The following is a 72,089-nucleotide window of genomic DNA, read 5'->3' on the forward strand; positions in this document are numbered from 1 at the left end:
GCCAAACTTTTCTAAGAGACAAGGAAAATTGGGACAATAAAGCAGATTATAACAAAAAAAAAAAAAAAAAGGGGGGGGGGGGGTTTATCTTTCATTTAAAATTTTTTTTTCCTTTTAAGGTACCAGAACCAGGGACTGAACCCCACATGTAATATGTGGAAAGCTGGCACTCAACCACTGAACCACATCAGCTCCCCTGAGTTGGTTCCCTTGTTTGTTTGCTTGTTGTTTGCTTTTAGTTTGCTGTGTTTGTTTGTTTTTAGGAGGCACCAGGGACCACACCCAGGACCTCCCATGTGGGAAGCAGTCACTCAACCACTTAAGCCACATGGGCTTCCTAAATTATTTTTAAAGTACTACTCTTTCTGAGAAGGTGGCAGATTTTTAACAATAAAAAAGTAAACCAAATGACACAACGATGCTTCACTTGGTAATATATACATACATGTATATGCACACAATATTAATTTGGCAACATTAAATCATGACAACTACCAGGAACTGAGCTGTAAGCAAATGGTAAGCTATTTATAATAAAAGAATGTGAGGTTCTATGCTGATTAATAAAATACATGAGATTATGTTTAAAGCATTTATTGCCAGTTCATTTTAAAAAAGGTCTGATTTGCTCTTTTCTTAGAAACAGCCTAGTTTGTGTTCCTATGTGTACATTCAGTTCATAGAGATTTTAGAATGAAAAAGGATCTTAGAAATCATCCACTTATTTAGTTCAGCAGATACCCCAGCCCTCTCATTTTATAGACAAGTACATGGCCTAACCAAGGTCAGTTTATTGAAGAGAAAAAATTAGGCCAATTTCTTTTCATTCAGTTCATATTTCATAATTCCGAATTTTAGACTGACTTTCCATCCATCCACCTAATCTAAATTAAACCAGTTTGTTTCCTGCATGGACCAGAACAGCAGAATAGAATCATTACATAATGCAAAATTGACCCCAAACCCTGGAATCTCCTGGGGAACAGGAGGAAATATAGTGAGATGTGGCAGATTTCCCATGGAGCGAATGACTGCTACGCGGGACTCCAGGCATGTACTCACAAGGTCATCTGCTTTTACAAAATTTTCAGAAACAAGATACTTTAACATATGGTTCAGAGAACTGTCTCTTTCTGATCCAACATCCCACCTGTCCCATTTTCCCTCATGCCAAGGGCATTAGCATGGCTGAGGCATTCTGGGGATCAAGCTACGGGGAAACTGAGTGGGGAATATGCCGTTTTAGCTGCAACTTGGAAAGTTGTTTTGGAAAGTTTCAATAATACAAGTAAGAAATGACAGGCATCTTTTGACATTTTATAATTTATTTAGTAAAGGACTGAAAGTAAATTCAGGTAAAATTTATGTAAAATGAAACAAAAGTGGATACAATGAAGAATGAACTCCATAGAAATTAGTCTAACATTGAGAAGCAAATTATGACAAAAAATTTTCAGAACATACCAAAAGCAGTAATTTAGCAAGAAAAAGAGCTCTTTCATATAGAAGTAATAAGCAGGTTCTTAGTCTGTTTGATAATACCATTAATGAAGAGGAGTGACTATTGTGGACACACTAGAAAAAATGAGTGCATTTCTTACTAATTTGTCACGAAATACTTCCATACACAAAGATAACATAGAGCTCAGAGTGTGCCACTACCAGGAAGACATGGAGAAAAACTGGTTAGTAAGTGATGTCAATTCAAATAGTATGCAAGATTAGATACTGTACAAAAAACTAGAAAATGTCCTGAAATATTACACCTCATATGTAAATAAGAGATTTCCACAAATTTGATCACAGTCCTCAATTCATGAATTGTGAAGCTGAGAAGTCTTCTTAACCATCAACAATTTAAAAAACAATGAACCATAATAGAAAAAAATTCAAATTCTTTATATTCTCACTGTAGAAAATATTACAAAATCATTTTTAAAGAGGCAATCAGTTTTTTTTTAATGTAGGGAAAAAGAATGTTAAAGAGCTGTGTGAGGTGATTGATTAAAAATAATTTATTTGTCTGGATTGTGTGATGCTTGTGGTACTTGTTAGCTTTTCAAATTTGTAATTTGTCGTAATTTCTCATTTGAAAATAGATATTCTTTCATTCCTGATTTTGTATTTGAAATTTTGTACACTTTCATCTTTAAGAGGTCCCCACATTGAATAAGCTTGAGGTCTCACACAACCAGGATCTGTCCCTGGATGTACATTAAAATAACAATGTATTTTCTTTTTGCAGCATTTGAGTGGCTTTTACTTAGAAGCAGAGCAGTGAGATCCTGGGAACTTCGGTTGCACCATGCCTTGCCCAGTAGGGGGCAGTGAAGTAAAGCAATTCCAAACAATAGCAGCGGTTGCCTTCAAAAAATAGCAAGATAAAAGGTTATTTTTGCATACTGTCTAGTACCAGATGCTTCACTGTGGTGCTTTGGAGTATTTTAGAGGAAGAAGGTTTTAAGAAAGATATGAAGTATGAATATAACTGCCCTATACGTTCAAAATATACCAAATGAGTCTTACATTTCATAGCATGTAGCTCCTTAGCCAATATTATAACTTGGTTTTACCTTTATGAACACCATGCTTCAGAGTTTTACTGCTTCCAAACCGGTATTTCCTAAAGGGTTGTTTCTTCCTTCTTACTCTGCAGGAGAGGCAGTGTTTTTCCACCCGAGAATAGCCTTCTCTAATTTTAAAAGCAAATGTTAATTTGCATAGTTGTTACATTCAAAACTAAAGTAGCTTTGTGTTGCTGGAACACAGCCAAAGCAATCATTACAGCATTGTGGCCTGTGTCAGGAGGGAAGGTCATAGTCAGTTAAACCCCAGGTCTTTTCCAGTACTGATACCCAAGATTCTTGGTTTTGTTCTAAGTATGGTTAATAGCAGCTAATACTTACATGGTGTTTACTAGGTGCCAGGTATTGTTCAAAGTTCTTCGTATTATTTAATTAACCCAAATAATGCTGGCAGGAACCCCATGAGGTAGCACTAATATTAGCCCTGTTTTCAAGAGAGGAAATGGGGCCAAAGAGATTAAATTATTTACCTAAATTCACACAGGAAGTGACAGAGCTGGGCTTTGAACCTAGGCAGCCTGGCTCAAGAGTTGAGGCACTTAGCCACCATACTACCCTGTCACTTGCCACAAGTCCAGTCTTATTGTTATCCCTTCCAAATAGAAGTTCATTATAAAACAATCAGTAGGACATAACCTGAGAACAGAAATATTGCAGTGTTCCATTCTTTTAACAGTGTTAATGAGGATACTACTAAGTTTGATTCCCCTCTCCTTGTTAAGAAAGCCACTTTGTCCAAGACTGGAAGAAAGAGAACTCTGCCTCACTTATATTCCTTCTGAATCACTAACCATGACAGTTGCCAGCTCTAAAACTTCCCACAGGATCTCATGGAGATTCCTTTATTATCTATCAAAAAATTTGATACAATCATTCCGATATTGTGAATTATTAGATTATAGATTATTAGAAATGTTTTTAAGGGTATATGTGGGAATATTGTCATGAAATTATCATAAATGAACAAAGCAAATACAAAACAGTTTACAAAGTATGATCCCAACTTTATCAAACACAGGCATGTGTAAGTAGAGAAAAGACTACAAGAATGCTCAAAATATTAACAGAAGTAGACCTGCAGGCTTTACAAACCTTACTATATGATTCTGTGGTATTTTAATCTAAATGTTTCTAAATATATTTTTTGAAGAGAAAATGCATTCCTATGTTAAAGAATTTAAGGGGAACAATGAGTATAGAGTGAGAAATAACTCTCTCTCCATGCCTGTCCCTTGGTCTTGTTTCCCTGCCCCAGAGGTAACCAGAGTTATAAGCTTCCTGCACGTCTGTGTGTATATACAGGATTAGAATCTCCAGCCATAGCTGGGCTAGCATGCTTCCCAGGTGTACAGTTACCCCAGCTGAAGAGAGACTAAAGATCATTCCATCCAGCTGCCTCCATACCCCACAAATTCACTCTTATAAGGATCATAACATTTGCTTTCCCATAGCGAAAAGCCCTTGCCCTATATCTTAGGATTCCCCTGACTCCACAGGCTTTTTCAGCTTTACTCCCTGATGCCTAAAATCCCTTTTACTGGAATAGGGAACCGGTAAAATATAAAAGATGAAAAAATGTAAATTTGGGGTGGGCTGAATCCTGAAAACTTGTTATACCACAGGACAGAACAGATCTTGATCTAATTGACTACATGAAATGAGGATAAAATGACTATTAGGGAAGCGGACTTGGCCCAATGGATAGGACGTCCCTCTACCACATGGGAGGTCCCCGGTTCAAACCCTGTGCCTCCTTGACCCGTGTGGGGCTGGCCCATGGACAGTGCTGATGTGTGCAAGGAGTGCCGTGCCAAGCAGGGGTGTCCCCCGCGTAGGGGAGCCCCACATGCTAGGAGTGCGCCCCGTAAGGAGAGCCGCCCAGCGGGAAAGAAAGTGCAGCCTGCCCAGGAATGGCACCGCACACACGGAGAGCTGACACAACAAGATGACACGACACAAAGAAACACAGATTCCCGTGCCGCTGATAAGGACAGAAGCAGTCACAGAAGAACACACAGCAAATGTACACAGAGAGCAGACAATTGGGGGAAGGGAGAGGCGAGAAATAAATTTTTAATACAAAAAAAAATTTTAAATGACTATTAACCAGTCTCCTTCCTCTAATTTCTTGTCCCTCAGGTCCAGTTTTTCTAAACTTCAGTCCCTTACGTGCCATCTTCATGATTTTTGCTCATCTACCTATTCTATTATTCAATTTTTTCCTTTAAATCAGCTCATGTTTTCTTCTTAGAAAATGTATTTTAAAAGAAAACATTATATTATAGAGTAGTTTTAAGTTTCATATTTGAATAAAATTGTTGAAACTATTTTAAAATTTGCCCGTGTATCCCGGGATTATATTTGAGATCGTGAACAACCCAGAATGGCAGAGTCGCTGTGAATAAGCAGCAGGCTCTGTCAGTCCTGACTACCTGAGCATCAGCCCTGCAACCCCCCTAAAATGGTGCGCACCTCCAGCGGTGCATGTACCATATTTTATCAAGTCTGCTATAATCCACGCTAATCTTCCTGAAACATGGATCTGATAATGTTGCTCTCCTGAGGGGAAATTTTCAATGTCCCCTGCTCCTCACTGCTTACAGCAGAAAATCCAGACTCCTTAACTTGGCATACCAAGTGTCTATAGTATGACCACAGCTCACCTTTCATTTACTTATCCAGCAGATCTTTATTTATTGGCCACCTGTGTGCTGTTCCAACTTTATCGTCCACTGTTCTCTTTAACATCTTAACTCCAGAACATGTCTACTTCTTCCCATACTGGATCCTTTGCTCACCCTATCCCAGTCCTCCCAGCTACAGTCCTCTTCCTCATCCAACTGTCTCCATCTGTCAAAATCCTACACATGCTTTAGGGCTCAGCTCAAATGACTCCACCTCCATGAGGCTGTCCCACATGCTTCTGGACCAGAAACAGTCTTTCCCTCCCCTTCCCTCCCATAACTCTTGGCCATCCACAGGTGTATCAAAGTTATAGTCAGGCCTGACTTCCCTCCCTTACAAAATGAATAAATTCCCAAAAGAAAACTTGTATGTCTAGCCACTTCCCCCACAACCAGTCTAATGTCTAGCCCAATCCTTTGCATCATTTGAAATTGTTTCTTGAACTTAATTTAGCAAACTGTGCCCTAGCCACGCCTTACCTATCCCACTAGATCTCAAGTTTTTAAAATGTGAGGAGACTGAGTTCCTGCCTCCCACACGGGAAGTCTCTGGTTCAGCTCCTGGTGCCTCCTAAAGAAGACAGCGAGCTGGTGCCAAGGGCAGGTGCAGTGAATGAGAGACACAACAAAGCAGGGAGTGGAGGTGGCTCAAGCAATTAGGCACCTCCCTCCCACATTGGAGGTCCTGGGTTTGGCTCCTGGTGCCTCCTAAAGAAACAAGGAAGATGAACAGACACAGCCAATGAAAAACAACGAGGTGGGGGAAAGTGAAAAATAAAATCTTTTTTTTTTTAATGCAAATATCCCCAGGAAGGAGCTTTTGCTGAGTTGTCACTTCCCAATACCTCTACTGGGAAGTGTTCTGAAACACTGCACCTGCTTTGCAGGCAACCCCATTGTGTTGTTTTATGAGGTTGCAGTTCAAGGCCTGGCCAAACACGGAAAGGAAAGTGTGGGGATTTGAAAGAACCATAAACCTTACCTGTGCCAACAAGTTACAACTAGTATTCTTTGTAACAGGGGCCAAGAGGGAGAGTCCCTTGTGAGTAAACTATGATGCCCATGAAAAGTAGGGACAAACATTTCTAGATGGTTGGCCCCTGGGAAACTGCACCATCATTCCCAATTTCTGATATAGCTGGAAAGGCCATAAAGCACTCTGCAAATTTATTTCTCGGGCTTTCAGCCACGTTAAACTTTTATCCTTTGTACTTTGCCTTCCCAATGGAAAGCTATAAAATTCAGCTCTAATTAGGCACTCAATAAAGTGGCATCATGGCGTTTATTCAGAACTTCTTAAATGCGCACCTGCTTTGTAGTAGGGGGAAGAAATCCAGAAACTCATGGGAAGAACAGCCTAAGCCAAAGCACCATCTCTTTTTAAAATGTTGAACTCTTTGAAGAGAATCTCCAGGTGAGAAACTGCTGAATTTCATTTCCCCTTAGGATTCTTTCGCTTTGACTCCTTTGCCACCATCAACCTCAGTAGCTTCTGGAGGTCTGATTTCTCCCCCTTTAGAGGTCTGGCTTATGCTTGTTCAAGAAACACTTCCTTACTCCCTTAGCAGGGTGGAGACAGAATAGAATTTTCAAATAGATTTTATGAAATGCCAAAGGAGCACAAATGGAAGTAAATACAGAAAACATAGGAAAAAATCTAGTTCAGCACTTCTCAACCGGAGGCCCTCTTGGGGGATATTTGGCAATATCTGGAGACATTTTTGATTGCCATGACTGGAGACGTGCTGCTGGCATCTTGTGGGTTGAGTATTTGATTTCTCCCTGCTTCACAACTAGAGTACAGATGCTGCTAACTACTCTACAACGTCCTGGACAGCCCCCCCACCTCAAAAAATTAGCCAGTCCAAAACGTCACTAGTGCCGAACATGAGAAACCCTAGTAAACTACACCATCCTGGGTGGCCTCCTGCTTTCTGAGTCCCAGCCCCAGCTCATTCTAATTACCAGCTGGCTCCAAAGGACCCCTGGCTGGGACCATTTGTTTCTTAGCTCCCAACCTGTCTCCACATGGAAGGTGTCATATAAAGACATCCTTCTCAATCTCTCCCCTCATGATCTTGACAGCTCTGGGGTCAAGTCCAAGGGGAAAAAAGATCCCCTCTCTGTTACCTACCTACACTTCTGTCACCCAATTCTGGGACAGAGGCTTCTTGCCTAGTCGATGACACAATGAATTACCCCACCCCCCCACTTCAGGAGCAGCCTCACTCCTCACACTTGACTGCAGCTCTACCCTTATATACAAGAGCAAACTGCATGAATGCACAACCGTCACACAGCAGCCATGTAACACCGATGCTCCACACATGGCCCAAAGCAGGTTATTCAGGTACAAGTAGAATCCAACATCCACGGATCTCGTGGCTGGTGTACAATGGCCTGGATATTATCATTCATTCAATGGGCTCAGGTGCCAGGCCTGTGCCAGGTGCTGGAGATAGCACACTGAACAAAATAGATATGGACTTTACCAATGAATCAATAAGTTGGCAATTATTGTATACCCCATGCCAGTCACAATGCTGTCTACTTTATGCAAATTATTTCCAATGATTATAACAATAATCTCACAGCCTAGATACTTTACCGTTGAGAAAACAGGATCAGGGAGGTTAGATAACTTTTCCACGGTCATGGTTTTCTTAAGTCATGGAAGCAAAGTTCAAATCGAAATGAGTTTGAAGCCATACCCCAGACTTCTCACCTCTCCTGGGATGTGTCAAGAGGCACAACCCTATATTCTCTGGTTAGCTCAACTTTTATATTTCTTCAGTAGCAGCAAGAGGGAGGGAAGCAAGAGTAGGAGAGAGAAGCTGATTCCTGACTCTCCCTGTTCCTCCAGCAGATGCTTTGGCTGATTTGTATTCAATAAGCATTTATTTTTGCTCCTGAGGTTGTGTATCCACATGGACCCACACTGGCCATATTGCTATTGGCAAGAGTTTCGGTGTTTTGCTGGAAGAGCAGGAACATAAGAAATTAAAATGCCTTTAAACTGTGAACAGGGCCCAACAGGAGAAGCCATTAAACTGTCAGACAAGAAAAGAAAAGGAAAAGAATACAGAATTAAATTAGTCAACAAATAAATGTGTTAAATCTAACCCAGAAGGAAGTTGTACAACTCTATCTTCACCAATATTATTTTAAAAAGGTTCCAAGTGGTCATCTCTGGCACAGAGGCATGGAGCCCAAAGGCTCTGTGACCTGGTCCAAATCCAGGTGGCACCATGGTGGGGAGATTAACCCTGGAACAGTCCTCCTATAATCTGGACACACCTGAGATGGAAACATTTCAACCCCAGAAAAAAATTAGCTTTCATGATATAGCAGCAAATCAAAGCCACAGAATGAACTGCTGAATATCTGCATTAGGGATCAGTTTTGTAACTCCTCTAGGTGTTATTTAACACAATGTTTAAGAGAATATGGCAGATTAGAAAATCTGATGAATTAGCCTAATGACTTCAGTTTGAAATGTGTAATTGGTTTTTGACTGTGTAATTTTGAAAAGCATAAGAAAACTTTAATAGTTAACCAGTGTTGAAATATTTGGGAGAACAAAAGGGTAACTATATTTGCAGGTTGAATTTGTTGAATGTACGAGAATCATTCAGGTACTTAGAAAAGTTTCACTGTGTTAGGTCATAAGTTTGCCTTGTCAAGCAATTTGAAGCACTTGGGAAAAATAAACATATGTATAAACGCAGTTTAAAATGTTGAAGGCGTTTAATTAAGTTTGTAAGTGGGACCAATGTCTTGGAGAATTTAATCTGTTCAAGTTGAGTTAATCTAACATTAATCTGAGAAGAATTTGTAGGTGATCATTCTTGTTTTATTAGGTTTATAAAAGTCCAACAGGATTTCTAAATTAAACACGATGGCTTAAGAAAACTAAGTTTTAATATTTGTAACTATAATGCATTGTTATTAATTTCAAATACCAAAAAACTAGAAATAATCTTTTCTAGACAAAAAGACTCCTCCTTGCACATTAAAAAACTCAGAACTTGATACAAAGAGTGCTTCCCAAACTTTTTCATGGACCCTGGAAGGGTGGGTGGGTGATAGCTGAAGTGACCCACTGTAAATAAACATTTGCTTTGACATCTCCTATGTTATCTTCAACACTAAATTTTGGACCACATTCCACTCTACATCTTTTTAATATGAAAATATTCCTCAACAAAACCTTCCAATAAGATTCACATTCCAAGAAGATACCATGCTGTCCTACAGTTTCATACACTTCCTGTTATCTTTCTAGGCCTCTCCAGGGTACAAAAAGCCTTGTTGGAGAAGCAAAAGCTTAGTACTCCCCATCGCCACCAGGCACCCCTCTAAGCCATCCCAGGGTTTCTATTATGAGAGGCAGCTGTCCCTTTTGGATACCCCCTTAGGTCTTAGATCTCAAGGCACAGAGGGTGTTGATAACGAACAAGACCCTCCCCCTTAGCCACTGTCCTAGAGCCCTTCAAATGAGTTCCCTGGCCTGGACTGGAAACCACATATGCTGGTTATTAAGGTCTTGTCTCTCAGTTCCAAATCTACCCTATAGAGTTGTAGACTCCACAAACAATTTTTTTCTTGTGCCTGCTTACTCCCAGTGGTAGTTTGGAGCTGTATGTACCCCCCAAAAAATGTGTTTTTAAGCTCAAACCATTTCTGTGAGTATGACCCATTGAAAGTAGGACTGTTTGATGAAGTTACTTCAGTTAAGGTATGGTCCACCTCAATCAGAATGGGTCTTAATCCTATTACTGAAGTCCTTTATAGAAAATTACATTCAGGCAGAGAAAGAGAAAGTCACAGGGAACCAGAAACTGAAATTCAATGGAACCCGAAAGAGAATGGAGAGGCCCAGAGAGGCCCCCATGTGTTGCCACGTGACAGAAGAGCTAAGGACCAAAGGTCACTGACAGCCAGCCCCAGAACACCACCAGTGTTTGGGAAGAAAGGATTGCCTTGGTGACTCCTTGATTTGGGTTTTCTCCCAGCCTCAAAACCATGAGCTAATAAATTCCCACTTTTAAACTAACCCATTGCATGGTATGTGCTTGAGCAGCCCAGAAAAACTAAAACTTGAGCAGCCCAGAAAAACACCCCTATTGGGTTCTGCCAATAGGGAATCCTAGAGCCGTGGGAAGCCTGGAGAAAGCAGGGACTTGCTCCTACCAGCCTGTGACTGTCCTGTCAGCATCACCTCGCAGTGGCCATATGTGCCAACAGCACCAACCTTCCAGATTCTGGTTTCTATTGACAGGCTCAGAACCAGCCACAGTGCAGCCCTCTGTGGCACCAGCACCACTTAGAGAACGTTCTGTCAGATCTGCATCCCAGCTCCAAGAGGCCCATCCTCTGAATTTCTAGGTTCTTATAATCCAAGTCTTTCCTTTTATACCTCCAACCCCAAGAACTGGTAGCTCTGTCCAGTAGTTATCGTCTCTGGTTACACCAGTGATTCCTCTTGGTTCCTCCAGCCCTCCAAAGTCTATTCCCTGTATGAAATCCCCTCTGTTGTAATCTCCGGTTTCTATTTTCCTGGTTGGGCCTGACTGAAACATTAGATATTATCCCCATTGCCCCTATCACCACCTTAGTAACAGGGTCTTGACCCAGCCTGACAGGGTGGGAGAGGAGTCCCAGGCTCAGGGTACATGTTGAATCTGTGGTCAGTGGGGTACCATAGACTGCCGGCAGCAGGCAAGCCCCAGTAGGTGGCCTGGTCCTCTGTCATTTGTCTCAACATCAGGGGAAATGCTTCCTATATATCTTCAAGAGGTACAAGAAATTTTTCATTCAGAACCTACAAATTCTATTTGAATCCTGGAAGTTGTGTTGTAATAATGTTTCAATTCTTCATACTATATATATATATATTTTTTTTTTTTTTTTTTTGAGATACCAGGGCCAGGGGTTGAACCCGGGACCACCTAAGTTTGGAAACTGGCACTCAACCACTGAGCCACATCAGCTCCCCTGAGGTCATTTGTTTGCTTGTTACCTGTTTTGTGTTACTTGTTTTGTTTTGTTTTTAGGAGTTCTAGGAGCCGAACCTAGGACCTCCCATGTGGGAAGCAAGTGCTCAACTGCTTGAGCAATATCCAGTCCCCATACCATATTTTTAAGGTGGAAATATCATCTTTATTTTACCAGAGAGAATTTAAAGGGAAGTGACTTATCCTGTCAAGCTCTCACCTAGACCAACTAGTGGCAAAACCAAGTCTCTATATTTCTTCTCTTTTCTGCCTCCAGGATGTAAGTGCCTAATGCCATGGTTTTTGTATCAGTATTCTACCACTGCACAACAAATTACCATAAATTGGAAAAACAACGTGCATTCTTTTGTTCACAATTCTATATAGGTCAAAAGTCTGGTGGAGCATGGCTGGGCTCTCCCCTAAGGGTGTCACATGTTTGAAATTGAGACTGAGCTCTCTTCTGGAGAATGTAAAGGAAAATTTACTTCCAAGCTCACTCTTATTGACAGAATTCAATTCCTGGTGGTGTTAGAACTAAACCCTGTTTCCTTGCTGAGTGTTAGCCAGGGCCATTCTTGGTAGCTAAAGGCTTCCTGCATGCCTTGCCACATGCACCCCGCCCCCCACCTTCATGTCTTAACAGCCCACTGCATCTTTCTTATGCTTCAAATCTCTCTGACTTTTCTTTCTGCCACCAGCCAGAGAAAGTTCTCCAATTTTAAAGAGTTCATGTGACTAGGTCACACCCACCTGGGTAATCTCTCTATTTAACATAATCTAATCATGGGAGTAAAAGCCACCAAAACCACAGTTCTGGGATTATGCAGGGCATTACACCAGGAGAGGGAAATTTGGGGGGGCCGTCTTAGGATTCTGCATACCACAGGATTTTTTTTTCTCACAGTGTTATTTGCAGATTTGTGTGTCAGAACAAGCTAAGATGCTCATTAAAATGAAGATCCTTTAGTCACACCAATGACCTCTGAATCCATCTCTGGGGGAATTGGGTCTAGGACGGGGTTCTTAACCAGGGGTCCAAGGACCCCCAAGTGGTTTGTAGAAAAGATCTGAAAGGGTCCTTGGGCTTGAATTGAAAAAATCAAATTATTAGCTTTATTTTCTCCGACCTCTAACTGAAATCTAGGATTTCCTTCACTTATGAATATATGCAATAAATAAACTACAGCAGTATTCATTTCACTTGACTGGCAAAGGGGTCCATGGAACAAAAAAAGTCAAGAACCCCTAGTCTAGGAATTATACTTTATGCAAACTTCTCAGGTGATGTTAATTGTATTTGTCAGCCAAAGGGGTCCTGATACAAAACACCAGAAGCCTGTTGGCTTTTATAAAGGGTATTTATTTGGGGTAGGAGCTTACAGATACCAGGCCATAAAGCACAGGTTACTTCCCTCACCAAAGTTTATTTTTACATGTTGGAGCAAGATGGCTGCCGATGTCTGCCAGTGTTCAGGCTTCCTGGGTTCCTCTCTTCCCAGGGTTCACTTCTTTCTGGGCTCAAGGTTCCTCTCTTCCCGGGGCTTGCTTCTTTTTCCTCTGTGTGCATACTTCCTGGGTCTCCAGCTTAAGACTTCAGCATCAAACTCCAACATCAAAAACCCCCAGCATCAAAAAGCTCCAACTCTGTCCTTTTTCCATGTCTTTTATCTTTGAGTCCCCAAGGGGTGGGACTCAACACCCTACTGACCCAAAAGAGTATTTATTTGGGGTAGAAGCTTACAGTTATAAGACCCTTAATAGTCCAACTCAAGGTGCCATAAGAGGTACTTTCTCACCCAAAGTCTGTTGCCACATGTTGATGCACGATGGCAGACAATGTCTGCAAAGGTTCAGGCTTCCTTTTCCTTCTTAAGGTTCTATGGTCCAGCTTCTTCCAAACTCACCTGTAGGCTGGCATAGGGCTCATTTCTTTCCAGGCTCAGCTGCTCTGGTCTCTTCACAAGGTCAGTTATAGTTAATCGGGTTCATTTCTCTTCTCAGGGCCTCTGCTGTGTCTAATGAGCCATCTCTCTTTTCTCACATATATTTTTGTATTTCATTCTCTGTGTGAGAGTCTGTTTTATCAGCCCATTAAGGGGGCTGAGACTCAATGCTCAGTTGCACTCTAATGGCATGGTTGAATCAAAGCCCTAAGTATAACATAATCAGAAGTCTCAATTTAATCTAATATAATCAAAGGGTTACCATGCCCATATGAACACATCAGTTTACAAACATAATCTATATCTCTTTTGGGAATTCATAAATATCAAATTGCCACAGTCCTTAATGCTGTTTGTGTTTGTTTGTTTCTTATCCATTTGTTCCATTAGAATGTAACCTTCTGGAAGGCAGGGACTGTTTTTTGAGGTTGTAATTGTTCACCACTGTATCCCTGGCCTAAAGAAGATGCCAATAAGTATTTATGCAATAAATTAATAGATGAAGGCTCAAAACTCCCACTGATACCAGAAAACACCACAAGACACTCAGCTACAAACCAAGTTTGCAAAGTGCACTTTGTTTTTTCTCCCCAGAATTAGGGATATAAATCCCTAATTTCCATAATTACCATTAGTGCTATGAAATCTCAAAATTGGTTTCATATTAGAATTTTCTTGTGGAAACTTTCATTAAAAATCTAGGATTTTAGATTACTTTTAGAAAATGTCAGAGAAAGGAAGAAACTTTGTCTCTGAGTCATGTTGGATCCTAGTATCCAACCGTCATATCTTTTCCTTTATATAACAGCTGTGCTCCAGCAAATTGAGTAATGATATTAATATACAAAGAGCAAATCTCAATGGCTAGCAAAATGAGTGGTATCTTTCATGAGAGAGGAGAGGGTATAAATTCTTGATAGATTCAATTAAAAACTCTTAAGGAGGCACATGAGCTTCCATCTACGTAATTTTATAAGTTCTAAAGTAGGTTCAGTGGGTTATTTTAAATGGAAAAGTATCTGTATAACTTGCCAAATGATTCTGAAAAATGAAAAACCCTTAAATAATTTTTACTGATAGCTTCCTTTTTGGAAACATACTAAATTTAACTGCAGTTATTAGTGAGGAATGAGACACATTCCCCACATGATTCAGGAAAGGGCAATTTTGTGATACAAATGCAATTTTGGAATGGCTATTATTAAGGAAGAAAAAAAAATGTTCTCTGGGTAGTTAGAATGATTCAGACTCCAGAAGTATCACATGATTTATAAGTAGTGATTTGCCAACCTTGGCTCTCTCAGAGGGGGGAAAAACATCCTTAAGAATTTATATACACGTAAAGACTAATGCCAAAAAGTGCATGCCATCACTGTCATTTAAAAGCAAAATGTGAGATGATGTTTTAAAAAAAAGACTTCCATTCATTGACACGGGCAGACATATGATATGCAGAAAACAAAATGCTCCTCCCTGCATTTGAAGACCGATAATTTCAAGCCTATCCGTGGTGTTATTAAGCATCCACTGTGCACACAGCATCTTCCTTAGCTATTATGGCAAGGTACAAAGTCATAAATAACAGAAATACAATCTTTGTTTTGCATGACCTAGTTACTCCTGCCTAGGAGCCAAAATCAGATTGAGGCCTATTAAAATTTATTAGAACCAATAGCTGAGGAAGAAATTGAAAACATTTCCAGAGACTTGCCTCTTTAAATGGGCTTTGGCACCAAGCAGTCGTACTGCCTATATTCTCACAATTTCAAGGAGCAATGAATTCACCAATGCAATATAAGTTGTTCCAGAACATAAAAGAGAACAATCCAATTTTATTTTAAGAAGCTAAGATGACTGACAGCAAACCTTGATATGACTAGCATACACATGCAAAAAGGAAAAAAAGAAAAATATAAAAAGCATTTCCTCTGGAAAGCCTTTTGACATTACTTAGCCAAAATAAGTAAGCAAATGTCCTATGACTCAAATTCCACTACTGAGGAAATATCCTGGGGACATTCCCACACAGGTGCATGAGGGGAATGTACATGCTGGTGCCCCCAGCACGGTGGTGGCAGGAAGCTGGGGACCTCGATGGGCATCACTGGCAAGTGAGTAGGGAGATGTGATGTGAGCACAGCACAGAGTATTTCACAGCAGGTAGAAGCAATGAATTGGACATCCTTATAAAGGCATGAATAGATCTTAAAAACATGGTGCTTAGTGAAAAAATATTTATAAATACAGTCTCACTTAAATGAAAAACACATTAAACAAAGCAACAACATACATATTTCAGAAACACATTTAAACAGAAATAAATATACACTTAAAAGGGTTGCCTATTGAGAACAATGGGAACGGAATATAGGATAAAGAGAATGAATAAACACAGGGACACATTCTGATCTCTGTGGACCATCAGACCTTTTATCCTCAAGGGTCCCTTTCTTCAAAATAAATAAATAAAATTTATATTTTATAAATGTGTTGGTGTCACACTTTGAAATTATTTCATGAATCCCAAAAGGAGAACAATTATGTTTTTTAACTAATCTATTCCTGTGAGTGTGATACCTTTTGGTTGCATTAAATTTGGTTGAGAATCTTTTGATTAGATTACTTGATAAGATTGCTTTAGGGCTTTTGATTGGACGACATCAGGGAGGAGAGGCTCAAGTTGAGTCTCCACCTTCTTGCTGGGTTTGATACAAATGAGACACACAGAGAGATAGACACAGGAAAAGGAAGTCACCATATTAATCCTGCCATTTGAGAGAAGACAAGAGGATTGATTGCTTAAGCACAAAGCTGTCAAGAGGTTGGGCCCACAGAGCAGCTCAAGAGGAGAGCTGAGACCTCTACAGAAATCAGCAGCCATTTTGCTTTGCTACATGCCCAGACAACAGAATCAACAGTAGCTGACTTCAGTGAGAAAGCACTTTGAATGGTGCCTCAGCATGGACTTTTCATGGCCTTGAAACTGTAAGCTATTACCCCAAATAAATCCCCTTTACAAAAGCCAACCCATTTCTGGTAGTTTGCTTTGGCAGCCCTTTGGCAAACTAAAACAGTATAAGGATGACTATATCAATGTTATGAGTATTAAAACATTTTCTTTAACCTAAAAGTTTATTTTTCTTCTGACTTACAATAAATTAGAACATTTTAGTGGCACTGGCTGTGCTTATTGTGCCTAATGAATAAGTTGGCCCTGAATAAATGAATAAATGAATAACTGAGTAAGATAGCGGCCTAGCAGGGACCAGCTGTGATTATGTACCACTAACTGAGGAGTGTGATTCACTCAATCCTCTGTATCTGGAATCCAAAATCCTTTCCCCCAAAATTTGAAAAGCATTTCCTTAGGTGTGCCAGAAAATGAATTCCCTGGGATACGACCAAAGTTTAAAGAAAAAAGGAAGTTCCCTAATTCCCCCAAAAAGTGCTCCATTTGGAAAATGCTGAATTAATAATGTTAAAGAGGTTTTCTTAATGTATGAACTATCAGAACCTTTAATAGATCCTGTAATAGAAACTGCTAATCCCAGGGGGCTGGGCAGGAGTTGGCATGTGAGGTTTGCCATAGCTATTAGACAATGGAATCTTTCCATTGTGGAAGATCTCAGAGCCCCAGAGAAAAGTAGAGCACCCCCTGGGCAACTGTCACAAACCCGTGTCTCTTATGAATCTCAATGTGCACCACCGAGTTTGCAAAGCCCCAATCTCTCACAGTGGCCTTCTGAGCTGCCACCTGGGGATAAGGAGGAGCTGGAAACCAAGCAACATGCTAGAGGTGAGCAGCAGGTTTGCATGTTCTCCTTAAGGAAGTGAGCTCAGGTAGAAACAGCGATGAAAAGGGACACGTCTAAGAAGGGGTCCATAAAGTAAAAGAGTAAGCAAAGATAGTATTATGTGGTAAAAAATGACAAATCCTCATCTATAAGCAGAAGCTTCTCACCTTAATTCTGCTCTGTCTCCCCAGCCGTCTAGGTCTGGCAGCCCTGAGCCCACAGGGATTACTCATGGACAGGAGAAACCAGAGGCCTGCAGGTGGCTGCCCCCTAGTTCAGGTGGGGACATAGATGTGATTACTTTGGTTATCACAACATTGGTTATCGATTTGTTTATTGTGTTCAACTCAAATGCAGGCAATTTCACATTGGCATTGCTAACAGTGCTCTTTCAGAATGAGCGGATGTTTCTGCTGATTTTGAGTGGCTGTTAATTTTCTCATATCTGGGCAGAGCTGACTGAATGGACAATGACAGGTAATGTTGGGATACGGACCATCGAACCATACATGTGTTACCAGATAGAGTCATGAAAGACAGTATTGAAGGGATGGTTAGATCCAGTGGTTGGGGGGGGGGGGGTGCAGATGGGGCAGATATCTCCATTTGAAAGAAGTTGTCTAGGGGGTTCTGATGTTCAATCAGGCTTTGCAAGCAACTATCTGAAAGATCTTCCCTGAGTGCGTTGCAAACTGAGGGTTGTCTGGGAAGGTTCTGGAGATATGTCCTGACTGCTGAAAGGCTCCTATTTGGAAGGAAACAGATAACCAAGGAAATGTTATTCTTAGAAAGATGTTTAGAGTTTGTCAGAAGTTCTCATTTTAGCAGTTATAAAAAATTCACAGCTAACCTCATTCTAACAGTAAAAGACTGAAAGCTTTCCCTTAAGATTGGAAACAAGACAAGGATGGCCAATTTCACCACTGCTATTCAAATTTATACTGGAAGTTCTAGCCAGAGCAATTAGGCAGGAAAAGGAAATGTGGCATTCGACTTGGAAAGAAAGAGTAAAACTATTTCTATTCATAGATGACAGGATCCTATATATAAAATATCCCAAAGAATCTATAAGAAAGTTACCAGAGTTAATAAAATAATTCAGTGAAGTTCAAGAGACAAAAATCAGTGGTATTTCTACATACCAGTAATAAACAATCTGAAAAGGAAATTGAGAAAACAATTCCATTTCCAAGAACATTAAAAAGAATGAAATACCTAGCAATAAATGTAACTAAAGAGGTAAAACACTTGTACACTGAAAATTGTAAAACACTTGTACACTGAAAATTATAAAACACTGCTGAAAGAAATTAAAGGAAACCTATATAAATAGAAAGATATCACATGTTCATAGATTGGAAGACTTAATATTGTCAAAATGTCAATACTACGCAAAGCCATCTAACAGATTCAATGCAATAACTCAAAAAAATTTTTTTGCAGAAAGGGGAAAGCTAATCCTTAAATTCATACGGAATTGCAAGGGTCTGCAATTAGCCACAGTCTTGAAAAAGAAAAAAGTTGTTGGAGGACTCTGTTCCTGATCTCAGAACTTGCTACAAAGCTACAGTGGGAAGCAGATGTGGCTCAAGCAATTGGGCTCCCACCTACCACATGTGAGGTCCCTAGTTCAGTTCCCGGTGCCTCCTAAAGAAAATGGCAAGCTGACACAAGATGATGCAACAAGAGACATGAGGAAAACATGAGAGACACAAAAAAGCAGGGATTGGAGGTGGCTCAAGTGATTAAGCACCTGTCTCCCACATCAGAGGTCCTGGGTTCGGTTCTAGTTTCCTACTGAGGAAACAAGGAAGATGAACAGACATAGCAAGTGTAAACAACAAGGGGATGGGGAGAAATAAATTAATTAAATTTTTTAAAAAAAGAATTCAATGTCAAAAGCATCGCTGTAAATTGTATATAATGGTCTTCCATCCAAGGGCCATAGGGTACAATTCTAAAATAGATAAGTGGACATTTTCAGTTCTGTTCCTATATTTGAAAAATGGGACAATTTTATACTTACAAAAACCAACTTAACTCCAAGCTATAAAAATGAAACAATCCTTTCAAAATGTATCTCCCTAAACCTCTCATGCTACTGAGACACTAAAATAATCAAATGAGATTGTCAGTACTTGATCGATTATCTCTGCTCAAAATACTTCTTTCAAAGTGCATTCAGGCCTGTTGCTCATAACAGAGCCATAAATCACATAACCACACAAAAGGCTGGCAAGGTGTAATTATTTTAGGTACTAAAAGTGAGATACAACCCAGCAATTAGAATTGGGAAGCTATTTTTGTACAATGTCCACCCTCAATGTAAAGGATCAGGGTGATATACTCAGGATGGAGCCATCTGTGTAGAAGAAGCAGGGGTAGATAAATCAGATTCCAAAGAAAATGCTCCTACTGCATGAAGTCAAGGAAGACTTGATGTTCAAAGCCAGCCCTGGTGTGGAACAGAGCCCCACAGGGACAAACATACTGTTTTAGTTTGCTAAAGACTACCAAGGCAGTATACCAGATGGGTCGGCTTTCACAGTGGGAATTTATTAGGTTAAAAACTTACAGTTCTAAACCTGTGAAAATGTCCAAATCAAGGTGTCATCTGAGATACTGGCTCACCAAAAACCAGCTGCTGGCGATCCTGGACTCCTGCCACATGGTTCTGCCAATCTCTGCCTTCTCCAGGCTCAGCTGGGGGTGATCAGGCACAGGGCAGGGTCCCCTCATCTCTCCCCTCTCCTCCAGGCCTCGTTGCTTCAGGTTTAGGCTGCCTTGTCTGTGATTTTTCTCTTTCCTAGCTTCACCAAGATCTGGAGGCTTCTCTCCATCACTGCAGCTTTTTAGTCCTCTGTTTACAGACTCCCAGTAAGAGGAGTAAGATCCACCCTGGGTCCTACCATCTGATCAAAGTCCTTAACTGAAGCAACCTAACCAAAAGTGGTCGAATCAAACTGTCCCTTAACTAATCAAAAGATTCCATCTACAATGGGATTTCAGGCATAGGAATAGGTTTGCTTTAAGAACAGGATTTTCAGGGACCCATAAAAGATTCAAACCAGCACACATACCATGCCCAGCAACTTGTTGAATGACCCAGGACAGATCAATTAACCTCTTTAGAATTCAGTTTTGTCAATGGCAAAAGGTGGAGTTGGACTAAATACTCCCTAAGTTGCTTTCTAACTCCAAATTTCTCTTTATAACTGATGCAGAATTTATTCAATACTCGGGGGTCAGGGAAATCAACACAGAAGTTATCGGCTTGGCTTGTGGGTCCACTACTTGGTGTTGATCAGTGCCTGTTAGACATATGGATGCCCAGCCTTTGTTCTGAAGATTCTAGTTTTGTAGATGTGAAGTGGACACTAGACAATGGTATATTTCCCAGGTTTCCAAGGTGATTCTGGTGTGCTCTGAAATTCGAAAAATGTTCATTCTTCTAAAGTCATCAGGGATGACATCCATTGTTATCGAAAGGGACTGAAAAGAAGAGCAACATTTATTGAATAGTTGCTATAAGCCAATACTTTACATGCTTTATCTCATTTAATCCTTACGAAAGTCTTTGGCTCCAAAAGAAAAGAAATCTTCCCTTAAGAGAAGCAGTAATCAATTCCAGTTGAAAGTGAGGCAATAAAGAATTCTAGATAATCCCTCTAAATTAATTTCTCCCATTGACTCTTGGCCAGTTAAATAAATAACTAAGCTAATTACATGCATTTCTTTGTATATTTTCTTTCTTCTTGGGTGGTACTTTTTAAAAATATGAGTTAAACTAAAATTGATGTCCTGTTATTCCAGTATTATGCAAATGATCATATTTTGAATTGGGACAACCATTAAAGCAGAGAGGTAAAAAATGAGTAGAAACATATTTCATAAATTAAAAATAGTTGCATAACTATAATATACAGGCTTTATATGTAAGCTAATCAAAACCAAAAAAAGTTAACAAAAGAATTAAGGCTCTCCTTGGGTAAATAACACTTATTAAGGCATAATTTAATGCTACATTTCATTCTGAATAGGCCAATCAACAATGCAGACACAGATTTATTCATCTACAATAGAAAATTAAGAGCTGTTACACCTCACACCTACACACAAACTCTCTGTTACATGATGTTTGCATTTCCCCCTCCCCTTACATGCATGGAAAGAAAGGGAAGATTAATAAAATGTTTAAAATTCCAGGTTGCTAGGGAACATTATCCATTTATTCTGAAGTACAAATCTCCCTTCTTGCTTGTGCTCAGAGAAACTATCATTACTAAGAAATCTTTACAAACACATTCAAATTGCACTGCTCTAACAAGGTTCCAGATTCTTGATTCTTCCTAACAGGGACAATGTACTGAAAAACATTTCTCTGAGTTCACTTTTGGCAAAACATTTATATCCCACTGGTAGGTCAACTACCAGAGAAGGGAAATTTATAGATATTTTGAAACTTCAGAGTGAAAATAGAACTTGACCCTTAGAGGGATAGGGTGAAGTGAATGGAAATATATCCAATATTTATTTATAGTATACTTTCGTATCTAAAGTCATTCTGTTCAGGAACACAAAAAGTGAATTGTGATAGATGTGCAAGATAAACACATATTGGATGTATATGGGGACCATGTGTTTGAAATAAAATTATTTTGCTAAAAAAGTGGATGATCATTAGCTTAGATTTCTTACCAAATTAAAATATGTGATGTCTTATAATTTAAAGTATAATTGCTTAATTACAAATACATTAGCTGGGTGTTCTTTTCAATGATCAAAAATGTTCCTATGTGTGAAGTTATATATTGTCAAACATAAAGAAATCCAGCATTTTTAGCTTTTGCTAAAAGCAGGCAAAATTCTGCAGAGGAAGAGAGGTGAGAGAAGCATTTTAGGGGACTTACAGTAGATATGACTTCATTTAATCAATTAATTTGAGAAGGCCAGAATCCTTTAGAGGTGAAATTATTGACCCATTTTACATATGCAGGACCTGCAGCTTAGAGAAGACCAGTGGGCTGGCCAGTGATGAAGTTGGGGTGGAACCCAAACTAATGGACTCCATAGACTGTGCTCCAGCTCTTATATCACGCCGAAATGGGATGACTATGGAAGGCCATCAGCTGACAGGGGTCTGCAGAGAGAATGTGTTTTATCCACACCCAAGCACATGATCTGGATTAGTGAAATACCGTAATCAATCAACCAGCACAGCTGAGCTCCTGCCATGTGATTCTATTTCTGGACTCTAATACAAAGGCTCTGGAATGCAGGACAGTTTATCCACCTGAAGACAGTCAGTTCCTTAGCCAAACAGCTTGGTGTCGTGTGCCTGAGGTAGCCCTGCAGAATCAGAGAGAAAAACCCTCACAAGTCCAACTGTTTCCAGCTGTTGCATTCAAAAAGTATCAGGACTAGAGCAAGCACAGTAATGTGAACTCAGGAAAGAGATTCTGATCTTCCGTCGACCTTTTGAAAGTGGGACCTCCTCTCTGATCACAGTGGGGGGTCCATGACACAGACTTGGCAAATAATAGTACCCTTTTCCCTGGATATAGCGAGAGGTCCAGGAGTGGGCAATAACGCAAACAGAGCCAAACAGACCTTTCCTGAGTCAGACATATGGATAATGGGAGAGTGAGGGTCTAAGTTGGGAGGATATAACACTCAGGCTGCCAGCAGTCATCTTCCCTACCATGACCCTTTGACATATACTTTTACAGAATGTCTGCTGACTTTTCACATATGTTTACATCAGGGTTTCACAACAGGGTTGCTCTTGACATTTTGGACCAGATCATCGTTGGAGTGAGTGGGGACTGGTGTATGCTTTGCAGAATGTTTAGCAGCATCTCTGGCCTCCATCCACTAGATGCCAGTAGCATCTCCGCATACTTATAACAACCAAAATTATCTCCAGGTATTTTCCAATCTCCCTGGTAGGGCAAAATCACCCCAAAATGAGGGCCAGAACACCAATTTTGAACATTGGGTCTTTGGAAGACACATTTGTCTTCTACTATCGTCCTCAAAACACTTGCTGCAGGCAAGTGGACTTGGCCCAATGGTTAGGGCGTCCGCCTACCACATGGGAGGTCCAAGGTTCAAACCCAGGACCTCCTTGACCCATATGGAGCGGGACCACACACAGTGCTGATGTGCACTAGGAGTGCCCTGACACACAGGGGTGTCCCACATGCAAGGAGTGCCATGCCACGCAGGGGTGTCCCCCATGAAGGGGAGCCCCACACACAAGGGGTGTGCCCCGTAAGGAGAGCCGCCCAGCGCAAAAGAAAGTGCAGCCTGCCCAAGAATGGCTCCGCACACACGGAGAGCTGAACAGCAAAATGAACACATGGAGAGCTGAACAGCAAGATGACGCAACAAAAAGAAACAGATTCCAGGTGCCGCTGATAAGGATAGAAGGGGTCACAGAAGAACACACAGCGAATGGACTCAGAGGCCGGGCAGACAAACTGGGGGAGGGAGGGGGAAGAGAGAGAAATAAATTAAAAATAAATAAATCTTTAAAAAAAAAATTAAAAGATGTTCTCAATCTCCAAAAAAAAAACAAGAAATGCTGCAGAGCAGATGTAGTTCAGGTTGAGTACCTGCTTTGCATGTACAAGGTCCCAGGCTCAATCACCTATACCTCCAAAAAGAAAAGCACATTTTAGTTCACAATCTGCATATCTTTAGACTCATGAGTAACTGAGAATATTTCTCTAGCAACTACTGGGTTTGGGTCATGACTTCAGCGAAGTTTCTGTAACTCATATTGACACACATCTTTCTGAACCTTCAATCCCACATCTCTCTGATTGGCCTAGTTCATATTTCACAATTGCCTTGGTCACAATCAATAACTGTAGCCTATAACAGAAACTTCAAACAAGGTCTGATTCCAGAGCCCTTTTTTTTTTTCTAAAACTGCCTGTGCCCGCCCCCCAGATTTAGTCCTGCACAGTCCAGCATCGAACCCAGCTCTCACTATGAGCTCATTCTCTATTTAGTTAGCCAGATTTAACAAATAAAAATGCAGGCTGCTCAGTTAAATTTGGATTTCAGATAAACAATGAGTAATCTTTTAGTATAAGTATGTCTCAAATATTGCTAAACATTCTACAATGCAAAACATCCCCACCTACCCAAAAAAGAATTATCCAGTTAAATATTACATGGGATGTACCTGTATTTTTTCTGGCAGCCCTATATTTCTATCCACTCTGCCTTGAAACCTGCAAACCTGTGTAGTTTTCACTAGTATCTCCTTACCTGCTGCTTACAACCTCAAAGACAGTCCCCTGTCTGGAGTTGTCCCTGGGGTTCCCGGATGGCCCCCGTGCTTTACAGAGTCTGGGTTACTCCGGTTTCAGTCAGGTCCAACCAGGAAACCAGAAACCAAATGGAATTTTTAATGCAGGGAATTCGTTATACAAATGAGGGAGGAGGCTGAAAAGCCAAACAAAAGACAATGAAACGACTCACAGATTAGCTCCAGCCTAGTTACCCTCCCCTGCAGGCTGGAGAGACCAACGAAGTGGTACTGGAGTTCAGAGCTGAGGGTCAGCTGGCAGACACCGGAACCGAAACCAGCTTGATCAGGCAGAAGCAGGAGACAAGAGGATGGATAGTCCCTGTCTCCACCTGAGGAGAAAAAGAAGGGGAGAGATATCCTGGCTTATGCTACCAACCAATTCCCCATTGCCTCCTACTCCCCAAACCCAGCCAGAAACCGACCAAGGAACCCCAGGCGCGGCAGGCCAGTCCCAGCAGTTTGAGTTCACTGGCCCTGATTCTCAAGATCCCTCTTCCTCTTTTTATGTCCCTGGGATCCCCACATCGACCCCTAGTTCCATGGATCCCAGGAGAGGTGGAATCATCCTCCATTTGGGATTTGGGAGGAAGTCTTGGGAGTCGGTGCCTACCCCAAATCTACTTATGGGAAATTTTGAACTGATTCGTTATCCTGAGTTGTGCATTCAGTCCAGTTAATGAGTTTTCCTGCACTGGGTCACACATTTGCTGGCCTGTATCTCCTAATCCTTCAATTCTTTCTTCCTTTACATGAATCAGTAGAGCCAGGGCTCCGGCTCCATCCAGGCACAAGGGAAGACTGCATTCCCCACCTCCTTTGAAGGCGAGTGTGCCACGTGGCTTTGGCCAATGAATGTAAGCAGGAATAATAGGTGCAGCTTCCAGTCCCAAACTTTAACAACAGGTCCATAATCTGCCACTTTCCCTTTTCCTGCATTGTGCACCCTAAAAACATTTGTCAAGATGAAGTACTGGTCTCTGTATTAGTTTCCTGTTGCTGTTATAAATGATCACAAATGTAATGGCTTCCAACACAAATGCATTATCTTATAGTTCTGGAGGTCAGAAGTCCAGAATCAGGTTCACCCGCTAGAGTTGAGGTGTTTTCTGAGCTGGTTCCTTCTAGAGGCTCTGAAGGGAGAACATGTTTCCTTGTCTTTTTCTCCTAGCTCATTGCCCCTTCCTCACATCACTCCAACCTCTTGCTTCTGCCAGTCATATCTTCCACTACTGACTGCCTTTGACCTTCTGCCTCATTCTAATAAGGACTGGGACTTCATTGGGTTCACCTGGATAACGCCAGCTCAAAACTGTTAACGTACATCACATCAACCAAGACCCTTTTGCCAATTGAAGTCAGCATATTCACAAATTCTGGGGATTAGGACAGGGGCATCTCTGAGGGTGAGGGCAGTATTCAGTCTACCACAGTCCCTGGGAGAGTTCAATGAGCAGAGCCCATGTGCCAAGCTGTTTTAGACATGTAGTGTGAGTTAAAAAATAAACTTTTGTGACGCTGAGTCACTAAGATCTAGGGGGTTGTCTGTTTCGGTAGCACAATTTAACCCATCCCGACTATTACTCCTGTTTCCTGTCTGTCTCCTGTCTCTATATTGAAAAATTTAAAAATAACTTAAAGTATCAAATGTGAATATTTTCTGTATAAAGTACATGTTGAAAAATAGAATACCATAGGTTATTTATGGGCAAACCAAGTTTTTTTGTTGTTGTTGTTGCTGAATGAAAGTAACTTTAGACTTATAAAGTAGAATTAAAATTAAATACTGCATATATTTCAATAGCCGAAAAAAGTTCTTTCCTAAATCTGAAATTTTTTTCAGAGATTCCCTTTGCTCCAAAAAGAGAACAATGTTGACTTGTTCAACATTGAATAAGATGTTAAAGGAGGTGAAAGTAAGAGAGAAAACAATTCATGAAAGATTGCCAAATCTGGTCCTGTTTTCCCTAGAGTTTATGGGAGGAAAAGAGTTTTTCCTGACAGTGGAAAGGAAAATACTTATCTGAACTACAGTACTTTCCTTAATTTATGTAATTATGACATAGGTTACAAAAGGTAGAGTGACAGGGAAGTGGACTTGGCCCAATGGATAGGGTGCCTACCACATGGGAGGTCTGCGGTTCAAACCCAGGACCTCTTTGACCCGTGTGGAGCTGGCCCACCTGCCGTGTTGATGCGCGCAAGGAGTGCCCTGCCATGCTGGGGTGTCCCCCACGTAGGAGAGCCCCACACAAGGAATACCGCCCAGCGTGAAAGAAAAGTCCAGCCTGCCCAGGAGTGGTGCCACACACACGGAGAGCTGCTGCAGCAAGATGACACAACAGAAAGAGAAACAGATTCCCATGCCACTGACAAGAATAGAAGCACACACAGAAGAAGACACAGCGAATGGACATAGAGAGCAGACAACTGGGGGGGTGGGGGAGGAGAGGGGAGGGGGAGAGAAATAAAAATAAATAGGGAAGCAGATTTGGCTCAACTGATAGAGCATCTGCCTACCACATAGGAAGTCCAGGGTTCAAACCCAGGGCCTTCTGACCCATGTGGTGAGCTGGCCTATGCGCAGTGCTGATGCGCACAAGGAGTGCCGTGCCACGCAGGGACATCCCCGAGTAGGGGAGCCCCATGTGCAAGGAGTGCACCCTGTAAGGAAAGCCACCCTGCACGAGAAAAGCGCAGCCTGCCCAGGAGTGGCACCACACACACACAGAGCTGACGCAGCAAGATGATGCAACAAAAAGAGACACAGATTCCTGGTGCCGCTGACAAGAATGCAAGGAGACACAGAAGAACATACAGCGAATGGACACAGAGAGCAGACAACGGGGGGAGGGGAAGGAGGAGAGAAATAAATAAATAATAATAAAATCATCATCATCATCATCATAAATAAATAAATAAAATTTTAAAAGGTAGAGTGACAACATAAGTCAGATGTTGGTCTCAGCCCAAATCAGTAGTCACCAAGGTTTCTGTTTTTGTTTTTTATTAAGTAGTTTTTTTGAAGTGTATTCACACACCTTGCAATCCATCCAGAGTGTACAATCAGCGGCTGTCACCACCATCACAGAGCTGTGCATTCATCACCACAATCCATTTCAGAACATATTCATTACGTCAAAAAGAAAATCCCTGTGCCTTTATACAAGCCCCCATCACTGACATTTAGCACTGGAGTAGTAACTCTTTTACAATTGATGAAAGAATGTTAAAGCCTTGTTTTTAACTACAATGCATTAGTTGTATTTTTTCCTCTATACTACCCTATTGTTAACACCTTGCAATAATGATGTTCAATTGCTCTAGTTCATGAAAGGACATTCCTAAATTTGTACTATCAACTGGTCATTGTCCACAACAGTGATCTCTGTTACACAGTCCCGTTTTTGTTTTAACTAGAAAAAGTGTAAGTTTACATAAAAGTCACACACAAGAATACAGTGTTCTCATATACCCCCTATTGTTGACACTTTGCACCAGTATGGTACATTTGTTACAGTTAGGGAAAGAATATTAAAAGACAATATTCCCTTAATTGCAATTGATTGAAAAGGTCACCAAGGTTGTTTTTTTTTAATCATGCCTCTTTAATCAACAAAAAAATTTTCAGCACATATTTCCAATATGTGTACTTACCAATGTGTTATGAGCATTATAATAAATGCACAAAAATAGAATGTAAAAAAGAATATAAAAATGAAATAAATAATATTTTAGGATTCCTTGCTTACTGATGGCTTCAGACTACTTTAGTTACTATTTCAAGGCACGATATGCCCTGAAGGTATGGTGCCTCATTAATGATAATAATGTAAATCCAAATTTCACCCCTCTTCTTGATAATTTTCACTTTTTTGGTCAGACATCTTGTCAGAGATGATCATTATTTTTACCTTTTAATGTGGATAGCAAAGAGCATGTACCAGGACTGTCTGTGTTGTCATTTTTGTTGTTCATTTGCTTGCACTTGTGTTATGGTTTTAACTTCAGTCCATGGGGTTTTTTGGCATAAAAACTGTTTTTAAAGGCAATTGCCTAATGTATGAGAGTTTAAGTAAAATTAGAGATTCTCTAAAAATAGTGTGATTACTATAAGTGGACACAAATAAACTCTAATATGACACACTTAGATGAAAGCAAACAAAAGAGTGAGGAAACCACTATCAAGCCCTGTGTGTTCTGGAATGGCCACCCTTCCCCCAGGATGCCTCCGTGTGTGAAACATCCATGACATGAGGCCCAGGACAGCTGGCTCACGTGAGGGTGCCCGCATCAAACCATGTATTCAGTCTTATAATGCTTCTTGTATACACATGCCATGCTTCATAGAAACTCTAAAATAAATAACTGAAATGCACGTTTCGAAAAATGGCTTTTACAAGCGCAGTGAATTAGGCATGTGGCAGAAGACACGTAATCTTTTTTTTTATTTTATTTCTCTCCCCTTTCCCCCCCTCCCCGCAGTTGGCTGCTCTCTGTGTCCATTCGCTGTGTGTTCTTCTGTGTCCGCTTGTATTCTTGTCAGCTGCACCAGGAATCTGGGTCTCTTTTTGTTGTGTCATCTTGCTGTGTCAGCTCTCCGTGTGGGCAGCACCACTCCTGGGCAGGCTGCCCTTTTTCACGCTGGGCGGCTCTCCTTACGGGGTGCACTCCTTGCGCGTGGGGCTCCCCTACGCGGGGACACCCCTGCATGGCACAGCACTCCTTGAGTGCATCAGTGCTGCTCATGGGCCAGCTCCACATGGGTCAGGAAGTCCTGGTTTTGAACCCTGGACCTCCCATGGTAGGCAGATTCTCTATCAGTTGAACCAAATCTGCTTCCCAGTAATCTAGTCTTACAGCACTGTTATTACAAAACCCAGAAGACACTGAGACCCACAGAGTCTAAATGACTTTCCTCTAGGCTCACAGAGAGTTCTTGGCAAAATCAGTACCAGAAACCAGGTACTCTCAGTCTCAATTTAGCACACTCTCCATTATATTTCAAGATTCTGTGTGAGCAATCCCATCAATTTCATGACTGAATGAAGACCCACTGGCCTTCCTTCAACATAATGCTATTTGAGGAGGAAGAAAGATGCAAGCCAAGTCTGGGGAGAAGAAACCAGGGCGAGTCAGGTCTAGGCCTGCAGACGGAAAGGCTTTTTGGTTCTCTGCAAGATACAGGGAGGGATAGGTTGCCTTTCTACTCTCTATCCAGTCCAGGTTTTGTTTGTCTCATTGAAAGAGATCTTTAGATCTAGGTTCTCTCAAAAAAGAGTTGCTTTGTGCCACCTTCTACCAGAGTTATATTCAAGGGCAGCCGCCAGGAAGGTGCCTGGTATGGCAATCTATAAGGAATGATAATATGCCCCTGTAAATGTAATAAGAAGAAAAGAATTATATTTACCCAAACTTCTATAACCAGGAGTGTTGAATCAGGGAAACAAGACCACTGTAAGTATTATGGGATAAGTTATTTATTATGGAATCAGATCTTACACAATTTGGGGAGGAGCTGGGGAAGAGGCCCAAAAAGCATGAAACTTAGTGCTTGAAACAACACAAATTCATTGTTGTATAGTTCTGGAAATCAGAAGCTGTTAAAGTAAAGCTACAAACCAGGCCCAGTGCAGGTGAACAAGTCAGAGCTTGCTGGAAACAACCACCTGGTGGAGCAGAACCAGAGAAGGGATGGCTTTTTGTGGCTTCCTCCTCTGTGAAGCAAAGCATCTCAGGATGGGCTGGGGCTACTAAGGTCATCAGGTGGGAAGAAGAGTTGGACACTGAGGGTGGGGGGGAAGCAAGAGCAAAGTGGAACCTACTGTCCCTAACTGCCTCGCTCCCTAAATGCCTAAATAACCTTCAAATTATAAGGACAGCTACTTCCTTTCTTCCTCTCAAATATCACACATATTTCTCTTGAGGCAACTCTAAGTCAGAACCCCATAGAGAGTCCCTGTGTCTGGATATCTGGGAAGCATAGTTTAACCTTAGCTAAGTCAACACTGGACAAACCACTACAACTTTACCCAGGAGCATGTACAACGTGTCTGTAATACTCTGGTAGGCTGCCTGGGGGTAGAGTGTAAGACATCCGAGGCTCTAGCTCCAGTTACAATCAATGATTGGTACACTGCTTGCTGAAGCTATGGGGCTCTCTGCTTTGGTGTGATGTATGCAAGACTGGAGCCAGCGCTGAATCGCTGAGAACAGTGGAGACGAGGCAGCAAGGTGTGCCCCCAGCATCTCTTCTTCATTGCCTTTGCCCACTGCAGAGCTCAGCTTCTCTAGAAACAAACCTGTTACCTTCTATACTTTTTGAGGGAAATCTGCAATAGCTGTCAAAATAAAAATGTGTGGAATGGGTATAGCTCAGTGGTTGAGTCACACTTCACATGTATAAGGTGCTGGGTTCGATCCCCAAGACCTCCTAAAAAAAAATTATAAATGTACCTACAGGACAAGGGTCAGCTCCACACATGGCATGATCCAGTAGCATGATGTCCCCACGACCTCATCTCTGCCTTTGTCTTGTTGCTGGGATTCATTCTTAGGGAATGAAAATATTAAGTACAGCTTAATATTTCTATTCCTTTTTCCCTCTAATGTAAACACAGAGAGCATTTGACCTTTAGAAGCTGTGAGGACTTTCTGACATGTTACAGCAGCCCATTTATCTTAGATTGATTCCAGAGTAAATTGAAATCTGCAAGATTAAATGTGTGTGTATCAGAGAAAATCCTAAATGATTAGGGTAAAGTTTATAGTCATGACAAATTATGAAAACCATTCATGTTATAAGATTTGTACCACCAAAGTAACAGTTTTGGAAATTAGAACATTGTTATGATGCTACCACATCGTAATTTCATAAAAGCAAAACGTTATTTTAAAAGATACATAAATAATAAAAATTTCTGACATTTAAACCTATGTGTCAAGGACTGTGTTAAGTGCTTTACATGAAGCATGCCATTTAATTCTCACAAAAACCCTACCTGGGATCTCTCGTGTTTGTATTTTCCTAAGGGAAACTGACAAGTTAAATCACACTGATAGCTGTAGTGATAAAGGCACAATTGAAATTTAGCCTAAATTAGAATTTGACCAATTCTTTACCCAACCAACATTTATTGAGCATTTAATAGGCATCAGGCTCAGTACTAAGTAAGTGCTGGGGATACTGGAGGTGGATAAAGCATCAAAATCTCTACCTATAAATATTACAAAATATGAACACACGGTCAAGTTTAGCAGTTAGAATGGATATCTAGATCTTTCATAATAAGCCAGCATTCAGACCTGTGTATTCAGAAATTTTGCACTCCAGGCTAATTTGTTTTTCCTGAAGGAAAAATGCCCCAAACTGCTCATAAGTCCCTAAAGAATGAAAGTCTGGATTCTAAAGCTGGACTCTTTCTGAATGTAGTTTCAGCTACTTTGAAGTAACTACTTCCTTAAACAAATAAAACACACATACTCACACATGTCCTCATACAAATTCCTCTATCTCTTTTTTTCTAAAACATCATCCATTGTAGACAAACTTTATTAATATGGAGCAATGCCTTTTACAATTCAGATATTTGGTGCCAACAATTTCTGTTCATCCCAATAATATCTGAGGGCACCACAGTACATTTCCATATTATAGAGGCTGTAATTCATCAAGTAAAGCTTTTACTCCCTTAGCAACCAAATCACTTCATGCCACAGTGCATAGCAATCTCTCCAATCGTCTGACCTACTTTGAGAGACCAAAGTAAGCAGACAGAAGCACCTTGACCTGAACACATCATAGCCTCACGCACGTCCCACCCACAATTCATGGTTCAAGGTTGCAACTTGTTAAGGCAAGTAGGACTCAAGGAATTTTTCCCCCACTCCATTTCTCCATGAACCTGTCTAAACTTTCTATAATTTAGAATTTAGCACTAGCTTTTCCTAATTGAAAAGCATTCAGAAAAACAAACAAATCATATACCTTCAGCAGCAATCCTAGAAATGTGTAATAAAATTTGTTATTAGTATTATACCCTTATTTTAATTTCCTGATCTTTATATGTGTGATCTATTTTATAGTATTTAAGATAGGTAAACAAAAACTTTCTATGATATTTTAAAATAGATTGGAAAAGTTTCAAGGTACCTGAAAGATTCATTCACTCCCCAAACACAATGAGTGCCCAATTTTGTCAGGCCTGTGAACATATCGCAGGCATGAATTTTAGTTTACATCAGCAGGGTGCAAGAAATATCACATTCCTCTGTGTCTCTAAATAAAGTTGCATTTGCTCAGAGCCCTCATCCTCTCAGGAAATTCAATCTCATGTATTTGTGGGGGTGGGGAATGGGGGTGATTAATCCTCTCTAAGGTCAGGTGAGGGCCCTGGGCATCTGGCACTGTCCAGAACATTCTGGAAGGTCTTCTGGTCCCTGCTGAGATGCTCAGTGTCAAAAACCACATAGGGGGAGAGGCTGTGGCTCGAGCAGTTCAGTACCCGCCTCCCACATGGGAGGTCCTGGATTTGGTTCCCAGGGCCTCCTAAAGAAAAAACGCACAGACAACAAGCAGATAACGAACAAAAACAATAAGCAAAAAGCAATGAACAAACAGATGAGGGAGCCACCTTGGGGGTGGGGGGAACCACATGGACAGAATATAAACAAAAATAAACAAACGCTCGGGCCCTTGAAAGCAGTGGCCTTAGCCCCGAATCTTTCAGAAGTTGGGAGGCTAAATGTTTAGTGAACCTCCTGAGGTTCTGCCCCAAACTAGAGTTTTTGGAGGCAGCGAGGTGCTGTTCTCCACCCCACCAAGGCCTACACACCCCTTCCCTCTTCCCAATCTCTCAGAAAGCTTCTCAAATCTTCCCTCTCACGTTGGCTCGCTTCTTCCTCTTTCATACCACTTTTATTTTTCCTTCTAAAACAGAATTATACATTAGGGGAGGGATATACTCTGAATGACAGCTTCATGCTTTATTTCTGACTCTCTTTTTTTTAAAGATTTATTTATTTATTTATTTATTGTATTTCTCTCCCCTTCCCACCAGCCACCCCGGTTGTCTCTTCTCTGTGTTTATTTGCTGCGTGTTCTTCTTTGTCCGCTTCTGTTGTCAGTGGCACGGAAATCTGAGTTTCTTTTTATTGCGTCTTCTTGTTGTGTCAGCTCTCCTTGTGTGCGGCGCCATTCCTGGGCAGGCTGCACTTTCTGACTCTCCTTTAAACCCCTCAGAACTAAAGTCCTTAAGGACCCCTGGAGGTAAGGATTCCCTTGGCAACTTCCTTGGGATGGGAAGAGAGAATATCTCCTCTTCCTTCAGGCTGTAAGAGAGGACAGGGTAAAACATCAGTTAGTGTCTCAATGTGGTTTTCCCGTCACAGACACTAAGGCAAAAAGGACAGTCTTTTTTTTGCCTTCAAGGATCTTACAACCTAGAATAGAGACAAATAAAGAGGGCTTTAAAATATAGCACATGGGACGGGGATGTGGCTCAAGTAATAGAGCTTTCGCCTACCTTATAGGAGGACCTGGGTCCAATCCCTGGGGCCTCCTGGTGCAAAAGAGGAGAAAGCATGTCCATGTGGCAAGCCAGTGCCCACAGGAGTGCGCATGTGGTGAGCCAGTGCCCACGCGAGTGCCCGCATGGTGAACCAGCGCCCCACGCAAGTGAGTCATGCAGCAAGATGATGACCCATCAAAAGAGAGACAAGGGGAGAGTCAAGGTGAAGCACTGCAGAAACCAGGAACTGAGGTGGTGCAATTGACAGGGAACCTCTCCCCCCATCAGAGGTCTCTGGGATCAAATTCCGGTGAATCCTAGAGGAGAGAAAATGAGAAGAGAAGACAACACAGACAGCGAAAACAGCAGGGCAGGAGGAGGGGAAGGGTGGGGGGCCATAAATAAATAAATAAATCTTTAAAAAATAAAATAAAATGCAACACATAGAGAAGCGGATGTGGCTCAAGCTGTTGAGCACCTGCTTCTCACACGGGAGGTCCCAGCTTTGGTTCCTGGAGCCTCCTAAAAACAAAAAAGCAAACAGCAAATGAACAAAACCTACTCAGCAGCTCAGTGGTTGAGGACCAGCTTCCCACATATGAGGTCACAGGGTCAGTCCCCAGCCCTGGTACCTCAAAAAAAAAAACACCCAAAACAGCACATAGGACGAACCCCTGCTTCAGAGGTTACAGAGGGTTTCCCTAAAGGAAGCAGTTATGAGCACTTAAATGACATTTCCTTATCAGGCACTGTTACAAGTCAATTCATAATTCATATATAGAAAGATTTCTTTACAAATAATTATAAATTAACATATATTTACATACACATATATGCAAATATCTACATATATGTGTATATAAATTTTAAATCTCATAACAGGCATGTATATTTGCTGTGTATATGTGTCTATGTGCACATATATGCATATGTGTCAGGCACTGTTTCAAGCCATTATATATATGCATACCCACACGCACAATCTCATTTACTCCTGAAAGGAACCACAGTGAGATTGAAATCATTATAATCATCCTTACTGTACAAAAGAAAAAACTGAAGCCCAGGAAGGGCAAGTTGACACCTGAGGAAGCTGTGGGGCTATAATTTGAACCCAGGTAGTCTGGTTCCAGAGTCTAAACAACTAGACTCTACTGATACCTGAAGGGTGAGTAAAACTTGCCACTTCAGAGAATACATGTGCCTGGGAGCAGAGTGGGGTGGACACAGGATAAACATGCCCTGCCGTGAAGGAAGAAAACTGGGGTTAACGCCCTGGAGTAGTTACAGCTGAGGCCTCAGCAACACTGCAGAAGTGGATTGCCAGGATGCTATGGCTTGTTTCTCTAATGCTGAGGAAGGTGAATCAGGCAAGGACTGATTAGGGCAGGGGTTCTTAACAAGGGGTCTGTGAGTCTGAATTTAAATTTTTAAAAAAACAAACATTATTCTTGTGGGGATGTATTGGTGTGGGTGTGATAGATTTATTAAATAATACACAGTATAGTGTGGACTTGGTAATGGATCTGTATTTTTCACCTTACTGGCAAAGGGGCCCATGGAAAAAAAGGTTAAGAACCCGTAGATTTAGGGATAACAAAACAACAGCAACTAAAAGAATCAAATATCTAGGAATAAATTTAACCAAGAATGTAACAGACATGCACATGGAAAACTACAAAACATTGCTGAATGAAATCAAAGACCTAAATAAATGGAAGAACATTCTGTGTTCATGGATTGGAAGACAAAATATTGTTAAGATGTCGATTCTACCCAAAGTGATTTACAGATTCAAAATAATTCCAATCAAAGTTCCAACAGTCTTATTTGCAGAGATAGAAAAACCAATCATCAAAGCTATATGGAAGCATAAAGGACCCTGAATAGCCAAAACCATCTTGAAAAAGGAGTACAAAGTTGGAAGACTCAGACTTCCCAATTTTAAAACTTATTACAAAACTACAGTAATCAAAACAGCATGATACTGGCTCAAAGACAGACATATAGAATAAAGTAATCAAATTAAGAGTTCAGAAATAAACCCTCATATCAATGGCCAATCAATTTTTTTACAAAGGTGCCAAGTCCATTCAATGAGGGGAAAGAATAGCCTCTTCATGAAACGGTGCTGGAAAAACTGAATAGTCATATGCAAAAGAATGAAAGTAGACCCCTACCTCATACCATATAAAAAAATTGATCAAAGACCCAAATATAATAACCAAAACTATAAAACACCCAGAAGAAAATATATGGAAGCATCACTAGGACCTTGTGTTAGGCAATGGTTTCTTAGATTTTACATCAAAAGCCTGAGCAACTAAAGCAAAAACAGATAAACGGTACCTCATCAAAATTAAAAACTTCTGTGCATCAGAGGACTTTATCATGAAAGTAAAAAGTCAGCCTACAGAATGGGAGAAAATATTAAGAAACTGCATATTCTATAAGGGGTTTAATATCTAAAACTTATAGAGAAAACTTACAACTCAACAACAAGAAGACAAACAACCCAATTTAAAAACAAGCAAAAGACTTGAATAGCCATTTCTCCAAAGAAGATAAACAAATGGTCAATGACACATGAAAAGTTGTAGAACATCATTACCCATTAGGAAAATGCAAATCAAAACCATAGCAAGATACTATTTCATACCCACTAGAAAGGCTACTAATTAAAAACAAAAAACAAAAGCAAAACAGAAAATTACCAGTGTTAGAGAGGATATGGAGAAATAGTAAATGTAAAATAGTGCAACCACTGTGGAAGAGAGTTTGGCAGTTCCTCAGAAAGTTAAGTAAAGAACCACCATAGGATCTAGCAATCCCACTTCTAGGCACATACCTTAAAGAATTGAAAGCAGGGACTTGAACAGATATTTGCCTACCTTGTTCTTAGTGACATTCTTGTTAATTGCCAAAATGGAAGCAACCCAAGTTGTCTATCAACTGATGAATGCATAAACAAAATGTGGTATAAACCCACAATGGAATATTATTTAGCCATAGAAAGGAATCAAGTTCTGATGCATGTGACAACATGGGTAAACCTTGAAGATATAAGCCAGGCACAAAAGGACAAATATTGTATTTGATTTTGTTGACATGAAATAATTAGAACAAGCAAACTCATAGAGTCAGAATCTAGACTATATGTTACTGGGGGAAAGGGTAAGGATAGGAAATGGAAAGTTAAGATTTAAAATGTACAGAGTTTCCACTTGGAGCACGAAAAGTTTGAGTAGAAAAAAAAGGGAATGAAATTCTTATTCCTGTGACAACATGGATGAGCCTTGAAGACATCATGTTGAGTGAAATAAGCCAAAAAACAAAAGGACAAAGATTGCATGATCTCACTTACATGAAATCACTAGAATATGCAAATCCATAAGTCAGAAGTTAGAATCCAGGTTACTAGGGGCTGGATGGAGGTAAGGAATGGAGAGTTAATGCTTAATTGGAATGGAGTTTCTCTGGGATAATGGAAAAGTTTTGGTAATGAACACTGGTGATGGCAGCACAACACTGTGAATGTATTTAATACAAATGAATTGTATATTTGAAAGTGATTAGAATGAGGAACGTTGGATTGTATATATATTGCCAAAATAAAATTAAAATAACAACCATATCATAATAAATAAAACTTCCCCCAGCCTTCTGTCAATTAGATTTTTTTTTTTCTTGAGGGACCGAGACTGGGGACTGAACCTGGACCTCATATGTAGGAAGCTGGCACTCAACCCCTGAGCTGCATCAGCTTCCTTAAGTTGGTTTTACAATTTGTTTTGCTTGTTGTTTGTTTTTTGTTCCTTCAGGAGGCTCTGGGAACTGAACCCAGGACCTCCCATGTGGGACACGTGTGCCCAACTGCTTAAGCCACATCCACTCCTCTGTCAATTAGATTTTGATTAAGTTTCACTTTTAAAATGTAAATATGCCCTGCAAGAAGCTCAATCTGTGGCTTGAATTTATTCCCTGTTGTGCGTAACTGTCATTAGAGAAACAAATTGCTTTTCTCCTACCTGAGCTCTCAGCCAGGTATGAGTTTGCTTTAGAGAGAGTCTTGAGACACCAGAACTTGAGGTCACTGTCCAACCAGCATAAGGTCAAAAAGTCCGTCACAAGACGTGATGACCCTCTGACTGACCACGGATTATCTCTGCCACTCCAGGAGCATTCTGGTTTTTGCATTCCAAGGGCTTTTCAGGCCAAAGTCTACAGAAATCAATTCTAGAATATTAAAGTAGTAAATTAAGTTTCAGAATATCTAGTATCAGTAACTGTGAGTGAAATAAAGGACAGGCCTGTCTCAGGCCGCAGACACAACCAAATAGATGCACACTCGTCTTCAGATTTTCCCCATTTGGGCCAAAATTATGCTTGCTCGGCCCGCTTTGCCTCTTGCTGAGTCTGGCAGTCTGAGCATCAAATCCAGATGAACCTAGAGAAGCCAGAACTCCGGGTGGACAACCCCAAAACTCAAGCTGAGGCCTTGGCAACATGCCTGGACTAACAGCAGTGCCAGTTCATAAAAGAAAGCAGAGCCTGTGCTCAATCTTTTTGTGACACCTCATTTCAACTCAAATGCGCTGCTTTTGTGAGACTTGACGTTATTTATTCCTCAGAGAGGGAATGAGTGACTCACAGATCCTGTGATTCGCAGAGCCTCTCATAGAGCAAGGCAGATGGAGAGCTCAGACAGGAAAAAGATGGCAGGAGGCTGAGGGCTGCTCTTGCCATTCCGTGGACTTCAAAGACTCCCCCCTGCACGCACCAGGAAATCTCCCCACCGGAAACCTGCCAGAGCCTCTTTTTACCAAGCAGGGAAGAGGTCCTTTGGGGGTGAACCCCAAGCTCTGGTTGGCTGGGATCTAGATCCCTGCTGCGTTTTGTTTTCATGCCATCCCCACTCCTCCCCCACTCCAGCCTGCTGTTCAGCCAGTCTCACTGCACAGCACTCTCTCCCACCTCCCCACAAATGGCTTTTCCAGGTCCCTCTCCCTTCCTTGCTCCCCGTGCTCCTTTACGTACCACTGAGGTAGGTTTGCCAGGGCAACATGGAGGAGACGAGCCATAGCATGAATGGCAGAGAGTACGGCTGCAAGACCTTGCTGGGACCTTGCGTGTAATCTTAGGTCCCAGTTTACCTTTCCGGGACCTCCCCTTGGCCCTGGATATCCAAACAATCCTCACCGTTGGTCCCACCGTTGGGGGGCTAGCCAATAATATAAAAGCTGGGGCCCCTCCCCTTAGGATTAGTAATGGTTGGGGTAATCAATGGTTTAATAAAGCCAGGTGCACAAGTCCGATTGCTCTCTCTGCCTGGAGCAGCCCGCACCAGATCTCCGTGTGTATTTCCATCTTTCTCTCCCGTTTCCCAGCAAGCTGTTTTTTTTTCTCCAATTTCCCAATAAATTCTTTTTCCTGACCTAACTAAACTGGCGTGTACTTAAAATTCTTTTTTTGTATCAAAGCCAAGATCCTAGAGGAATCCACCATTTTCCCGTCTTCACCATGTTCTCGTCTGCCCTACGAGGCTACTGGAGAAATATTAATAGCATAGCACAGAGATGAAGAACATGAGCTCTGGAGCCAGTTCACCAAGGTCTGAATCTTGGCAGTGCCATTCCCAGCTATGTGACCCTGGCCGTGTTACTTAACATCTCTGTGCCTCATTTTACTTCCCTCTGAAGTAGGGATAATAGTATCTATTTCTAGAATTGTTTATGAGACCCTGCAACTATTTTGTTGAAAGGAAAGAAGAAAGGGAGGAAAGAAAGGAGGAAGCAAGCAGAGAAAGAGACTGTGAGCCCCTGGAAATAAAGGACCATATAATATTCATTTATGATTCTATGTCTCCTTTCATTCATGAGTTCATACAATGTTTCAGTTATTAAACAAGATCAGTCTCTGCCATTAAGGAGCTCACAGCCAAGGGAGACTGACAGTGAATGGCATCATGGTTGTAACACAGGGTGATAGGGTGGCAGTGTGGCATCGCTATGAAGCACATGGCTCTGAAGCCTGGTTTCAAATTCTGACTCTGTCACTTCCTGGTTGTGTGATCGCAGTAAGTTACTAGTTTCTTCTTCATAAGACTCCTGATAGAGTTGAAAATGGGAAGAGAGCCCAAAAAGTTCTCGACAAATAGCATTTACTATATATTAGTTATGAACATTAATATTTATGTACGCGTATATGCGTAACAGATATATGTTCCCACACATGTTGAATAGGTATCCATTGCAGAGTACAATGAGAGAACAGAAGGTGGGAAATTAAACTCAAATCTGGCAGAACTCCCAAGAGGAGGAAACACCTGAGTCCGCTCTTGGAGAATGGGGGAAAGCAGGGGAGGCAGAGGAAGGGGGAGTTCAGGCCGCAGCTACAGCTCACACAAAAGCATGAGAAGAGAGAGCATCGGTCACTCCGTAGGGCCCTTGGAGGGCCTATGGCAAGTGTTGGAGAGAGGGGCAAGAGCTGAATCATGCAGGGGCCTGCTAATGCTTGTGAGCCCTGCTGAGGACAGTGCAGGGCTTTGGAAAGATCAACCTGGAGCCTGACGTGAACAGCCTGCCACTTTCTAAAGCAGTCGCATTTCTCATTAGCCAGTGATAACCAACAATGCGGGCTGAATCTGAGGCCATGTAGGATGCTAAAGCCAAGCCTAAGAAAGGCTCTGTTCAGTGTTACATACTTTTAGGGCTAAGTATATTTTCTTTTATTCTAATTATTTGAGAAATGATAAGTCCTTTGTGAGAGGGACCCGGGTCTTTTCTCTTTTATCTCTAAAAACCCTGGAAAGGAAGCAGACTTGGCCTTATGGATAGGGCATCTGTCTACCACATGGGAGGTCTGCGGTTCAAACCCTGGGCCTCCTTGACCCGTGTAGAGCTGGCCCATGCGCGGTGCTGATGTGCGCAAGGAGTTCCTGCCACGGAGGGGTGTCCCCCACATAGGGGAGCCCCATGCGCAAGGAGTGCGCCCCATAAGGAGAGCCGCCCAGCACGAAAGAAAGTGCAGCCTGCCCAGGAATGGCGCCGCACACACGGAGAGCTGACACAACAAAAAGAAACACAGATTCCTGGTGCTGCTGATATATGGATAGAAGCAGTCACAGAAGAACACACAGTGAATGGACACAGAAAACAGACAACTGGGGGGGAGGGTAAAAAAATGAGTCTTTAAAAGCCCTAGAACAATACCGAGGCACATCATGATTGCCCAATAATACCAACTGATGAATTTATGATCCATGCACATTACAAATGGAAACTTCTACCTATTTAAGGTAGTTAACTAGAACAGTCCAGTGGGAAGGGAACACAGACCATATTGCAGCAAGAGTTCGAAGAACAAATGCCACTTAGAGTATTTGTTAGAAGTTGGATTTCTGGTATAATGGAATTCCGTTCATTTATATTACAAAACCAATTAGAAAGCTGTTCCTTTCAGACCATAAAATGGCAGAGAGTTATTTCTGACTTCTAGAAACAGTGTAAAATTAACGATAGGACTGTATCCCCTTAATCTGAAGGGGCAAAAGGGGTGAAAAAAAATGCACTGGTTGAAGGGGGAAGAAATCACTGAATGGCATCTAGGAATGAGGACTGGGGAGATATGCTGAGGGCCAATCGTCCAGAATAGCAGTGTCTTGACAGTCTTTGAACCTCGGCTTATTTATACACTCAGTTATTCATTCATTCTTTCTTTCTTTCTTTCAACCAATATTTATTTAGTCCCTCCTACATCCAAGATGCCAAGTACACAACAGTAAACAAAATAGGTATCTTGTTCTGTGTATCATGAAGATTACTCTGAATCAGGGTAACAGCTTTTAAACAAATAAAGGCACTAATAAATACAGAATAACGAATTGTGATAATTGCTTTGAGGATGCCATGAAAGAGAAGAAGGGAAGTCTACAGAAGGCTAAGGTGGATGTCAAGGAAGGTCTTCCTAAGTAAGAGACAGATAAACCAACACCGGGAGGGTAAACAGGAGAAAACCAGAAGACCAGTGAGGAAAGCATTCCAGACAGAGGGAGAGCTCCACGTCAGGCCTCCGGCCCCAGGTGGAAAGAACTGGGCAGGCAGGACAGGAAAGAGGAGGAGGAAAGGGAGGGGGTGAAGAGGGTGGAGGTATAGAGACAATGTCTGTAATCAGGACACTGCAGAGCAAAGGTGAGAAATGGTGAAGGCCTTCAGCTGTGGTCACAGCCTCCTTCCAGCTGAGCACCCTGAGTCCCAGCATTTCATGGCAGGGTGAGTGATGTAGGTAGTAAAAGCACCCACTTGTCCGAGGTTGGGGATGGACCCTCTTCAAAGGAGGGGATGGACAAAGAGCAAGGGAAAGAGAAGGCTTGGGTCCCAACCGGACCTGGGTTTGACCCCAAAATCTTTGTGGGGCCCCAAGCAACTCAGTTGCCTTCTGTAAACTGAGGATAATAATACTCACCCTCAGGGGTTGTAAAAAAAACTTGCAGATCTTTTAATAGTACATTTATGAAAATGTGCTTTCAGTGATTGTAACAAATATACCACACCAATGGAAGGTGTTCATAACAGGGTGGTATATGGGAATTCTGTGTTTTATGTATGAGTGTTCTGTAAATCTACAATTTCTCTTAAAAAAAAAAAAAAGCCACCAGAAAAAGAAGACACATTACCCACAGAGGAGCAAAGTTAAGGATGACAACAGGTTTATCTCAGAAACAGTGAAAGTCTGTAGAGCAACATCTTTACAGTACTAAAAGGACATATGAATTTAGGGGAGTGGGTGTAGCTCAGTGGTTGAATTCCTTCCTCCCATCTAGGAGATCCCAGGTTTAATTCCCTACACCTCCTTAAAAAAAAAAAAAAGAATAAAAATTAAAACTTTTTCAGACCTATCAAAACTGAAAGAACTATCAAAAGCCCTGCAGGACCTAAAGTAAGGGGGAAATGGAAAGGAGAAATGAGTTTATATGGCTACGAGTTTCTAAAAAAGAGTCTGGAGGCTGGCAGAAGGATTGCCCTCATGCACAACTGAGCAGAGTCAGAGAGACAGATAAAGCAGATGCAACCCCCAGATATTGGTTCCTTTGAGGGCTAAAGAGACCCATGGGAGTTATGGTCATGGCCGATGGGGTTAACTACCAGGGCAGATGGCCCCTCTTTGGAAATGGTGTTTATGTGTGATGAATCTGGACTCAGATGGGATCTCCCTTCATAAGACTTTCATGCTAATGTGCTGGAGGTGCAGTTAATGTTGGGGTTTAAGATATATTTAGGGGATTTGAATCTCTGGACTGACAATGTGATAGCCAGGTCCTGAGCCTCAACAGACTCCAGCACCTACAATCTGATCTATTGGACTCACCACACTCAGCTAAGATGGAGTTGAAGAAGGACAACCACCACACCATGGAGCCTAGAGTGATTACAACTGAAAGTGGGAGGATTGCATCCAGCATCCATGTGGAATCTGAGCCTCCTCTTGACATAGAGGTGCAATGGACACAACCAATCCAATGTCCACATAGAAGAGGTGGCATTGGATTGGGAAAAGTGGACATGGTGGACGATGGGTATGGGGAAAGGCAGGAAGAGATGAGAGGTGGAGGCGTCTTTGGGACATGGAGCTGCCCTGGATGGTGCTTCAGAGGTAATCACCGGACATTGTAAATCCTCACAGGGCCCACAGGATGGAATGGAGGAGAGTATGGGCCATGATGTGGACCATTGACTATGAGGTGCAGAGGTACCCAAAGATGTACTTACCAAATCCAATGGATGTGTCATGATGATGGGAACGAGTGTTGTTGGGGGGGGAGAGGGGGGGTGGGGGGTGGGGCTGAATGGGACCTCACATATATATTTTTAATGTAATATTATTACAAAGTCAATAAAAAAAAATTTTAAAAAAGCCCTGCAGGGCAAGAAATGTTAAAAGGAGTTCTTTAAGTAGAAGGGAAATGATAGGTAACAAAGATACTTAGAATTATGTAAGGAAATGAAGAACAGCAGGAATGGTAGTTGTGTGGGTCAATATACAGGATAGCTTTTATTGCTTAAATCTCTTCAAAAGAGAAGAATGGATTGTTAAAATAAAAATAATAGTGTTAGGTTTATTATATATAATATAGATATAAAATTATATAAATATAGAGATAAAGAGCAATAGAGAGAGAGGAGTTAACTGACAGCAACAGCACAACGGCTAGGAGAGAGGTAAGGAGGCTGTTTTAAGTTTCTTACACTACATGGAAGTGGTGTAGTTGATTCTGCTTTTGTGATTGGATTCTGACTGATAGACTCCTTGCAAACCTTGCTGGGATTCGGAGTGAGGCAGCATTAAATCTATAGATCCATTTGGTTCCATTCTAATCACAAGCTTGTTAAGTCTCTGTATTTATTTAGATCTTCTGTAAAGTCTGGTAAAGTATTACCTTTTTTTTTTTTTTCCATTAAAAAAAAAAAGTTTGCAGATAATGCCTGAAAAGGCCTGGCCGGGGAGGGTGCTCTGGAAGCAGTGGAGGTCGTCGTGTTGGCGGGAGGAAGGCGCTCATTTAGGAGGCAGGCTCGCCCAGGTGCTCAGGGCTGGGCTGGGCAGTGGGCAGGACTCGGCGCCTGGGTGTGCGTGGCGGTGCCACCAGCGGAGAAGAGGCGGCGAGACGCGGCCGAGCGACGACCTTGCCGCGGGCCGGGGTGGCGTGAGAGCCGCCTGCCGCTCGGCGACGCGGGGCGAGCGCGCGGACGGGAGCAGGAGGCGGGCACGGCGCGGGAGCCAGGTAGGCGCGGGGAGCAGGCGGCGCGGGCCTGGCGCGGGGCCCGCGGAGGCGGGGACGAGTCCGCGCGGTCGCCGCGGCGGCGCGGGGAGGCGAGCTCGGCGGAGCCGGCGCGGGAGACGCGGCCTGGCGGGCGACCGGGCCCCGAGGTGAGCCCGCGCCCCGCCCGTGGGGTGCCCGCCCCGAGCCTGGCGCGGAGGAGGTGGGCTCCTCTGCCCGCTTCACTTCCGGGGTCCCCGGGGACGGGGCGCAGCCCAGGGCGGCCCTGCCCCGCCAACCGGCTCGGGCCCGGGCGGAGCTGAGGGGAGACGCTGGGGCGGCGCTGGCGGCCCCTGGCCGGGGGTGGCGGCCCATTCCAAGAGGCTGATTCCCGGCTTTTCCGCGGGTCAGAAAGCGCGGTGACACCCCTCCCCCGCTGCCCAGCCTGCCCAGCCCCCCACCCCCGCCTTCCTGCCGCGCGTCTGCCCCCCACTGCCTGCCAGTGAGACCCCTCCCTCCCTGGAGAAGCAGAGGCACCCCAGACCCGAATGCGGGTGGTGGTCGCTGCAGCTGGAACGGCGAAGGACCCTGGAAGGCTCCTTAGCGGTGGGCTGATGATTAATTGGGTGCCAGGGGACGTGACCACCAAAGCTGGGATCCTTTTGAAAGCTTAGGGCCTGACAAAGCAAAGATAATCTAATTTGCCCTTAGGTCAGCACCCTTAGGTCCACAACGACACCCTGGGGATCCTCAGGAAACAAAGGGCCCAGGCCCACTCTGACAGCTCCACCACTTCTTTACCACCTGCAATGTGTGCTGGGTGCTGAGCCGGGGCAGGTCTCCCCTGTCATCCTGCAACAGCCCCTCAAGCTTGCTGTGTTCGTAACCCTCACATAGGTGAGGAAGTTGAGGCACAAAGACATTGTCATTTGCCCCAAAGCACAGGGCTCCCAAGGAGTAGAGTCAGGATTTGAACCCAGGACTTTCAGACTTTGGGGCTTTCTGCAGCAGGGCATCATGCTGCTTCAACAAAAACATTAAATGCCTCCAGTAATATATGGTACAAGTAAGGGCTCCCTTGGATTATATGTATGCCTGGCGATTTAGTAACTAATGCAAGAAATATTTTTATGATTAGATGTTCATTTTGCAGGGAAATCAGTGGTAGTCTTAGTATCCACGGCTGCAGAGTGCAGTGGCCCAGGGGGGTGCAGCGACATGTTTCATATGGAGCATGCCCATCTTTGCCAAATCCCAGGATCCACTTCTCTGAGCCATCTGACACCTTCAACATTTCCCTCCCTCTGTATCAGCGATTTCTTCTGTCATTTCCTTGACCTGTTTTTCTTCTAATTGCCTGTGTTCCCCTGGGTTCAGTGTTCACCCATCTTCACCTTCTCCAATACTCTTTTTAAACAATTTTATTCAAGTTTCATGTTTTAACTAGATTTTTTTTTTTAGTAGCAACTCCCAAAGTCATCTCTTCAACCTGCTTCTAACCTGGAACTCCAGACCCAAATTCTTAAATATGCAAATCCCTTCCTGACTATATGCTCCATAGGTACTAAATCCAACCTTTCCAAACCCAAATGTGTCATCTCTATCCTTCCCACCAGGTCTTGGCTCAGTTCTCCAGAGTTCCTTGCCTAGACTATTAGAGCATCTGCCAAACTGGTCCTCCAGCCCATGGAGTTCAGCCACCCTCTTCTGACCCTTTTGAAAACTCTGGAGTCTCTTTGGGGTCCTCAGACCTGACCAGACAGAATAAAACTTTCTTCTTCTCTTCTTCCTTAGCCCCCTGTATACATTTTTAGGGGACCCTTTCCATGTTGAGTAACCGTTGACTTGCCTGCTTTCCAGCTAGACCGTGCGTTCCTTTAAAGCAGTGGTTTTGTCTTATTCTTCTTTGTATCCCCTGGTCTAGCATATAATAAGCCCCCAGTAAAAATTTTTGTAATTAATGATCTTGAAATGAAATGAAACTATTTTTAGGAACACAATTTATAGGCGGTGAAACAGTGACATTTCACTCCACTCTAAATTTGACCCGTTGCCATTTGTAAGTCAATGTGCATATGTTGGTGGCGAAGGAGCATAAAGGATTGTTTGCAGGTAGCTGCATAGTAAGACCAATGACAAAATGAAAATAAATTTGCCAGATGGGTAGAGTTGATATGATGGATGTATTTATGGTTGCTGTAAACATTCAGTCATGGCATAGTCGTTCTCTTTTACTTTCCTTAGGGTCAAGGAGTAAGCACAACCCACCCAACTAGAAGTAAAACAAGGACAAGGTCATCATGGCTTCAATTTCTACTCATGGAAACCAAGATAAAGGTCCCCACTTGCCACCACTAAGCAAGCAGGTATATTTTTAATTTGGGAGTCTGCCATCTGCAGAAGACTGTCACACAGGACTTTAGTTAAACCTCCTCCTAGACCAGTCATCATACTTTTTTTTTTTTTCCCCAATCTAGGACCTTGTTAGGTGGGTTCAGGGAAAATAGAATGAGGAAGGAAAGTGTGGTTTTGATGGCCTTGAAAAGCAGCCTTTTAAAATTTACTTGCAAAATCCTTTCATTACTCTTCCCTGCTTAGAATCTAGCATAACTAACGCTCATGTAGGCTGTCAGTAACTGAAAAGTTTTCCATTAGTAGAACAAAACTCTTAGTTGACTCTAACAGAATGAGACATTATGCTTGTTTTTATGCTTTTGTTAGCAAGGTTAGTCATGCTAAATTTTGCTGCTCATAGATGACCCTAATCAGGAAAGCAGGGGCCTTAATTACTAAATTAGTCATCAGATTGAGAATGCAAGTATTAACATGGCACAATTTTTTCAACTTAAGAATGTGTATGATGTCTTTCAGGAACACATAAATGAAGAAAAGATAAAGTAGTGTGGTGGGTCAATGGAGGTGATATTCCCTGGGAGCAACTTTTTCCATGGTTTATGGAAGAGTTGTTGTTTAAGGAGGAAAGCTTAAGCAACCAGACAAATGATATCAAGTCACAAGAATTTGGATACTCGAGTGGCCTCTGTGAAATAGAGAGTGCTAAAACATTTATGGCTGCACAGAAAAGGGTCGCCAGTGCTCTGCTGGGGAGACGCAGGGATATTGGTCTTCATTGTAGACTCAAAGCAATTGTGATGGTTGGGGTCTCTAACCCTTTGGGTTTATATCTATGTGTGATGGGGTTGGAAGGACGAGGTGTTCCTTGCTTCTTCTGCAGCCACAGCCAGAAGCAAGAACAGGTGTTTGCACTGGGCACAAGAGGAGTGCTTTCTGTGCCATTGTTGTCTTGAAAAACTAAGGTGAGTGGGGAGGTAGAACATCTCCTTCCATTGCTGTGCCTCATCCCGACCACTGCCACATAGTATTGTGCCATGGGGAGTTTTAGAGAAAGAGGGAGGCTGCCACTGGGTTGGCTTGTATACTCCACAGACACAGATGTCTCAGGGTCCCTCCACCTTGTTCGTGTGACATCATGCATGTAAAGTGCTAGGGATAGTGCCTGGCCTATGAGAAAGTGCTCAAGAAAAGGTAACCAGAATGAACATTGGCATCCACTACAAACAATTAAAGAGTTTACAAAATAAGAGTGGCAAACCAGCAAGTTAAAGTTAAAAAGCTGTAGAGCTACACCACCTCAAGAAAAACACTAACACCCAAAGGATGAGTGATAGAGGGCATATATAATATAAATTCAGGGGAGCGGACTTGGCCCAGTGTTTAGGGTGTCCGTCTACCACATGGGAGGTCCACAGTTCAAACCCCGGGCCCCCTTGACCCGTGTGGAGCTGGCCCATGCGCAGTGCTGATGCACGCAAGGAGTGCCCTGCCATGCAGGGGTGTCCCTGCGCAAGGGAGCCCCACGCGCAAGGAGTGCGCCTCATAACGAGAGCCGCCTAGCACAAAAGAAAGTGCAGCCTGCCCAGGAATGGCGCCACCCACATGGAGAGCTGACACAACGAGATGATGCAACAAAAGGAGACACAGATTCCCGTGCCGCTGACAACAACAGAAGCAGACAAAGAAGATGCAGCAAATAGACACAGAGAACAGACAACTGGGGCCAGGGGGAGAAGGGGAGAGAAATAAATAAATCTTTAAAAAAAAAAGTATATATATAAATTCATAATCAAGAAATACAAGTATGACTTTTATAGTAAGAAATTTTTTTAATTTGAGCCAAAAACCCATAACCCCAGATGAATCATGAGAAAAGCATAGAGACAAATTCCAATAGAGGGACATCCTACAATATATCTGACAAGTATTCCTCAAAACTGCCAAGGTTATCAAAAGAAAGAAAGTCTGAGAAAATGTCACAGCCAAGAGTTGCCTAGGAGACATGATAAGTAAATGTCATGCGATGTCCTAGATGGAACAGAAAAGGGACATTAGGCAAAAACTAAAGAAATCTGAATTATATGGACTTTAGTTAAAAATAATGTGTCAATATTAGTTCATTAATTGTAACAAATGTACGACACTAATATAAGATGTTAATAATAGAGGATATTATTAATATTTGGGGAAGGGGAAGGAGGACAGTAAGGGAAGTCTCTATATTGCCACTCTTTCTTTAAATCTAAAACTTTATAAAAAGTCTAGCTATTTTTTAAAAAGCCTAAATAACAATTACAACCCAGGTCCAGTTGCAGGGATTATATCAACAATAGAGGAGAAAGGTGATCTGGTTGAAGAAATAGCAAATGGCATAAACTCAGATGCTTTGGGAAATTCTCTAATAAATATCCATAACATTATTTAAATGGCAAAAAGCATTGTGTCAATCAAGGGCACTTTAGATAGTGAGAGACACCAGATAGAAAGAAAACCCTCCAAGCTAAAAAGAATGTGAAGGGGAAACGGACTTTGGCCCAGTGGTTAGGGCGTCCGTCTACCACATGGGAGGTCCGCGGTTCAAGCCCCGGGCCTCCTTGACCCGTGTGGAGCTGGCCATGCGCAGTGCTGATGCGCACAAGGAGTGCCCTGCCACGCAGGGGTGTCCCCCGCGTAGGGGAGCCCCACGCACAAGGAGTGCGCCCATAAGGAGAGCCGCCCAGCGCGAAGGAGGGAGCAGCCTGCCCAGGAATGGCGCCGCCCACACTTCCCATGCCGCTGACGACAACAGAAGCGGAAACAAGACTCAGCAAAGAGACACAGAAGACAGACAACCGGGGGAGGGGAGGGGAATTAAATAAATAAAAATAAATCTTTAAAAAAAAATAAAAATAAAAAGAATGTGAAGGATGCTCAAACACAGTTATCAGAGAAATGCAAATAAAACAATGAAATATTACTTTATACCTAATAGACTGTCAAAATTTAGAAGACTGGTAATGCCAGATGTTGTAGAATCCTTTCTTTACTCTTGTGTGTTTAGAATCTAGCTTAACTAGCTCTTATGTAGGCTATATAGGCAGAGAGGAACCTTCAGGCACTGCTATTCAGAATGGAGTATGGTGCAGCCACTGGGGAGAGCAGTCTAGCAATGCTTTGTCAAATTAAGAATATGCATGCCCTGGGAAACAGATGTGGCTCAGGTGATAGGGCCTCTGCCTACCGTATGGGAGGACCCAGGTTCGATCCCTAGGGCCTCCTGGTGAAAAAGAAGTAGAGAAAGCATGCCTGTGCAGCAAGCCAGTGCCCATGTGGTAAGCCGAGTACCTGTGTGGAAAGCTGACTGCCCATGCGGTGAGCCAAGTACCCACGCAAGTGACTCACGCAGCAAGATAATGGCGCAACAAAAAGAAAGACGAAGGGGAAAGTCAAGGTGAAGTGCAGCAGAGACCAGGAACTGAGGCGGTGCAATTGACAGGGAACCTCTCTCCACATCAGAGGTCCCCAGGGTTGAATCCCGGTGAATCCTAGAGAAGACAGACAAGAAGAAAAGACAAAAAAGAGAAATAGATACAGAAAATCACACAGCAAATGGACACAAACAGCAAAAACAGCAGGGTAGGGAGGTGGAAGGAGGAAAGGGGAAAGGGAAGGGGAGAGGGAGTGTGGGGAGGGGGAAAAAAAGAATATGCATGCCCTATATTTTACTTGTAGATAGATATAGAGAAAATGTCCTCAGAGGGGTCTCTAAGGCACATGCGGTGGTAGGGACTTAGAGGCATTTGGGAGAATTATGCAGCAGTTAGAAGCAGTGGACTAGATGTACATAGCAACATGGATAAAAAACATAGACCTGAGCTGAAAACATTAAAAAATATAACATATTGGGAAGCAGACTTGGCCCAGTGGATAGGGCGTCCACCTACCACATGGGAGGTCTGCGGTTCAAACCCCGGGCTTCCTTGACCCGTGTGGAGCTGGCCCATGCGCAGTGCTGATGAACACAAGGAGTGCCGGGCTACTCAGGGGTGTCCCCGCATAGGGGAGCCCCACGTGCAAGGAGTGCGCCCCGTAAGGAGAGCCGCCCAGTGCAAAAGAAAGTGCAGCCTGCCCAGGAATAGTGCCACACACACGGACAGCTGACACAACAAGATGACGCAACAAAAAGGAACACCCTGGTACCGCTGATAAAGATAGAAGCGGTCACAGAAGAACACACAGACAGCAGACAACAGGGGGTGGGGGGGAGGGAAGAGAAATTTAAAAATTTAAAAATCTTTAAAATATATATATATATATATAACATATTTAAAGCAATGCCATTGACAGAAAAATGCATGCTTCCAAAGTAATGAACATTTTGCGAGAATGCATACAAACAAAAGATCCATGTTAAACACCCAGAATGGTGGTGATAGGGCAGAGGAAAATGTGGATAAGATGAATGAATAGATACATATGCACATACAGAGGGGGAGGGAGCATAAACAGGGGGAGTTTAGTCCAGATCATAGCATGTCAACATGATAAAAATACTGTAGAACTAGAAAAAATAATTGTCACCTATGTCAATAGTTACACCAGAAATTATGTGCAGACCACTTGTAAATGTGTAAAATACTTTTGAGATTGAAAGTAAACTTTGTAGAATAATAAAAAGCAGTCTGTTGATAAGTTCAATCTCAAAGTGTATACCAGAGTATACATAGATAAACTGTAATACAGGTAAATTGGATTACAGCTCTCTGAGTGCTATCCCAGATGGCTAAAATAATATGCTATAGCCAAAATAAAATCTCTGTTTTCACCGAAAAGGTGAAAAGCTGGTTCCTAAGGAGTCTGGGTAGGCAAAGGCAGTGAGTAGCATTCCAGGTAAAATGAACTGCATGAATGGAGGCAGAAAAGTAAGAGAGAAAATGTGGCCATTGCAGTAATTCAGCTTGACCAGATAGATACCTGCTCCCTGCTCGCTGCTCAGTGAATCACTCATTGATTCTCCAACTGAAATTCCTTCCTTGCCTACATCCCTCCGGCATGCCCAGAAGGGAAGTACTCTCTCTACTCGCTGAAACTGGCCAATGCTTGGTGCTGGCAGCGGACACATGACGCATATTGTGCAACAAGAACGAAGACACCTCTTTCTCTAGAGACAAGTTGGATGCTTTTCTGATGATTTCAGTTACTCACTACATAATTTTCCTTACAGAGCCTGTTATTTTGCCCCAAATCAAAACTCCACATCCACAGAGGAGAGATTTCAAAGATTATCCGAGAATGCCAAGAAGAAAGTTTCTGGAAGAGAGGTAATTGCACCCCTCTTAGGTTTATTAACACTTTATTTGCTGCAGTATACTACCTAAATCTCTTATCAGTATGGTGATAATGGTTTCTTCTTTGAGCAGGGGCTTTGCATAAATCCCTGATGAACTTTGATATTTGGGGGCTGAATAATATCTGATTAAGGAGCACTTTACCTCATGTTGCAAAAAGCAATGGACATCTCACACTAACTTTAATGTGACCAAGAAGATGTATCAGTAATGTCATTTAGAATTTCTTGACTATCAAAGCATAAACCTTCCTAAATTCCACCAAACGCTAAGCACCATAGAGTTGAGGAACAAAATCAAGGTCATTGATTCATTCCAAAGCCTGGAACAGTACCTCACAGATAGAAAATACTTAATAAATATTTGTCGAATGAGTGATAAATGGCAGCATTTCATTTATACTTCTCTTATGTTATCTTTGAGATAACCTTGTCTGATGAGTCACTCATTCTTTTCACGCCTGCCTTACATAAGACAAGCATGTAGACTCAGGTTTCGTTCTAAGGTCCCTTCCAATTTTAAAAACCCATGAGTCATCATTTGAAAATGTCATGATAAAGCCTATAAATACAACCTCATTATTGTGCAACATTGCTGATAGGGATAATTTATACTTTGAAATGCTCGCTTTGGTTTCTTAAATCATTCAAATTCAGTTTCAGCTATTCTGAAAGTAGCACTGACTTGAAGTTGATATTCACTATACTTTACTATTGATCTTGCTTCTAGAAATTCATGTATTTTTCTGACAACCTATGAGTAAGTAATCGACTTGGACTTTAGTAGATTAACACTCCAAAATGACCCATTTGCCTACTGTCAGGTAGGTATGAATGGAAAAATAGGTTGTTACTTGATTTGTCCTGGTTGCTAGGAAAAGCTGGATGTTTATCACTGCTCTGTGCTTTTGAAAGAGGTCATTTGAAACATTTTGACAGGACTAGAAGCTGCTTTTTGCTAAACGAACCCTGAAACATCTCCTGTGTTTAATGTGAATGTTACCTTCTTATAATCTTCAGAAAACAGACAAATCCAAATTGTGGGACAAAAGGTCATGAAAGATTAAAAAAAGCAAAGGACAGGAACTGTCCTGGATTAAAGCAGGTTAGAGAGACTTGATAATTAAAGGTAATGCACAAGCTTTGATTTTCTGGTATGAATAAAGACACCAAGAACAGACAACCAGGGGAGGGGGGGAAATTAAATAAATAAATAAATCTTTAAAAAAAAAAAAACTACTGCTGAGGTCAGAAAGAGGAAAAGTTCAAAGTAAATCTCCCTGACTTCTAGGTGAGGTGCCATCTTTTAAAGTACCAATATTGAAGGGCATTTTTGTTTTTCAGCTCTCCCTTTTTCTCTTGTAAGCATGCTGGTCACCCAAGGACTAGTCCACCAAGGTAAGATTAGTTAACTAGTGTAACTTAAGATAGCTCAATTTTTTATGCCCCTCCTGACATCTTTTTGGCATTTATCTTTTAATGAAAGATTTATTTATGCAGGATTTTGCCTGTTTTCATCTGAAGTGCCTTTGGTAGTCAGAATAATGACACCTCTTTCACCCCCAAAGATGTTCTAATCCTCAAGACCTGTGAATAAGTTATTAGAAAGGGAAATGAAGGTTGCAGAAAGAATTAAGATTACTAAACAGTTGACTAAAATAGGGAGATTATCCTGGATTACCTAGGTGTATTAGTCAACCAAAGGAGTGCTGATGCAAGATACCAGGAATCTGTTGGCTTTTATAAGGGGTGTTTATTTGGAGGTAGAAGCTTACAGTCACAAGGCCATAAAGAGTAAGTTAACTTCCTTCATCAAAGTCTGTTGCCACATATTGGAGCAAGATGGCTGCCCATCTCTGCAAGGGTTCAGGCTTCCTCTTCCTCTTAAGGCTCCATGGTCCCAGCTCCTGCCAATCTCAGCTCTAGTCTGGCATAAGGCATAAGGCTCATCATCTCTTTCCCTGGGGCTGTTTCTCTCCAGGCTCAGCTGCAGCTGTAGGCTCTCAGGCTCATTTCTCTTCCTGGGGCCTCTGCTGTGTCTATGGAGCCCTCTCTTATGTCTCACGTATCTGATCTGTGCATCTACTTCCATGTAGGAGTCTGTTTTGTCCCCACCAAAGGGGCAGGGACTCAACCCTGCATGCCTTAAGAATGTGGTCAAATCAACTCCCTAATCTTGATTTAATAAAGTAAAAGTGCAATCTCTGTATTTAACACAATCAAAGGGGTAACATGCCCAGAGGAACAGATGAGTTTACAAACATGATCAATTATCTTTTTCTGGAATTCATAAATAATATCAAACTGCTACACTAGGTGAGTCCAGCATAATCCTAAGGGTCCTTAAAAGTGGGCAAAGGATCAGAAGACAGAACCAAAGAAATGGTAGCATGAGAAGGACTACGCCCAGCGTTGCTGGCTTTGAAGATGGAGGAAGGGGCCACAAATCAAAGAATGTGGGTGGCCTCTAGAAGCTGCAAAGGACAAGGAAACAGATTGCCCCTTAGAGTCTCCAGAAGGGACACAGCCCTGCTGATACTTTGCTCTTAGCCTGGTGATACCCATTTTAGCCTGTGACCTCCAGAAATGTAAGATAATGTTTGTGTTGTTTTAAGTCACTGTGCTTGTGGTAACTTGTTATGGCAGCCATTGGAAACTAATATGGTGCCGTTCTCAGTACTGGAGTCTCCCAGAGCCTCTGCATTTGGCTGGACTGATTGATCAAATGCACAAAGGTACCTGGAGGAGGGGACAAGTGTGGCTGAAATCCAGCCCAAGCTCTGTGCAAGCCCTTGTCCTGGCGAGAGGCCACATCTGCCTGAGGAGGAAACCCTGTCCAATTTGTACAACCAAAACATGAGGACTAGCAGCCATCTTGCATCCCCTCACATAACCTCTCCCTTCTTAGTTTTCCTTTTTGCCTCTTTGTTCCTCCTTCCTTGTTCTCTTTTTTCTCTCTGTCTCCACCTGGCTAGTGAATCCTCAGACATTGCTTAGTCTCTGGGTAACAATAAGGCACCTGCCCCTGTTCAAACTCATTTTATTGAGCACTACTGATTACCAGGACTTTAAAGGGGTTAACACGTAGACCTGAGGGAAGATGTTCTAGTGCTTTTTGAGTATCAAAGACCATATATCAAAGATGGTGCATCTAGGAGAGTATCAAAGACCATGGCACCAATCAATATTATTCTTGTCCATAAAAACTGATTTCATTTTTGTAACCCTAACATAGTCTTTTTTTTTTTTTTTTTGTAGAAATGTATTCATCAATCAGCAGCAAGCCTTTATCATCAGACCTTTTCTGATACAGAAAAAAAAAAAAAATGTCAGGGACATCCATGGGACATCCATGGGGATTTATGTTTTGTACAAATGAACTATTCAAAATCTTCCAACTCTGGCATCTGTGAGGATGTTTTCCAAGGATTGTAGGGCAGTTTTCTATGACTGCTGTAACAAGTTACCACAAATTTAGTGGCTTAAAACAACACACATTTATTAACTTATAGTTCTGAAGGTCAGAAATTCAAAAAGGGTCTCACTGGGCTAAAATCAAGGTGTCAGCAGAGCTATATTCCCTTCTGGGGGCTTTCAGGGAGAATCTGTTTCCTTGACTTTCCCAGCTTTTAGAGGTTGCCTACATTTCTTGGCTTGTGGCCTCGTCCTCTATCTTAAAAGCCAACAATGTCAGGTCAAGTTCTTCTCACAGTGTATCACTTTACCTTCTCCTCTGTCTTGTCTTCCACATTTTAGGGCCCTTGTGATTATATTGGACACACCTGGATAATCCAGGATAATTTTATTTTAAGGGCAACTGATTAGCAAACTTAATTCTGTCTGCTATATTAATTCCCATTGCCATAAAATGTAGCATATTCACAGGTTCTGGAGATGAAGATGGACATTTTGTGGGTACGGGGCATTAATCTGTCTACCACAGGTTGTACAGTTTTCTTTTAAAAATTGTAATACATGTCCTGTGAAATCTTTAAGTTTAAACCCTCTCTTTTGAATTACTTAAAATGGAGAAGGGGCAATGACTAATTTGAACCTAGTTGTTAGTACCACCTTTGTCTGATGTCTTTACAAAAGTCTTGAATTGTCTGTTTCATAGTCTCTTTTTATAAATTGACATTAATTTTCCATACTTGCCTAAAATAGTTGTTTGGTTGTTAAATTCAACCAAGGATTGAATTCCTAACTCTTTTAAGATCATCTCTGTAAATTAAGAATGTGTATACATTGAAGGAATTTCATATCTTAAATTTTGAAGGTTTTTTTATAAATTTAAATAAGTTGCAAAATAAAATAATGTATTTATATATCACTCCTTAGGTTATTTAGCAGCTAATCCAAGATTTGGATCATTGCCTAAAGTTGCACGTAAGTCATATAAGTGAAGGAAAAATAGATTCATATGGGAAAAAAAAATGTTTCTAGCATCTGGAGATAAGAATGTCCAAGTTAACCAAATTTCCCGTATTGACCGAAAAATCAGTCTTTCTTTTTGCCACTTTGCATTTTTTAGGTCGTTCAACACTTTCTGATGTAAAACTTGCCAGTAAGGACTTTGCCTTAGACAATCCTCTTTAAAGTATGAATTAAGAGAAGGACAAGAAGGATATACAGATATCAACAGCAGAGCCTCTGAATGATCGATCTGCTAGTGATTTTTATTTTCTTATTGTTGCCAGTCTCTTCAAAATATTTTCTACAATGGACATAAAAGATGGATAATTTTTTAAATTGGGGGCTTTTTAATAACTTATCAAAAACTTGGAGTTTCATCTTCTTCCACTTGGTACATCTGGTGCTTTTATGTACAAAGAGGATGCATTGCAGTTTACAGTCTAAAACCTCATTCCCATTGTGGGGAGCAGGGTGGAGATCTGCTCCAGGTTCTAGCAAAGGAGATTTCCTTCTTCCTTGTGGCCTTTCTCCCCTACAGTCAAGATGGACTGCTGCTCCCCACTGCTGCCAGGGCATAGAGGACAGTGAGGGGCTTTCAGCCCGAGACCAGGAGACTGCCCGTAGCCACAGCAAGACCCCACAGTCTCCACTCCAGCTGGCTTCAGTCACTGGTTGCCAGAGGGCCACTCTCGGGCTGCCTGTGCCTGGGACAGCACCTTTCTTGCTCCATCCTGGCCCCTCTACCACAGGTCAAAGTTGAGCAGATCACAGAGTCCTTCATTCCCAGTCCTGCTTTTGAATAGGAAGCTTTGTTCTCAGTTTGTGCATCATTGTTCTTGGTACTTTTATTTATTTTTATTTTTTTAAAAGATACTTAGATTATACAAAATGTTACAAAAAATAAGGGATTCCCATATGCCCCACTCCCCACACTTAGTACTTGTAATATAAAAATTACTTGTTACAAAAGAAAGTTCTAGAAGATCATTAATGGAGGAGATTCTGAACCTTTAATTATTTATTTCCCTGATCTACTTTTACAGTTGCTGGTATCTTGGGATTTGGCCTGGGAAAGGCATCGTACATAGGAGTGTGCCAGAGTAAATTCCACTCCTTTGAAGATCAGCTCCGTGGGGCTGGTTTTGGTCCAGGGCATAACAGGTTTGTAATCTCTTGTGATGGAGGGATTGTAAATGAAGATAGTTATAAAAATTAAATGAAAGCATATTTACCATTTATAATATTAAACAGTTTTTTAAAGTCCATATGTTAAAGGATACTCTTTAACCCTCAAATTTTGAATTGTTGACACTCAACTTCAATAACAATTTGATATTTAATCATTTAATTTCATTTTCTTTTCAAATATTTAATGAGCAGCTACCATGTTAAGGGTACCGTGTGAGTCTTTAAAGAAAGCCTTATTGAACAGACATGGCTTCTGTCATCATGAGGTTACATCCAAGTTAAATTGGTTTCTTTCCTGCAGCACTTCTCAGAGCCTGTAAGATAACAATAAATATTATGATTCTCAATAGGAGACATAGATAGTAGGTCTTTGGGGTTAATGGCTTGGTCTCTGCTGTAGACTGCCTGGGATGAAAATCAGTTCCACCCCTTACTAAGCTGTGTGACCTTGGACAAGCTTCGTAAACTCTCTAATCTTTGGTTTTCTAATCTGTATAAAATAATGATCAGATTGTTTCCATGGGATATTGTAAGGAGTAAAAATAATTAGTCATGATGCTCAGTAAGTACTAAGAAAATATTAGCTATTGTTTACTATAGTATTAGAGGGTAAGTGTTGGGGACACATATTCTGTAAAGACCCCTCTTTTGTCCTAGTGGATTCTGTTTTTGAAGCAGTATGGTAGAGTAAAAACAACACTGGACTAGAAATCAGGAAACCCAAATTCTTGTCCTAATTGTGTGACTTTGGAAAGCCACGTTCCCTGGGCCGGGAGAGGTGGACAGAGCCTTCAGCATTGTCTCTTCCTAATGAGCCGAGGCCTGGAAAGGGACAGAGCCTCTCCGAAGGTCGCATAGTCAGTGGCAGGCAGAAGAGGGACTCTAACCATAACGCATGTGTTTCCCAAGCCCTTCCTCTTTCCATTCCACCAGCAAGATCATCAGTCCTTAACTTCATGTTTACAGGTAACACCAACTGTGGCCCATCCTTGCAAAGTTGTGTTTTAAAGTCAGCTTGCTGGGGAATAATTGTCCACGTGACCCCACATCTGTGAGAACAGTGGAAAAGAAACAATACAGGCAGAGGAGAGAATTTTGCTAACTGCTTCCTCTTCCTCTTTAATTACAGGAGTTTATTTTGCAATTAACCAGCTTTAGGTTCCAGAAAAATCATGAACATAAAACTGAAATCTAGATTTTTGTGACAATGTCTATTGTTTTCACCTTATGTGTAATGAAGTGAATGGTGTCCAAGCTCCCTTTAAACTCTGCAGTCTATGATTCCTTTCAGTTTCCTACGTTCCAGCCACAGCAGCCCTACTCTTGACTTGAGTAGGTGGTAACGAGTTGGTAATCCTTTGTGAAGGACCGTTACCTGTACATCTTAGAGGACATAATTCACAAAGCTATTTGATTTTCTATTTAAGGAAAAGTAGAGCAGTGAAACTAAGTTGAGGTGGAATGGAGGGGTGAGGAAGAATTCTTGGAAGAGGTGATGACACTTGTATCTTAAATGACCAGTAGGAGTGAAGAAGGGGGTTCCAGCCCAAGAATAGGATGTACAGAAGGTACCTGACTTATTAAGGAACCACAAATAGATCCTATGGCTGGAACATGAAGATCTATTGAAGAGTGGCAGAAGACAAGCTGGAAGGCTAGGCAGGTGGGGGTCAGTTTCTGGAGGAATTATAGGCCACACTAAGAATTTTTACTTCATTCTTAAAGCCATGGGATGAAATATGTGACAAAGAAAGGAGAGGGGAATTCATCATCCATCTTTAAGGGACTTGTAATAGCAGCTTCTGGCCTTGCTACCTTCCAGGTAATCCTTCCCACTCAAGTCAGATTGATCCTTCTGCATTGCAAATATCATCCCATCACTGTCTTGCAAAAATCCTTTGGTTGCAAACACCTCATAGTAGTAGTTAGGTGGTCAGTAAAAGTTTGTTGAATAGAATTTATAAGATTCTAAAACTTTAATGCGAGGAAGGACCTTGAGGACAGCTATTCTGTATGTGTTAATAGTATACTGTGACAAATTAGTGCATTTTCCTTGGTATTTCATTAGATTCTGAGGAGATTGCTACAAGTCAAGCAAATAATGAACCAGGAATTCTGGAAATGTCTTTTTTTATTATTTGAAAAATATGTATGTCTTTATGTGTGTAGTCAAACCTAAGTCTATAGGCATATAGTTAGATCCTGGATAAATGCACTGTGTGCTTCATGACTTCTATGCTATTCATAGAAGTTACTCATACTTTTAAAAGGTGTTAAGATGTTCAACGTCTTTGTAACACAGACCACAAGTATGACCATTTTTCTCAACATGAAGATCATTATTGTGGTTTTTTGGATGAAATTCTGGGGGTTTTAAACCAAGACGCAAACACCTCTTATTATCCCTGTAAAAATTAGGCTATTAAACAGCATAAGAAATGTCTCTAAATAATATTGTGTAAAGAATAGAGCTTCTAGTGTCAAAATACAAACCATTATCTATATTTGCTTCTTTTCTAGGCACTGCCTGCTTACCTGTGAGGAATGTAAAACAAAACGTGGATTGAGCGAGACGGGAAGTTCACAGCCTACAGCTTCTTAAACTTTGTATTAATGACTTTTGAAGTTTCGTAAACCTCTGAATTTGTACACATTTAAAATTTCAAGTGTACTTTAAAATAACATATTATAGTAGAATAGAAACATGATTATCTGTCTATTGAAATGCTGACGGAAGGCTCTCAGTTGAATCTCAGAGACTTTCCATCAGAATACTACATGTTTTTCTGCTATTTAAGAACCTGGGAGCCTTCATACACCAAGAAGAAATTATGTTGCACCCCACCTTACTTACAGATAAGTACAAGAATTTAGAATCTTTTCTGATTAGTTCCCATCCATTCTCTCACTCTATATTTTTTCAGCGATTTAAGGACATCACTGATGGAGGACAGGAGTGAATGTTGAAGAAAGTGGGAAGGTATGACCCCAAGAAAACTGATGTGCATGGACAGAGAAATGCAGGGCAAGAAAGAGTATGTCCTATAGGTATGGGAAGTGCTTTCTAAAATGTAGGGGCCACAATTTTTAACTGAAAGTAATGAAAACTATTTCATTTGAAATGGTCACAATATGAATCAAGTGTCCTTTCGATGCTCTAGTTGACTTTATAGATCCCTGGTATGGTGGGGTTTGGAAATGACCCACTGTCTTGGAAATGCCCATTGTCTTAGTTACCTGCTCAGCTGAAGGGTACATTCTCACGAAGGCACTCAAGAACCAGGTCCTTTAGAAATTACTAGTGGCCTAAAAGAATAACCACATTTCCCCTCTTCTTCTTAAGGAGTAGCGTATTTATGGGAGAAATCACTGGAAGAATTAATTCATACAATCATAAACTCTTGGGTTTTTAGGGAATTCAGAGGCAACTAGTTCAGCTCCAACAGTTAGCACTTTTCTATTGTCCTGCCAGGTTTGTGCATGGAAAACAAAAACAACAAAAATCTCCCATTGGGGGACCTTTTTTGGGGGGGGGGGGCAGGTTGTCTGAGCCCTGTATAAAAACTTCTTTTGCATCTTCTCAGGAAAGTGCTTTATATACATATCACCTTGATATATAGTGTGCATTTGTGAGTGTGTGTACACATTTGTGTTTTATTCGATACATCTTGAAAGTGGAAGTGAAAAGGGAAACCTCATCCAAAGCTAATAGCTGATGTGAAATAGTTTAAACATTTAAAAAATTTGGAAGTCTTCATTTTCATTTGACTATTAGCATGTGAAATAGAATGATTTTAACTTAGCCTCTTTTTATAGTACATGTCCGGTTTTATCAGTCAATAAAATTCTATTTCTGTAATCAGAACATGGAGCCAATATCCTAGTTTCTTGGATGCAGTTTAACTCTTGGCTCTGGCAACCAGCACTTGGTGACTCTGTTATCTCAGCTATTGGCAAAAATTCAGAATTAGGTACATTTGTTTCCTGCATCCCACAAAATGATTTCCCAGGGATCAGAACATTTTCACATTGCTGAGCACAGCAAGTCAATGTTAAAATCAGTCTCCGGGTGCCGGGAAGAGATGAGTCTATTACTGTTGAAAAGAAACATTCTTTTCACTTGCTGACATCTTAATAGTTCTCAATCAAATTGGGTTTATTGTTTGGGCTCTTTGTTTTTCCTAAGTAGATAACTTATTCACCAAAGCAGTTTATCAGACTGATCTTAGTGTGAAAGGAAATCAATATGGAAAAAACTGGAAGGTCATCCAAGAAGTCTTTATTATTCTGCTGCATATCTATTTTATTTGTTTAGGAAGCAAATATCTAAGAGAGAATTCTGTTCCTTGTAGAAAAATGTGCTAAGGGTACAACATCTGTTTTTTAGCATTTAGAAATTACCAACACTTAGCACCAAGCTGGTCACAATCTTATGAAAGCAGTAACTTCCTGGTGAAAAATCTTGGCAAAGAACAACAGGATAAAGTTGCAGATAAGCTTGCATGAAAAAAGGAATTGATAAAACAATGTGTTAAAAGTTGGGTGTCTGACCAACTTTACTGGAAAACTTTCCCTAGTATGATATGTACTGATGCTCTAGAGTAAAGAAAAATGGAAAATAGTCCATTATTTTGAATTTGATGAACGGGAGACTTAAAAAGTAACTTTAAACTACTTTATCCATGAATGTACCTATAAGAGACAAACTTGATACAAGGAATCAATAAACCTTTAACACATTTGTAGTTTATCTGGACAACATAGTAACATATAACAAAGGAAAAAGGCACTAATGAGAATAATGAAAATCCTTATCCCAGAAACTATGCCAAAATGATTTAATATTATGCATGCTTCATGCCCTCTGGTGGGCCTGAAACCCTAGAAGAGGGTTTGTCCCTCTTCTAGGCATGGATTATGCATGAGTGGAGGACTAGACAGGATGCTATCAGGATATTTTTTATTGTAAGAAATTGATCAGATGTTCCATCCACTATTAAATAAGGTGACCATTTGTTTCTGAATTTTGCCTCAGTTTGTGTGATCCTGGAGTTCAAAGCTATTGCTGGAATTAAACTATATTCTGCATGAAATGTATGCTTCATAGTGAAAACAGTAATCCTTTTGTGTCTGTTTCTCTTACCAAAATAGAAAAATTTCCAGGAAGATTTATATATTATATATAATAAATATATACAAATATATAACATGTATTACATATAATGTTTATATATTTTTTAAATTCTCATTTTAAAAGAAAGGATATCTTCTGTTGCTGTCAGAATAGATGATTTGTCTATTTTCTGTTAACGTTATGAAAGTAATAAAATTTATCTGGAATTACTTGATTAAGGAGTGAAAATGTTGTGCAGGTAATTTTCTTTTTTTTTTTTTAATTTCTCTCCCCTTCCCCCCTCACAGTTGTCTGCTCTCTTTGTCCATTCACTGTGTTCTTCTGTGTCCACTTGTATTCTTGCCAGTGGCAAGAATCTGAGAATCTGTGTTTCTTTTTGTTATGTCATCTTGCTGTGTCAGCTCTCTGTGTGTGCAGCGCCACTCCTAGGCAGACTGCACTTTTTTCTTGCAGGGTGGTTCTCCTTATGGGGTGCACTCCTTGCGCATGGGGCTCCCCTACACTAGAGACACCCCTGCGTGGCATGGCACTCCTTGCACACATCAGCACTGTGCATGGGCCAGCTCCACACGGGTCAGGAGGCCCTGGGTTTGAACCCTGGACCTCCCATGTGGTAGGTGGACGCTCTATCAGTTGAGCCAAATCTGCTTCTCAGGTAATTTTCTTGCTATTTGAATAATGCAATCTGTTCATCGACAGAAAAAATTTCCACTTTGGAATTCTGCTCCTAAATTTCTACTATGAAATTTGATTTCATACACATTTAGAGTTAGTGGAGATTTCCATGGTTAACCAAGAGACTACAAAGCCCAGAATAAGAAAGGTAAAGATTTTTACTGAAGCTGGACTGGTTGCATATTAACGTGGGTGTATTCTTCACTTCCACACACACAAATATGTGGGCTGTGTTTTTAAAACAAGCAAAAAGTAAAGGTTTTTGTGTGATGCCCTATTTTTAAATGTTCATTTTTCATATACTCAAGTATTTATTGAGTGTCCACTTTACCAGGCTCTTTCTTAAGTCCTGCGAATATAGCTGTGAGCAAAGCAACAAAATTCCAATAAGAGGGAAGTGGACTTGGCCCAGTGGATAGGGCATCCGTCTACCACATGGGAGGTCCACGGTTCAAACCCCAGGCCTCCTTGACCCGTGTGGAGCTGGCCCATGCGCAGTGCTGATGTGTGCAAGGAGTGCCCTGCCACACGGGTGTCCCCCGCGTAGGGGAGCCCCACATGCAAGGAGTGCACCCATAAGGAGAGTCGCCTAGCATGAAAGAAAGTGCAGCCTGCCCAAGAATGGCGCCACACACGGAGAACTGACACAACAAGATGACGCAACAAAAAGAACACAGATTCCCGTGCTGCTGATAAGGATAGAAGCGGTCACAGAAGAACACACAGCGAATGGACATAGCAGACAACTGGGGGACGGCCAAGGGAAGAGAAATTTTTTAAAAATCTAAAAAAAATATTCCAACAGGAGCTTATATTCTCATCACCATTTTGTGGCTTGAGATATAACCTAACTCAGCCATTGTAGCAATCCCTTCTCCACTATGCAGGCAGGCAAAGTTCTAGGCCTGCTAAGGCACCTCCAGCAGACCACACAGCTGTTTAACTTATGGTGAGCCCCCGTTTGCTATCCTCCCCCTCTAGACAGGAACATCCTCTAGACAGGAACATCCTCTAGGATTGCTTTTGTTTGTTTGTTGTTTTGTTTTTGCTTTTTGGCCTTTGCTTCTCTCTGAATTCCCAGCCCCAAGCAGAGTTCCTGGCCAGATACAGGTACCTGCTAAATGTTTTTCAGCCTAAATCTATAACTTGCACAGCTTTGTACCCTGTAATTCTCATCTTCTTTCACATAATATACTGGAAGGCACATTGCTCTATTGGAAAGCTGGCTAAAGGACTTCCGTTCTTTCAGCCACTGGAGTGGGTTTCTAGCCCTACCACATCCTGGTCTTTGATGACCTTTGCCCTCCAGCAACCTAAGACACTGAGACTCCCTAAATGGACTGAGCCATTCACAGGAATGTGGGCAATGAGTGCAGCTGCTGGAAGGCCGTGCCCCTTCCTGAGAGATACCACATTTCACCTCCAGATGAATTTAAACAAATCTGACTAAACTTTGGATTTGTTTCCAGAAAACATGTATTAGTTTGCTAGGGCAGCCATAACACATTACCACATACTGGCAGATGAAAACAACAGAAAATGATTCATTCTCTCACGGTTCTGGAGGTTGGAAGTCTGAGGTGTGGAGGCTGGCAGGGCTGTGCTCCGTCTGAAGCCTCTGGGGGAGGCGGGTCTGGAGGCCCAGGCACTACTTGGCTTGGGGCAGCGTGATTCCAACCTCTGCCTCCATCTTCACGTGGCCACCTCCCTCTGGAGCCGTCTGTCTTTTCTCTCCTTATAAGGACAACAGTCAATATCGGGAAAGGGCCCACACTAACCAGTAGGGCTCATCTTAACTTGGTTACCTCTGCGAAGACCCTATATCCAAATAAGGCCACAGTCGCAGGTATGGGGTTAAGATTTGAACATGTCTTTTTGGAGGACACAATTCAACACACACTATGCTATATTTTCACAATCTCTTTTCAGCTGGGAAAACTGAATCACATATCTTACTTCAAAGTTTGAGTCCATATCATAGCCCTCGCCCCATACACACATACACTTTCTAGGGGAAACTAGAAGAGGGAAAGTGAATGTTATAACTATCAAAAAATTGGGGGTGCATCCCTCTTACTTTGGCTAAGCCACTTGTCTCAACACTGACCTTTGGCCTAGTCAATAAGCAGCTTCCAGCCCAAGGGCATTGGCTCCCCCAGAACCCAAAGCGCATCTATGGCCACCACCCACAGCAGCCACACACCTCACCCAAAACACAGCTGGCCCCAAATGATAAGCTAACCAACCCACTGTTCCTTTCCTTTCCACACGTATTTGCTTTAGACTAACCAATCCTTGACTCCCGCAGGAAATCTACTAGCCTCCACCCGTGAACCACAATAAACAATCAAGCCCGAGGGCCCCTCTTGGTCTGTGCGCTCCCCACCTGTTGGCTGGGCCACCTAAACCCACCGTGCTTCCGCCTGACCCCTCATGGCGCCCCAGTGAATCTTTCACATGCTTTATGTGAATCTTTCACACGCTTTATGACTTTGATTCCCCATTGTGACACATGTGACCTCCACCCAGACACAAAGTTAACATCCAATTTAACCAATTCAAAGCAGTGTAAGCACAAACTGCTTCCTATTTTAAAAACTTGATGGAGAAGTTGCACAGGTCATGTCTGCTTATTTCCCATCAACCAAAGTTTAGTTTCATGGCCACACCTAGCAATAATTCTAGTTGTTTTATTCCAAAAAAGGAAGGAGAGACTGGATTCTGGGGGCAAAATAGCAATCTCTGTGACAGAGCTGTTATGTTTGATGTGTGGGCTACAAATAAGCAGTTCCAAGTCACACTGTTAGATTATAGCACTAGATTCACAAAGCTCTTCTTTTCAGTCTACCAATGAGATAAAAAACAAAAGCAAAAAAATCTGTGATTTTTTTCCTGAGAATTAGCAATATCATTATTAAAAAAGTGTGAATTACAGAAAATAATCAAGTAGGATATTATTTATTTCATTTATAAAAACGGCAAAAACAATAGTTTGTTTTAATTCCTAAGTAATAAGCATGTGAAACAACCCAAGATGAATTATATTTGTATTTGTTCAATTATTTGTTCAATCAACATGTATTTATTGAGTGCCTTCATGTAATGGGTATGGTACTCAGTACTGAAGATAGAGTGGAAAACAAGACAAAGTCCTGAATTAATAATTTGTATTTATATAAATTAACTTAATAAAAATTAGCAACTGCTTTAAGATGTTGTAGAACTATAATAACCAAACATGATAGGTTTTATAAGTTTATGCGTTTAACATAATTTTATTCTTTTTAATAAAAATGACTCGTAGTTGCTTGTGTTACTTGTTACTCATCAATAAGAAGAATTTCCCCAAAGGTTCCAAACACTAATATTTACCATATTTATTTTAGACAGCATTCATTTGATATAGGCTCAGAGTGGGGTGAGGCCTACGAATTTAAATTGCCTGCAGAGAAGTTATGAGCTTGAGCAGGTTGGGAAAGTGAAGATATGGGATCCAAAAAAGAGAGTAGTGAAGAGAGCCCCAGAATGTCAGCTGTGCCACGAGTCTAGAAAGCAACCAAGAGAAAAAAAGAGAGCTTAGGACAAAGGTTTCTGGGGAAGAAAAAGTGGGAATAGGGAGAAGGAAAATGATGTTAGATTTGGAGGAAAAAGGGAAGCTATGGTAAAGGTAAATTTAAAAACAAAGGAAAATATGAATTCCTCAACACAAACCGTAAAAATAAAAGGCTTTGCTGTAAAAATGAATTTCAGGGTCAAAATAATATAAACACTTAATATTTACCTTTTAGAGTCCATCTGTAGATAAAACTCAGAAGTAATTTTCGCTACAAACAGAATGTAAATCTTCTCAATTGTGGCAATGTGAAAGATCAATACAGGTGGTCCAATTTGGGAGGCAGATGGTGGAAAGAGCTGAAGGGATGTGGGAATGAAGAATCTATGTTGATGGAATAGGCACTAAAGGAGTGTCTTAGTCATCTTGGAGGAAAGCAAATCTGCAGAATAAAATGGGGTTTCTGTAGGAACTATAGTTACCCCTCTAACCTCCAAATTCTAGCCCATTTGTGAAACAGAAACAGAAATAACATAGGGATAAAATCATTAGCTTAATTTCTGACAATTCAAGAACAAGCTAAAATGGGCTTATCACTTCTTTTCCTTAAACTGAACTTATCTTCTGCATTGTAGGTGGAGCAGCCAGAAAGCAGCAGATAACCCCTGTGAAAAAAATCAGGCACCGCAGACAAGGTCACACCAGTATTAGAAACTCTTTCTCCCTTGCTGAGCACTAACACAGCAGCAGAGAAGGGTAGATTTCTTTGCCACTGGGTTTACAAAAATAATTGCTACATGTAACAAGGTAGAAATTTGAAGGGTGGGAGAAAATTATCCTCCCTACAAAATAAATGTATTCAGTCATTTAAAAAATAATTTATTGACTTCCCATTGTGACCTGACCTAGGATGATAAATGCAGTGCAAACTGAGTTTAGAAATTGCAAAATTGGTTATAATAAATGGGCATTTAAAAGCCAATGTCAAGGGGAGGGGATGTGGCTCAAGCAGTTGAGCGCCAGCTTCCCACACAGGAGATCCTGCGTTTGGTTCCTGATGCCTCCTAAAAAAAAATAAGCAACCAGTAAAACAAATGAAAAAAGCAACTCAAGGGAGTCACCCAATGTAGCTCAGTGGCTGAGCACTGACTTTTCACATATGAGGTCCCAAATTCAATCTCTGGTCCCCAGTACCTTGAAAAGGAAAAAAAAAAAAAAAGCCAGTGTCAAAATGAACTTCAGACTTTGTTCACTTACTCATAGGAGGACGATGAAAAGCACTCTGTAATTTGTTTTTTACAAATATAATACTATTTATTTGTAAGAAGATTGGAAATAGGTTTAATTAGTGATAGAAATAGTTAACAGGGGTTAAGACTTGAACGTGTCTTTTGGGGAGACACAATTCAACCCATAACAATGGAAAAAAAGGAAAATGAACTTGAAACAGGAAGGAAAGATGGGCACTGAAAAGATGAATATGTGGGTAAATCAGAACAAATGCGGACTACCTAAAACTACGATAATAATTTATTGTGGGGCTTAGGCAGAATTATGCATAAATACATATTTGTATGCAGAATTAAAACACACTCAAAAAGCACAAAAGGAGGAGGCTGATTAAATTTAAGTGTTGTAAGGTCCTTGCATTGTCCAGAAAGTGGTAAAGGTGCTAATTTAAGGTAAATTCTGTTAAATCAAGGAATATTGATCAAAGTAGCCAAAAAAGAATAAATAACAGACAATATAATGGCAGGAGAGGGAAGAAAATTTCAAAATACTAGATTATCCAAAAGTAGGTAGGAGTGGAGTGAAAGAAAAGAATAAGCTTATTGGTAATATGGTAGAATTAAAACCAAAACTTAAAAAAAAATCTTTCAGTAACATTCCAATTATAAGGTAAAGAATGTCAGGCTGGATTAAAAACCAATGTGATTATCTGCTGATTATAAGAGTACATCTTGAATATAAGGACACAAGTTTGGAGGTATATTCAAAGCAGCATTATTATTCATAATAAGCAAAACTGGAAATAACCCAAATACCCAACACAAGAATACATAATTATGATATTGTCATTAAATGAAAATCTACATAGTAATGAAAATGAACAAACTATTGCTTCATGCAATATGGATGACTCCCATAAATGTAATTTTAAGCAAGAAAAGAAGCCATCCCTAAAAATATACATACTGTGATTGCATGTACATAACATTTGACAGCAGGAAAAATGAACCCATGGATATAGAAGTCAAACTAATAGTTATATTTGGGGTTAACTAACGGGACGGATCATAAAAGAGGCTTATAAGGGTCTCCTGATATTATTCTATATCTTGAATTTGTAATGGTAAAATGGGAAATTTTTAGAAAATACTTTGTCAAAGGAAAGCGAGCCTAGATTGATGAGTTTACGTACAAATAGGAATGAATGCAAATAAAGTGAAAAACAAGTGGCTACTTAGAAATATTGATGTAAAATATTATTATTTTAGAATTTTATGAAGAGATAGAAATAAAATAAGCAACCACAAAAATATTTAAGGTCAGGGGAGCAGATGTCTATTAGTAGTTAGCACCTGCTTCCCATGTACAAGATCCTGAGCTCAATCTCCGGTACCTCCTAAAAAAAATAAATAAAGGTCAGAATAGGGCGGTCAACATTAAATTTTTCAAAATTCCATGTATTATTACAGAAGAGAGCAAAGAAATTGATTAACTTTAGTCTTTAAAAGGATGCATGTTAAGATATTTAGGGAAGTAGTTCTGAACCAGGGACAATTTTGCCCACCTGGGGACATTTTGCAATGTCTGGAGACATTTTGGTTATCACACTGGCATCTACTAGGTAGAAAGAACAGAAGACAGAAAGAAATTGGTCTGTTTACAAAGCAGCCAAGGAAAAAAGGGATATGAAAAATCCCAGAAAAGATGGAAGAAATAAGCAAGTATACCAGAAATCACAACTAATAAAAATGGTCACATTCTCCAGTTAGAAGACAAAGACTGAGGAATGGATTTAGCTCAGTGGTTGAGCTCCTGCTTCCCATGTATAAGGTCCCAGGTTCAATCCCAGGTACCCTCCCCCCCAAAAAAAGATAAATATTACCAGACTGGTTTTAAAGAAAGAATCCATCTATGTGCTGTTTAAAAGAGTTATACCTATATTAAAGACTCAGAAAAGTTGAAAATAAAGGTGGACAAAGATATACCAGTCTAAACAAAAAATGTTAATATAGATATATATTATAATAATAAGCAAAACAGATGTTAAGGCAAAAAGCATCCTAAAAATAAATAAGGGCACAACATAAGAAAAAAAAAAAGGTTTAATTCTCCAAGAAAACTAAATAATTCTAAAATTATAAGCTCCAACTAATCATGGCTTCAACATATATAGTTTTAAAATGGACAGAACCATACAAAATGGAGATAAAAATTCATCTTCGTTCTGAGATTTAGTACAATGCTTTCTGTAATTGACAAATGCACCAAAAATATGTAAAAATAGAGAATATTTAAGCACAACTAAACCACCAAAACTATTAAGTATATATGGGGCACTGCACCCAACACCTGGAAATAACGTCTTAACAAAACTTGATAACTCAAGTCTCAACAATTTTCAAAAGTTTGCATTTGTATCTTACTTCATTCTCAAATCACAATACAACTATGTTAGAAATCAACTTTTTAAAAAGATGAAAACAATGCTGCATATTTACAAAAGGTAATATATGCTTTAAACAATCCGTGGGTTAAAGAAGACGACACGGGAAATGTTTGGAAACAAACTGTTTAGGAATGAAAGCAATAAAAATATTAAGTATGAAACCTTGTGAGATAAATCAACACATAGAAAGATTTATAGTCTTAAAGAATTGCATTAGAAAAGTTAAAAAATACATTAAGCATTTGAATTAAGAGATTAAGAAATTAGAACAGCAAAACAAATCCAAAGAGGGAAGTGGATGTGGCTCAAGCAGTTGGGCACCCACCTATCACACGGGAGGTCTGTTTCAGTTCCTCGTGCCTCCAAAAGAAGACAAGCAAGACAGTGAGCTGATGCAATGAAGAAACACAGTGAGGAAACACAATGAGAGATACAACAAGTGGAGAGTGGAGGTGGCTCAAGCAATTGGGCACCTCCATCCCACATGGGAGGTCCCAGGTTCAGTTCCTGATGCCTCCTAAAAAGAAAACGAGCACACAATGAACAGACACAGAGAACAGACAGTGACCACAAACAGTGAGTGCAAACAAGGGGGGGTGGGAGGAGAAATAAATACAATACAATGTTTTTTTAAAAAATCCAAAGATGGTAGAGAAAGAAACTGAGAAAAATAAAACAAGAAAGTCAAGAAAGGGAAGCAGATGTGGCTTAACTGATAGAGTATCCATCTACCATATGGAGGGTCCAGGGTTTGATCCCCAGGGCCTCCTGACCCATATAGTAAGCTGGCCCACGTGCAGTGGTGCCATGCATAAGGAGTGCTGTGCCATGCAGGGGCACCCTGTGTAGGGGTGCCCCACACTCAAAGAGAGCGTCCCGCAAGAAGAGCTGCCCTGCGTGAAAAAAGCACAGCCCACCCAGGAGTGGCACCACACACATGGAGAGCTGAAGCACCAAGATGATGCAATAAAAAAGAGGCACAGTTTCCCAGTGCTGCTGGAAAATACAAGCGGATGCAGAAGAACACACAGCTAATAGGCACAGAGAGCAGACAAAGGCGGGGTGGGGGGGGGTGGGGAAGGGGAGAGAAATAAATAAACCTTAAAAAAAAAAGAAAGTAAAGAAAAAAAAACTAAGATACAACACAAGATCAATAAACCCATTATTACGCTATTTTAAAT

The 72,089-nt window shown here is 41.2% G+C and overlaps 1 protein-coding gene and 2 long non-coding RNA genes across 5 annotated transcripts; 1 reads left to right on the top strand and 2 right to left on the bottom strand.

Annotated features, from left to right (window-relative positions):
- Positions 1-12,610: 12,610 nt before the first annotated feature.
- Positions 12,611-23,658, bottom strand: LOC131278734 (uncharacterized). The gene is made up of 2 exons (XR_009186151.2): positions 23,623-23,658; positions 12,611-20,497 (listed from the first exon to the last, which is right to left on the bottom strand). It is a non-coding gene; the product is annotated as an uncharacterized lncRNA (long non-coding RNA).
- Positions 23,659-43,990: 20,332 nt separating this feature from the next.
- On the top strand, positions 43,991-63,026 carry OCIAD2 (OCIA domain containing 2). 3 transcript variants are annotated; one of them, XM_004469777.4, is made up of 7 exons: positions 43,991-44,052; positions 46,833-46,954; positions 52,147-52,243; positions 53,614-53,667; positions 56,608-56,655; positions 57,726-57,843; positions 60,391-63,026. In XM_004469777.4, the coding sequence occupies exons 2-7, from the start codon at positions 46,889-46,891 to the stop codon at positions 60,470-60,472; spliced, it is 465 nt and encodes a 154-aa protein (XP_004469834.1). In that variant the 5' UTR covers positions 43,991-44,052; positions 46,833-46,888; the 3' UTR covers positions 60,473-63,026. The 3 variants fall into 3 exon arrangements, with proteins under 3 accessions (XP_004469834.1, XP_004469833.1, XP_004469832.1); XM_004469776.5 differs by lacking the exon at positions 43,991-44,052 and adding an exon at positions 44,356-44,612; XM_004469775.4 differs by lacking the exon at positions 43,991-44,052 and adding an exon at positions 44,663-44,758.
- Positions 63,027-66,925: 3,899 nt separating this feature from the next.
- Positions 66,926-67,674, bottom strand: LOC131278739 (uncharacterized). The gene is made up of 2 exons (XR_009186154.2): positions 67,461-67,674; positions 66,926-67,224 (listed from the first exon to the last, which is right to left on the bottom strand). It is a non-coding gene; the product is annotated as an uncharacterized lncRNA (long non-coding RNA).
- Between the last annotated feature and the right edge of the window lie 4,415 nt (positions 67,675-72,089).

This window comes from Dasypus novemcinctus, chromosome 1, assembly GCF_030445035.2.
Source record: "Dasypus novemcinctus isolate mDasNov1 chromosome 1, mDasNov1.1.hap2, whole genome shotgun sequence".
Lineage (NCBI taxonomy): Eukaryota > Metazoa > Chordata > Mammalia > Cingulata > Dasypodidae > Dasypus > Dasypus novemcinctus.

Bases quoted from the DNA above. Each gene is read 5' to 3' on its own strand.
- OCIAD2 (XM_004469777.4), top strand. From the start codon at position 46,889: ATGGCTTCAATTTCTACTCATGGAAACCAAGATAAAGGTCCCCACTTG. The intron at 53,668-56,607 runs GTAAGATTAGTT...ATCACTCCTTAG, and splicing joins CCAAGGACTAGTCCACCAAG to GTTATTTAGCAGCTAATCCA. The intron at 56,656-57,725 runs GTAAGTCATATA...CTACTTTTACAG, and splicing joins ATCATTGCCTAAAGTTGCAC to TTGCTGGTATCTTGGGATTT.